This window comes from Equus caballus, chromosome 6 (assembly GCF_041296265.1).
Source record: "Equus caballus isolate H_3958 breed thoroughbred chromosome 6, TB-T2T, whole genome shotgun sequence".
NCBI classification, from domain to species: domain Eukaryota; kingdom Metazoa; phylum Chordata; class Mammalia; order Perissodactyla; family Equidae; genus Equus; species Equus caballus.
This window is the reverse complement of record NC_091689.1, coordinates 78207261-78279349: the sequence shown is the minus strand read 5'-3', so window position 1 is coordinate 78279349 and position 72089 is coordinate 78207261. Positions and strand designations below refer to the sequence as shown.

The 72089-nt window shown below is 42.2% G+C and overlaps 2 long non-coding RNA genes across 2 annotated transcripts; both read right to left on the bottom strand.

The window, feature by feature from the left end:
• Positions 1-33872: 33872 nt before the first annotated feature.
• Positions 33873-36959, bottom strand: LOC102148431 (uncharacterized). The gene is made up of 3 exons (XR_290470.3): positions 36671-36959; positions 34299-34376; positions 33873-34202 (listed from the first exon to the last, which is right to left on the bottom strand). It is a non-coding gene; the product is annotated as an uncharacterized lncRNA (long non-coding RNA).
• Positions 36960-63724: 26765 nt separating this feature from the next.
• Positions 63725-68724, bottom strand: LOC102148405 (uncharacterized). The gene is made up of 2 exons (XR_011439747.1): positions 68365-68724; positions 63725-64147 (listed from the first exon to the last, which is right to left on the bottom strand). It is a non-coding gene; the product is annotated as an uncharacterized lncRNA (long non-coding RNA).
• Positions 68725-72089: the final 3365 nt, after the last annotated feature.

Genomic DNA, 72089 nt, shown 5'->3' with positions numbered 1-72089 from the left:
GTAAGCTTGGTCTTAAGGCATAACAATCCTAGGCTCTAAAATGGTAAATCCAGCTCCCAAAACCACAAGTCTCTGCTCTCTAACCCACCACTGTATAAAATACCCAAATCCTGGCAGATAACTGAAGCAAGTAGAACATGTCAGTGCTCCTGGATCCTTCAAGGAGTGGACACGTGGAATACCTAATCAGGACTGTGAGAAACTGTTAGTGAATACCTGTCACCTTCTCGAGAAATGGCTGGGGATGAAGAGTGGCTGTCATTGCATTTCTCTTACTGCTATTGTTCAGAATGCTCTGACAGAGCTAGTAAGTAAGAGGAATGGCACAATGTCCTGACAATATTTATTAACGCAGAACTAGACGTGGCTCCCCAAGGGACTTTCAGGTGCTTTGCCATGCTCTCCTCCCACACTATGCCATGGCTACCTCCCGCAGCCCCCTGCCCCACCTTGAGATGTCATCTCTGATGTGCCTGGATCCCCAGCTGGCTTGCAAGCTCTCGTGACATCCAGGGGCTCTAAAGCTGGTATACACACTAGAGCTCTGTCCTTCATTTTTCATTTAATGCTCTTCTTGACTCACAAAGTAGAGACCTGAAAATGTCAACAGTTGAATTTAGAATGAGAATTTTTAAAGTAGATTTTAAAATTCATAAAGGCAAGTTTAAGTTCAATATTAAGGAAGATCCAGTATTCTGTACTTACTAGCAATTAGATCTTTCAGGTTCTCCATTTTGAAATACATTATCTTGTAAGGACTGCAAGAAAGATGCCCTCTGTCTGAAGCAGGGACATGAAAATGCTCAATCCCTGGGGAATTTGCAGAAACATTGTGGAGGGTGTTTGACTGCCTAGAGTCTATGGGAAAGAAGAGGCTTTGTATACTTCAGTAATATCCTAGAGCAAAATAACAGCCCCCATTGAGCACTGACGAAGTACCAGGCACTGATGCGTACAGTATCTCAGTGAAATAAGGATTACCATCATCTCCAGTCTCAAAATTATAATTGAGAGCTAGAAAGCTTAGGCAACCTTCCCTTGTCACTTAGCTAGTGAAAAGCTTAAGCCTGAATGAAGCCCATTTGGCTCTCAAGTCTGAGCTCTTGGCTTCTGCCCCTTCTTGCTAGTGTTTTATACTGAATGAATAAAAACGCAAGGAATCTAATTATCAATTCATTCTGTAAACTGTTACTTGTAGCCTTATATATGTGCCACAGCCTTACCTGAGAAGATTAACTAAATGTAGACTGCTCTTTCAGACCAATCATGGTACGAATCTGCAGTAACTTTGATTTCTAAATACTCTGCCTAATCACACTGAAAGTTTTCCAAAACACAAAAACATTTCAAAATGTCCCTCAAGTTAGGCTGGTTTCCTCTTCCTAAAGATCATGTACCTAGATCCAAAAATATGCATGTCTCTTGGGGAGTACAACCTCATTTCTCAGCTAAGTGAGATCCAAAGAGATGCTGGCACCCAGTAGCTCTGTTCTTTCTTTTTTTCTAGACGAGTGGGACACCAGCCTCCTGGGTCTGTGGGTTAGAGGACAACATTCTCCCTGCTGCCTCATGAGCTGGTTTTATGCCATCCACAAGAATCTTAGGACTCTATGGTAGGGCCAAGGTTTTCCATCACTGGCACGAATATCGACAGAAAAATGTGTAAATAGAACAGGACATGCTCTGATTTAAAAGGTAGAACAGAGTGAAACAAAATGAGTATGAAGATACCTACAATAATTAGTATCATAGTCTTTGAAATGGATTGGGGACATCTCTGGGGAGAATGAATTAATAAAAATCCCTCTTTATGGTAGTGCATAATCAGAATGATTAAGAAAATGAATATTCTACATGGAGTTCTTTTTTTTCCAGTGGACACACAACATTGGATGATTCATTTGCTGCTGGGACAGGATTCTTTACCCTTGATCAATTGTGTGCCTTCCTGATGACACTTTAATAGAACAAGTGAGCACAGAGTGACAGTTGATGATGGGAGACTCAGACACAAAGGAGAACTCCCATTGCCTGGAGCTGAACAAAAATTATGCCATTCAAACACTCACAGTCCAAGAGCTCATATGCTGTCCACAAAAAGACAAAAGGCAGAAAGTTTTCACTAAAATGAGTAGGTTATAAATGTCAGAAACTCATATAATGTGTATTTCCGATTGATGCCAAAAGAGCCAATATACAAAGGAACACAAAATGAGGACAGATAACCTCACAAAAATCTCCAATGCTATGCCATGGAGACACGTGTGGTACTGGAGACTCACACCTGCGTGCAGGCCAAGAGGCTTTGGAGAAAGTTACTTGGTCTCTCCAGACCTCAGCCCCTGTCTTGACAATGGCATTCTCTGACATCCATAGAGTTAAAAGAGGCTCCTTGGAGAAGCCTTTCTTTACAAAATCATCTGCACAAAATTAAACATTCTCAGGGAAATTGGGACTGACTTGTGTGGTTAATTCTATCAAATGGATTTAAAATTAATCCATAGAAAGATGGAAAGAGGTAATGCCACCACGGCAATAACAGGCCTTCATGATGTTCTTTTCCTCGTAATTTACTCTGAGTGTAGGTAGAAACCAGGACACAGAACTTTTGTCACAGATGGAAAGAGAAAAAGAGATGCAGTCATTTTGTTCTAATTCATGTGCATTAAAAAAAAAAAAAATCCTCCCTCATGGTTTCCATAGCTACTCAACCCATCAGTTTTCATACACAGTCCGTCTGAGAGAGGTCAGGGGTTTTGGCATTGCAGCCTTCTCTCTCGCCCCATGGAATCATATGCCCTGTGTGACACTGATCAACACCCCCACATGTCATCGAGGAGCACAAAGCAAATCCAAATAGAATCTTCCCCACTAAACAATTCCTCTTTCCCCTTTTTGCTTTGAAATCCTTACCCATAGATGGTTTGAGAATGTCCTTCAAGCTAAATACAAACTAGAGAATTGAGGTAAAATATGATTATCTATCATAGGGTAAAAACAGATTTTAAATATTCCCAGCAAGTATGTTTCATATCACTAGTTTGAGGCACAAAATAAAATCATTTTAAAATCTATTTTAGTATTGAAACCATAACAATGAAAAAATATTCCCAGATTGAAAAACTAGTCTTTCTCCCAGAGTCCCCCTTCCCAAGTGATTTCTAGGGTGTAATGTCCCTTGACTCCGTCCTGGTGGTTGCTGGTGCCCACCACCAGGAGTGCATGCTGTGGTGTTCTCCTGGTCTTCTCATACCCTCTCTGAAATTGCTCCTCAAGGCTGGGTTCTGTTCCATGATTATTCATTCCCAGTGTCAATAGAGTCTCCTCTTTGAATATTCCCAGGCAGAATAGGTCCAGACAAGGATGCTAACAACCCTTTGCTGAATGTTGGAGAATGTTCATTCTTGGGATCTTCAGATCCTGAATAAAACCTCAGGGTCCGTGTCTAGTTCCCGGCAGGCTCCCACATGGCTCATCCTTCACCAGTGAGAAATCTCTGGAATCAGGGTGCTCAGTCTCTCTGCTCTCTGCTTCCAGTCCAAGGCATGAAAATCCACCTTTGCATGCTAACAATTCCTTAATGAGATGCTCCTCCTCTACCCCCTACCCCCGAAAATGTCCAAGAGCAGATGATCTTCCACGACCCACACAAGTCTAAAAGAATATTTAGAGGTCTTCTCATTAAAAATGGTGGATTGAACACATACGCTTGTCTCCCTTCTGAGAGACCACTAAAAAGAAGTAAAAAAGACCAAAAAAAAAGTTAAATCCTAATGTTTCAAAGAGAGTGGACGGCAGACTCAGTAGAAGAGCTCTTTGAACAAAATTCTGAAAGATGTGTAGTGAAGCGGGATGTGAAACGGTTTGAAAAAACCGTAAATTGGATTGTTCATAAAAAGGCCTATAGGAAACACTGGAGCTGATTTACCCCATAAAACTGTGGAAACCTGTTGGATTGGAGATGCTGGATATATTGGAGGGCAGGGATGAAGCTTGGGGCCAAAAACAGGGAATTAGTTGACAGTTTGGGTATGGAGGAGACAATCCTTGTTTTCTCCCCATCCACTCCTGACACTTACCCATCCAGAAGAGCAGCTGGGTATTTCTGCTGGATTGAAGACTAGGGTTTCTTCTGGGGCAAATTGAATGGATCTTGGGAAAAGACTTACACATTCCAGCACTGAAGTCTCTGTGCATGGATGATGATTTCCCACCTCATAACCTAAAGCAGACTCTAGCAAGTCACAGGCCCTTCCCACATGTACACAGCTCCAAACCAACTTTTCACTGCATCGCTCTGAAATACGAACACCAAACGAGGACCTCCTGCATATTTGAAGGAGCCCTCCAACAGGGGTGAGATGGGGTGTATGGGCCCAAAGGAAAAAGTGAAAATGCAAGGAGAAGAAAAGAAACTACAATTACTATCCATGGTACAGGAAGGGACCCTAGAAGAGGGGAGGAGAAGGTGTTAAGTGAGCCAGTCTGAAGTGTCTCCCTCTTACAGGCACACAAGTAACTAAGTAATATGTAGTTAATTAACAAGTACTGATTGTCCATCTTTTATGTGTTAAGCCCATCCTGGGCATCCACGGTAGTCGATTTTATTTTTCATGGCATATGATCAGATTTGATCATAGTGGTAATCAATGTCATCTGTCCATTGCTTCTTTTACTGAGTATTGTCTGCACAATGAGGAATAAGAACTATGGGAATAGAAAATCTCCTTCTCTCACAGACATTGGAAACAGTTGCTAGAGGTGAAATGATGGAAAACAATAGAAATAAATACCACATTACATACTCTGTGATGCTTTATAGCTTGCATTTTTATTTCACACTATCCTATAATCCTATTTATTTATCCTATATTATAAATATATATTTATGTATCCTATAATTTTATTTATCTCACATTATCCTACAACCCTGTAAAGTAGAACATTTTTCCAGTTGCCCTTTCACTTCTAGCCAATGTTAAACCTACTAGGACATGTAAAGATGTCATGAGAAAGCATACAGAGAGCTTCACGAGCCTGCTATAGAATTGCTTAATAAGAGAGAGCTGCTATGATAAAGATGAGGACCAGAGAAATTGAGAAGTGGGGCAAAGGCTGCCCTTTTTTGTCTCCTCCTTTCTGCACTTGCTTGTCCTTCCTCCATCTCTCTGCACCCCAATGTATCTAATTTTTTAGCCCCTGGAAGCCCCAAGTCCTTTGGGTACTGCCCCACCAGCTTTCAATCTCTGCTCCCACCTCCCCAGTCAAAACACATCAATCTCACATCTCTTTCCTTCAGGTCTTTAACATAATGTGACAGTGGTTCCTACTGGATTCCCAAAGGATTGTTTCAGAATCACATAAAAAGTCTTCAAAATAGGAAATTCCCATCTTTTTGCAAACTGAATGGTATAAATGTAAGTTACAATTATTAAGATGTTCAGGAGAGGTTGGGGTCTCTCTTGGCATTTCTGATTGTACCACGTGGGCAGGTTGTTGCCTGCTTTGTTGTCCCAGATAAATTGCCACAGGATCAGCTAAATGAAAGAAGATTTGGACTCTCCTGATGGGCAGAAATGTGTATTGAGGGCTGGGGGAAGAAAAGGGCTTTCCCTAGAGATTTAACCACTGACGCGTGGAATAAACTTTAACTTTCTTCAAAGAGAGGAAGCTGCTTTTAGTTTCTTCCACAGTAAATGCCACCTCTTAGCCTGGCACCACAGCAAATTTCCTAGGCTGAATAGATCATTTTCAGAGCTACATGGTAGATCCTTGGGCGAACATTTACACAGTATAGACCTGATTCCATACAAAGATGGCGAGATGTATAATGTAGGGCGGGCGATATGTGCATGCGTGTGTGCGCATGTGTGTGCACCTGTCAGAGATGGAAAAAAGAGCAGGATAGTGGAATATTCACCTATAAAATTCGGTTCTAGAAGTAAAAAAAAGAAAACTCTCAATTTTTTTGGATATTATCACATCCATTTTCAGCCAAATAGTGCTTGTTACACTTTGATTTTACAGGAAATAAACTCAGCATCCCGTCGAGCTGGGTGGTTGTGCAGTGCTACTGTGATAAGAATTAACCATCTGCTGAACATCTAAGCAAGAATTGTTACTGCCCATGTTCTAAGACAGAACTTCCTGTGGAGTCGGATGATTTCAGAAGAATTTTCATGGTGAGAATTAACTCTAAATGGCCCATCTGCCATCGCTCCCTGGTCCAAATTAGAGCTGCTTCAGCCACTTTGATCAAATACCTCTGAGCAGAAGGGATCCTTGTAAGGGATCAGCACCAACTGGATGTGAGCTCTGAGCGCTTCACAGTTTGTGTTTTTATCCTACATGAGATCTGGTTTGTCAGTGACTACATGTTAATGAAAGGGAAGGTGTACACTATGCTGATGATCTAATATTACACTGAGAAAACCCAAAAGAATTAGTTAAACGGCTAAGTACATTACAATCAAAATGTAAGACTGTGATGAGGAAAATGAGGAAGACCTGGCTGAATAACTATACAGGTCTCACGAAAGGACGTCGTCAGCCATTGCCCAGAGACAGGTTGTCACAGAAGCTCCCTGATAAACTCTCAAGGATTTTGGGAGACTCCATAATCAGTTCAATTTTTTCCTTTAACAATCCCTCATCAGCCTACTTGAGAGCAGACTGTTGAGACTGACGTCTTTGCTAGACACGAGCTAATCAGTTTACCCACAAAATGTGCCGACAGATTCACTCTCCCAGCCTGTCTTCACTTTTTGCTCTCTGTTTTCTCCTATCAATTCTATTTTTTTGCCTTCTTTCCTTGACAACAATCTACTGATTGTTTTCCCTCACATGTGTAAATCTGCATGCATACAACAAACTAAACATTATGCTGTATCAATAATCACTTGGAAAATACAATTTTAAAAAAGAGATCACTTTGGAAAAAAGAATCAAAGTTAAAAATCCAAACCTGGTATCAATTCTAACAAAAGAGACTATCTTGTAAAAAAGTGTACATGCCCGTGTTTTTATTCCTATATAATGACCCCCCCCCCAAAACTTGGTGACCGAAAACAGCTGCCATTTTGTCTGTTCCTGATTCTGTGGGCTGGTTGGGACTCAGCAGTGTGATTTCTTCTGTTATCTCACTTGGGTTTGTTCATACTGTTGTAGTCAGGCACTGGATGCAGCCAGAACACTCAAGATGGCCACACTCACGTGTCTGGAATTGGTGAGGACGGTTGGAAGGCTGGAACTTCTCTCTCTATCTCTCTTTCTCTCCACGTGGCTTTCTCTGTATGACTAGCTTGGGCTTCTTTACATGAAAGAAAGGCCTTCATGGACAAGCACTTATCAATTGTCTGCTTGCATCATGCTTGCTACTCTCTCATTGGACAAAGTCATTGTGGGTGGGGCCTGTACAAGGATGTGAATATGGAGGGCATGAATTTTGGGGTGCCACCAAGGCAAAAGTCTACTACAATGGCTCTCCCTACTCCCTCTTCAGTGGCATCATTCTATTCTGTAATTGCTGACTTATTGCCAGACGGGGAGTGCTGTGAGCTACCATCTTATTTAAGAATCCTCAGAGCCTAGCACAGTACCTGGGCAGTGCATAAATACACATTGGATGAATGACTGAGAGGATGGACACATTGGGTAATGTGTATTCCAGTCCTCGCTGGGAGAGCTAAAGATTCAGACATGAGACATCGGCTCTTACCCTGATTTCCATAATTCCTGCGCTGTATCCTTTCTGTGCCACATGTGAGGTGTCAAAACATCTAGAAAAAATGTCTTTGGCTAGGCTCTGTCTGTTTTTGTCACAGCTTTACAAGTCTCTGGGTCACATCTCTCTCGCTGTTTTTAGCAAACAATTGAATCCTGCAAGCTGTTTGGTCCAGAGTGGTTTTGTATAGCAATTTTTGATGAGACCAGTTAAGAAAAGGATTCTATCATAAGCCCCAGACTTCTTCGATCTGTGTGAGTGGTTAGAAGAGGAAGCACAGGGAAGGTGGTGCAGCCCAGGAGGAGGCTGGCTGGGAGGACCAACCACAGTACAGAGAATGCAATGTGATCACTAGCAGAAAATGAAATATTTCTTACAAGATGTGATCGTACTGAGAAGCAGCCTGGGGAGCCCAACCAAGGGAACTCTCTTTAGGGATATTATTCAGTTCTTTTGAAAGGTTGCTATGGTTTAGTTGAAAGGATGAACAGGCATCAGGAGCCCAGGTTTGAGCGTCAGCTCTGAAATTTCCTTATTTGCCCTTGTAATATGGGCACGTGTCTTCCTTCTCATGACCTGTGAAATAAGGTTAGTCCAGGTCAGTAGGTTTCACTCTGTGCTCCTGTGCCTGGGTACCAGGGAGATGTCCAGGTGGGGTGAGGAAGCTGCCCTGACTTCAACTAGACCACCTCTGCTTTCATCTCTTTTATGTGATTTATACATTCTGCTTAGTACCTTGTTTGAACAAAAGGTTCTGCTACTAAAAAACACTACTTTAAAAATTCCTTTCATCTCTGGAATTCTGTGTCTTCTCGAAATCCACAGACTACTTTGAATGATGAATTATATAGTTTCATGTTACTGTTCTTTCTGGGAGGAGGAAAAAAAGGTTTGAAAAGCAATCCCTGGCTTTTGATGTTGTTTGTGCTTATTTTGCCATCTCTAGCAATGGCTGGCTGGGTGCTACCCCAGCTTCTGGTCTCAAGGATGAAAAAGCAGTTTGCAAGCATCCCTTTAGAAACCCTGTGATAGTTTCTTTCCAAATTATCTCTAATTTCAGAGCCTTTGGAGTCTGAAGACTAAAGGTACCATTTGTGTTTTGTATTCTTACATATTCTCCATTTCCCAGCACTTAAGAGTCTTGGACTTAATAAATAGAAGATTTGTAGTGTTTGAAGGGCAGTCTTTTGAAGCATATCTCATCTGTTGATTGCCAGGACTCTCTTTTGGCTGTTGGGTGCGGATGTGCTTTCATTCATTCAATTGACAAAGGAGCCCCTCCTACGTGCCAGGCACTGTTCTAGGTACTGAGCTACAGCTGTGAGTGAGACACAGGCTGTGCCCTTGCGGAGTTTACAATGTGTATGCATGAGCGAGGGGGAGATGATGACCAAATAAGTGAATACATCAGATACTTTCAGATTACGGTAAGTGCTGTAAAAAAGCAGCGAAATAAAGGGAAAGAGAATAAATGATGTGGCTGTAGAGAGAGGTGGTTTTTTTAGCAGAAAGATGAGAATGAGTGAGCCATTCAAAGAGCTGGAGGCATGAAAGGAGACTGGCAATGGGGGTGAGGGGGGAAGAGAATGTTCCAGAAAGAGGAAACAAGTGCAAAACCTGAAGAGGGAATGGAGCTTTATGGTTTTGAAGGACAGAAAGAAGGCCAGGACAGTGGAGGTTGTTGAAGGAGGACAGAACGGTAGGAGATGAAGCTGGAGGGAGGCCAGGTCATGGAGGGCCTTGAAGGACGTGCAAAGGAGTTTGGGTTTTATTCCACATACAATGAAATTGACAGATTTGAAGCTGGGGTATAAAATGATCTGAAATCCATTTTTAAAAGCTTGCTTTGGTTGCTGAGTGATGGATGATTCTCTCTATGCCATTGCCTTATTTCATCTTCTTCTTTTTTTTTTTTAAGGATTGGCACCTGGGCTAACAACGGTTGCCAATCTTTTTTTTTTTTTCCTGCTTTTATCTCCCCAAATCCCCCCTGTACACGGTTGTATATCTTAGTTGCAGGTCCTTCTAGTTGTGGGATGCGGGATGCCGCCTCAACATGACCTGACGAGCAGTGCCATGATCGCGCGCAGGATCCGAACCCTGGGCCGCCGCAGCGGAGCGCGCGAACTTAACCACTCGGCCACGGAGCTGGCCCCCTTATTTCATCTTCTTAATAGCACCCATTTTAATCTGAAATTAACTTGCTTGTTTATGTATTTACTTGCTATCTATCTCCTCCTCCCCCACACCAATGAAATGTAAACTCCTACTGTGGTGATTTTGCCTGTTTTGTTCACAACTGCACACTCAAGGATCTAAAATAGAGCCTGGCACATAGTAGGTGCTAAAAGTTGCTTGTTGAAGGAATGAGTGAATGTATTTGTTCAGTTAGGTAATTAAGTTTGAGAGTAGCATCTATGGTATGTGAGTGAGTGACAAAGCAGGAAATAATGATATTTGGTGGCCCTTTTCTAGTTGTACTGGGAGGTGATGGCTCCCTGCACACTCTTCACCACTTCACCACTCCTGCATTATATCCATGTGCAATGTGATTACAGTGAACTTGAAGTCTCTTCCTGGAGTGTGGACACACGTGTGGTGTCGCCTCACCACTCGGATATGGTGGAGTATGGGGAGAGCAGGCATTTGAAGCTGGACAAGTCTGGGTCCAAATTCTTCTTCTGGCTCTTGCCAACTGTATGATTTTGAGCAAATTGTCTTAAAACCACTGCCAGCCCCACCTCACGACTTTCTCATGAGTGTTTTCTGTGAGGCAGTTATCCTGTTCTGTACTTAGTAAATAAATGAATCAGAAACTTAGATAAATATGGCTTCCCTGCCCAATGTGAGAACACAAGGGCTTGCTGTGTGGATGGGGAAGGTTATAAGCCCACCACAGACGTGGGAAGCAGCTACAAGATGGTGCAGTTGTGTTGTTATCAGCTAAAATTCCCAGCTCCATCCCACCTACCTCACCTTGAGTCACTGCACAAGATCCCCCCGAGTGTCCTAGAAAGGGTGACCCAGAGCCACAGAACCTGTGGATTCTGCTTCCTCAAAAACCAAAACCAGGGATCATCATGACAACAAATGCTCACTGAGTACTGGCTGTGTGCCATGCCCTGTTCCAGGTGTCAATCCTATCAAGGAACTCGATTATCCTCAGAAGAATCCTACTTTACAGAACGGGAGGGAACTGAGTTACAGGGGTGAAGCTATCTCGCCACGTGTACCTATGACACGTGGGTGGTGAGTGGTCAAGCTGGGATTTGAACCCACAGTTTGGCTCCAGAGGCTGGCTCTTCACCACTGTGCTTTCTTCTCTCCCCAGGGCGGGGTCTGAAAATCTGGGAACATGAGAAGTCTAGAACTCATGTCTGTGGTTCAAATAGTGCAGTAGCACCCCCTGTATACCCACAGGACGTACTGCTGGGCCAGGTTTCTAGTCAAGCACACCAGAGAGCCTTATTTCTAGATTATCCTCTGTGTCCCATGGCCCAGTGGCTGCAGAATGACCGCCATCTGTGACACGCTGCATTTACATTCCTCTTCCAGGTTAGGGTTTCTATGACTGCTGTCTGTCGGGGCCATCCTTCCTCCTCCGTCTGCCACCTCCTCCACAACAGCAGGGGCGCCTTCCTCAGAGCACCTGTGCTGCCATCAAAACCCAGCTTTTAATCCGTTACTCTTATTTCACCTCCCATCTGACTTGTATTCCCACCTCACACACAAAGCGTCTAGCACACAGTAGGTACTCAATGAGTAGGGAAAAAAAAAAGGAAGATAATTTCAGACAACGATGAAGAGCCATTATAAGAATTGAGCTCCTGCCTTCTGGAAGTCCGGGAGCCGCGCCAGGTGGAAGAGCTGATGTTGCGCCATTGGCACAAACAGAGAACCATTTTAAAGTGCATTGGCAAATTTAAACACCGAAGCATGAGGAATCTTTTTATTACTGCACCTTGCCAAATGGAACTGAAGCAGATTTTGATATAAAAATTGACAGGAAGCAAAAGTGGAATAGAATAAAAATAGAAAAGAAATTACCAAGCCTAGAAAGGAAGTACACAAGATGAAAATGGAATTAAATCTACCTTGACTGGAGATTATATAAAAATGAATAAATTGACAGTAAATTAACACGTAGCACATCTACAATCTGTCTTTAGGGGATAACAAAAGATATTTTTATTATCTCAAGGCAGAATTTTGGTTGATTTTTTTCCATTGGCTCCTGAAATGAGAGTTTAGTTTTATATAGAATCAAGGCTATGCTTTGCCCAGCTGCTTGGGCCACACGAGAGTCTGAGACGGGTTTCTCTGAAAATCTCCCTGGATGCAACTATTTTCTTGGATGGAATTTTCTGTGCAATTGAGGGTGCTTACCTAGGGGTTGGAGTGTGTGTGTGTGTGTGTGTGTGTGTGTGTGGTTTAACATTCTCCAGTTGAAACCCTTAGAAGTCTGATATGGCAAGTGCAGAACCCAATTAGGAAAGAGAAGACCCAGTCCCTTTCCTGAAGCTTGGAGTAGCTTCCCTTGGGCAAATCACCTAACCTCTGGGTCTCAGTTTCACTAATTATAAAATGGAGATGCTAATTTCTACTTTTCCCGTCTCATTTATGATATCCCAATAAGATAATGGATATCAAAGTACTCTGAAGAGTCTAAATATGATGCCAATGGAAGGAATTATTATTATAATTTTTCCTAAATAATGGAATTATTGTGTGTGTAATTCTGAGATTGCAAAAGTTTATTTTGAAGAGCAGAGGAATGGCTGTACAGTCACACACCACATCAGGACCTTTCAGTCAATGATGGACTGCATACGTGACTGTGTTCCCATAAAGTTAGTACCACATGGCCTAGGTGCATAGTAGGCTACACCATCTAGACTTCTGTTAGTACACTCTATGATGTTCACACAATGACGAAATCACCTAACAACACATTTCTCAGAATGTATCACCATTGTTAAATGACATATGACTATACATAGTAATTTCTTACATTTACATGGTATCCTGTAACTTTAAAAAATCTACAATCTACATTCACCTACTAGATTCACCCAATAATCCTGCAAAGTAAGCAGCTCTTCGGACAGATGGAGAAATGCTGAATGAATGGCACAAGGTCTCGCAGCTCTTGAATGATGGAACCAGCACTAGAGCCCATATAATCCCACTGCTGGTCCAAACAGCAACCATGCTGAAGTTGCCACCATTCTTCACAGCTGTGTGTGTGTGTGTAAATAACATTTTCTGATGAATAAAGACATAAAAAAGTTCAATTCCTGTTCCATACTTTCCTCCCCAAGTCTTGCTCTTATGGACATAATACGTCTTTTTTTTTTTGACAGTGGAATTTACTCAAGAGCTAGACTCCATGCTGGATGCTGCAGAGTCCTGGTGAAGAGGTCATTGCTTGGTCTTCAAGAAACTTTTGGTCTAGAGAGGAAGACGGACACACACACACAGGCAAGTACATCAAGGGATAAATGTTATGACTGAGGTAAGATGGCTTCTGTGGGAGCACTCAAGAGGGCGGCCTGCCCCCACTCTCTGTGGACCAGAGAAGGCCTCCAGAAAGAAGTGATGTCTAAGGTGGGACCCGAGGAAGAGCAGGAGTTAGGCAGGTTAAGGAGGAAAAAGCATCAGGCAAAGGCAGTGGCAGTTGCAAAAGCTTGGAAGAAAAAGCAGAATATTTGGGAGACAAAGTATTTCGGAAAGGCTGAAACAAAGTGTGGAATTACGGAGTGGGGAGGAGGGTAGGGAAAGTTGCTGGTGAGAGATGAAGCTGAGACACAAGCTGCAGTCTTGGGATCTTGATTAGTTTTATCAAGAGAGTGACAGATTATTCTGGAAGTGTGTGGAGGATGGTATAGACAAGATTCAGTGAGCAAATAAGGAGATCAGTGGTCCAGGCAAGAAAGAATGATGTCCTTGACTAGAGAGATCATGTGGAATGGAGGAAATTTGAGAGACTGAGCCAGTTTGAGAGAGACTGAGGAGTGACTGGATAGGGACAGTGACAGAGAGTGAGAAGTCGAGGATGACACCCAGGTCTGCCATCAACACATGCAGATCATTCGCATATTTGAAGACATCTCAACAACTGATTGACTTTCTCACAAAGTGTGACAATTGCATGGAGCTACGTTCCCCCAGAGGCGACTTTGTTTTTCTCCCATCCAAACCACTGAGAAGAACAAGTGAGTTGGATGGTGATTGCCTCTGCCTTCTCCCCACCCTGCCCCAGATTAATTCACTGATCTCCCTTCTTTTCCATGCTTTCATCTACCATATTTTTCCTCCCCTACGGATCCTCAGTTCCTAAGCTGCAGGAATTTAACTCAAAGCATTATTGACAAATTCTGTTCCTGCTTGGAAGAGGATTTGCACACACACACAAAAATCTGAAGAGAAATGAAAACATACGTACATGCAAAGACTTGCCCATGAGTGTTCATCGAGCAGCATTATTCAGAGCTAGAAACAACGCAAATGTCCATCAACAGATGAATGGATGAGTAAAACATGGCGTATCCAAGCAATAAAAAGGAATGCACTCCTGACACGTCTACAACATGGATGAACCTCAAAAACAGTGTGCTACATGTAAGAGGTCAGGTGCAAACAACCACATATTATGTGATTCTATGTGCATGAAGTATCCAGAGAAGGCAAAACTGTAGAGACAGAAAGTAGCCTCGTGGTTGCATAGGGCTAGAGGTGGGAACAAGGATAGACTGAAAATGGACATGAGGGATCTTTTTGGGGTGATGGAAATGTTCTCAAACTAGAATGTGGTGATGGGTGCACCACTCTAAGTTTACTTTAAAAATAACTGAATGTAAATCATCCCTCAATAAAACTGTTAAAAAAAAAAAGAACTCTGAAGGGAATGGATGACAGTGTAGACTTTCCAGGCCGGTCATTGCCAGGCAGTGTCAGAGATGAGGGTCTGGGTTCTAAAATTAGACTTCCTCGCAGGTGTGAGAGGGAAGCCAGGGGTCTGGGCCATCTGCAGAGAGCTCCTAGAAGGAAGGTTAGTTTCCAAGGGTGTGGCAAGTTCTGGTCCCCTATCTGGAGGACCACGGTGGGAGATGGCTTGTCCTAACATGGACGGTGATCAGTGGATGTCCCTGAAATGGCAGGCAGGCAGGCTGGGGGTAGGGCAGGGAATCTCAAAGTACCTCACTCTGGACTGGACTCAGGAGGGTTTAGACTTTGGGGCTGAGTGCTGTCAAGGCAAGGCCCAGCCCTGGCCCCAGGGTTCCTTTAAATAGGGGACCAGACTAGGAGCTGAGGCAGAGAGATCAAGGCAGAAACCCTGCTGTAAGCACTGGAGCATCAGGGGAGGACTGCGCTCGGCTAGGCCATGAGACCACGTGTTCAGAGTCAGGGTATTTGAAGATCCTCATCATTCATGGGCCCAGGGTGGAGGGGTGTGGTCTGGGCACAGGAAGACGGTGGCGCCAATCATCAGAACTGGGGCGTAAGGGCTGAATTGGACAGCGGTGACCACGCTGAGCCCAGACTGAGTCTGGAGCACTTGAGACCTTTGCCTCAGATCTGGGACAGATTAGGAGTTCTAAATGCTCGCCTCTCCCATCCCGACAGGTAATTCAAAATTCAACAATACCAAAGCTTGTAATAAGCATGCAAAGTTCTGATAAAATTCTGATTTTTCCCTTGGTGACCACATCAATGACTTAAAAAAAATATGTCAGCAAAGTTGTTTTGACTACTCTAATTAAATTTCTAGCTTCTCCTACCCTACTTTCTTTATCTTCTTCTTCATTACACTTCATCACTTTCTAATATACTATATAATGTGTGTATTTATTTTGTTTATTGTCTGTCTCACATCACCAAAATCTAATAGTATAAATTCACTGCTATGTCCCCAGTGCCTAGAATACTGCCTGGCTAAGTTGTGTTCCATCAATATTTATTGAGTGAATGGATCAGACATGAAAGTCTCTCCCCAGTTTTTTCTCTGCTGCTGCTCTAAGAATAGCTTAGGTTACAAGTTCGGTAACTCAGCATGGCCTCAGGTCACAATGGGTCCTGGGAACTGGTGACAGGGCCCATCTGAGCCAGGAGTGGAAGGCCTAATGGGTATTGGCTTGAGGGGTTGAGGGGTGCTGCAGAGGTGAGAGCCAGGGCTGCGCCAGACAGCAAGCAAGGACTAATGCTGGGATCTCAGTATATGAGGCAGGCTGGTGGAGGGTACCTACATGGGGTGTTGTCCTGTCCCTTTCAAATTGTACCACGCAGGCAATTGCTTAGTGTGCCTGCTGGCCTTGGAGCCAGAAAACCTGGTTTCATTTTGTCATTTGCAGCCCAGCCAGCCTTGGAGACACCGGTGGGTTTGGCAGACCAGCCTGGGGGTGTCACCAGGAGCTGTCCACAAGGTGGGCAGCAAACGGCCGGTTAGGGTATCTCTGGGTTCCATCCTTCCCATTTTGGACAATCAGAAAGAAAGAGGACATATGGTGAGATGCAGTTGCTCTGCTAGGCCCTTTTCAGAAAGAGGGAAATTGGATTCAGTGGAAGTGTCAGCATCATTTTGACAGGCTTAGCAGAGCGCTGCTTCTGTTACAGGCATCATGACATCCTCCCCAGACAGGTTTTTGTAACATTCCTCACATTTCAGATGTTCTTACAACTCTCCCAAGTTTAGCAGTGATTCATTCCTTTTTTTCTTTTTGTTGAATTAAAAATGTGAGCGATTTTGTGCTATGGGGAGAAAGATTCATTTGTTGTTGAAAGAGGATACATGTTAAATCTCTTTGGGAACCAAGGATTAAATCACATATTTTCAACAAATAGATGTTTTGATGTTTCTAATGGTTTACAAACACCCTAAGTTCAGAAATAATTGCCTAAACACTTTTGTTTAAGTAAAATTTTTAATGAATTACAGCATGCATTCAGAAATGAGCATAAATACTAAGTGTATAGCTTGATGAATCTTCAGGAAGTGAACATATTTGTGTCAGAGTTCAGATCAAGAAACAAAATGACCAGCTCGCTGGAACTTCCTGGAAACTCCTTCCAGTCTCTCCTCCCCACCCCATTGCCACCATGATGGTAGCCGCTTTGCCTGTTTTTGAACTTTACATGAATAGAGGCATACAGTATATACTCTTCTGTGTCTTGACTTTTTTACTCAACAATATATTTGTGAAGATAAAGTTGTGGACCTGAGAGCGAGGGAGGTGGTAAAGAAGGGAGGACAGGCATTCTGTTCTAAAGGCTGGTAGACCTGGGGTCCAGCAGACAGTGGCCTGGAGTCCAGGGCAAAAAGAAAGACTGGCGGGAGAACTCCCAGATTTGCACCTATGCTACGGTCCACATTCTACTCCTCCTGAAGCAGGTGTCCCACCCCACTCAACTCCTGGGTGCCATTTTGATTATGGTTGGAGGTACACTTGACGGGACTCCTTGAAGGAGTGATTACAATCGTAGAGAGAAAGGGAGGAATCAAGGATGACTCTTTAGGTCTTTGTTTGAAAACTGGGTTGCTGCTATTTCCTGAATTGGGGTAAGACTAGGGGAGAAGCAAGTTTTGGGGAACATGTCAATCAAATGTTTTGTTTTGGACAAGTGATGTTTGAGATGCTTCTTAAACAAAATCCAAGTGGGTCTGGAGCTCTGGGGAGCAGCCAAAGCTGGAGTCACCAATTTAGGAACCATTAGCCTGCAGACTGTTTTTAACTCCATGGGGGGACAGTGTGATGCCACTTGGTGAGAGACTCAAGAATGAAGCGAACAGTAGCATTGGCATCTGGAATAAAATCTCCTTTCTGTTCTTTCCCATCCACCTCCTCTACAACCTGCACTTGTCTCATAGTGAGCATCCACTCAGCTTCCAGGCTCAAGTCCTCCTTTTCCTTCTGCCTCTTCAGTCCTTCTCCTTCACCGCCCCCACCCGTGGTTGGTATCACAAAAGCCCAAATAATTGGAGGAGATGAAAGTTCCCTGAGAAAGAAGGAGGGTGGGAAGGTAGGGAGGAGGGTGATGGGGCTGGCTGTTGGAAAATTCTCCTTGACCAGAAGGAGGAAGACTTAGTACACATACTCACTGGTACTAGTTCATATACTGATACTTTTTGGCTTATCGCACTTTTATTATTTGAATGCATGAATCATCCCTGGAATTTTCTTGAAAGGAGGAAATTCTTCTCTGTGTTCCAAGAGTATTTCACTATAGTGTAAACCAAATACTTTAACAAAATGTATTTGTTGGATAAATTTCCTCCTCACCAAAAGCACTAAATTGCTTATCTATATGTTTACTCCAATAATTAACAATTCAACCGTAGAGGGGTAAATGTTTACTGGTCCAGTGTGTGTTTGTGTGCGCATAACTGAAGGAGTCATGAGTAGGCTCCTATATTGTGTGAGCAATGGTATTTGGGAGCAGAAAGAGAATCATTTCAGGCTGAACTCCCTCTTCGTTGTCTAAGTGTTGGCACCCATGGCTGGGGAGTTCTTGTTTTTCAAGCAAGGCTTAGGAGGCTGGAAGGAGGCCTGGCAATCCCTGGTGACTAAACTGAAGAGCAAACATGTGCCTTCCCCCTCAGATATTTCTGGCAATCAATTCACTTATATCCAACCTCGAACAGATGTAGCACTTGGGGGAAAAAATAACTCTTCCTTCATGCCTAGATTCCTCCTCTTTTCATAATTAAACCATAAAGAAAATAAAAGATGAAATGAAATCTGCATCATCGCCTTAAGAAGAAACAGAACTGCAAATGAATCGGGCCCAGGCTGCAGATTGACAGAGGCACCAGGAGTCCGCATCTTGGATGGCTGCCAGCTCAGTGGCTGGCTCCCATCCTCATCCCCTCCTCCCTCCTCTTTCAATCTCTTTGCATAGCCCTGACTTGAGTCCCTTCGCTCTTTCCCATCTCTGCCCTGACGACTATTTCTCATTCTCTTCTGCAACTGGTATCTTCCCATTTGCTCAGGATGGTAGTGGGGAAATGAGATCACGTTAAAAAAAGAAATTTTATATTCTGCTAGCAAAATCACAGACTGACAAGGATGAGAGCCTAAGCAAGTTGCTCCTTGAAAATGAAGACATGGACAAGTTACAGCTGCATTTCTTTCAAGAAACTCTTTGGAGACCCAAGGACTTCAGATCGGTTGAAATAGGATGGGTTTTATTCACAGATGGGGACCAAGGGCTGCTCCATGGAATGATTAAACTAATGAGAACTAGAAAAGTCACATGCCCTGAAATATGTCTCCCACTGGCCCTGCCTCAGTGACTAACATTTCTCCTTGCGAACAATATTAGTAATGCCTTATACTTTATTGGTGTTGTGGATCCTGCTGTTGTAAGTATGTTGTTGAGCTCCACATTTATCTACATGTGTCTCATTGCTGCTTATGAAGTGCCCTCCTTATGTGCCACGCACTGAGCTAAAGCGGGGTGTGCCCTGGGTCTCTTAACAATCTTGTGAGAGGGGCATTGTTATGCCCATTTAACAGATGAGGCAACTGAGGCTCGGCGAGAACTTGCGTAAGTCGAGGCTCTTACACCTGGTAAGGCTAGGAGTTCTGGCTCCACATCTGGACCCTCCTTTGCATTCTAAGCCAGTGAGGGGCTGGCTATCTTAGCAATTCGTTGATGACTTCTGCTAAAATACAGGTGTGTGATTGCCAGGTGAGCCCTGGCTTGCTCATCAGTCTAGCTTTATTAGAGACCCAGATCCTGAGAAGGTCGATGGGCTGGGAGGGAAGCAGAACAACTCTGGCAGGCAGGGAGGGAGGAGGAAGGGGCAGGTCCCAGAGGGAAGGCCAAATTCACGCTGTGGATGATCCGATGTGCTCAGCACCTCCCAGCATGTAGAGAGGAGTGAGGAGGAAAGGAAAATGGAGCTGTTTGGCCAGAAGCTGGCCTGGACAAACAGGTAACCTCCTTTCAAACGAGATGACAGACACTGTGCAGGGTTCCTCATGAGACTTTGGGAAACTCACCTCTCTTGAACCTTCTCTGGCTCAGTCCTCAATCCGCTTAGAACAGGCAGAGTCTGTCATCTGGTCTGCCCTCAGGGCCTCCTGCTCTCTCTCAGGGGAGCACTCTCTGCCAGTGTGTGGGTGTGGGATGCCAGGGAGTGGCGTCTGGGAGGGGCAACACATGGCAAAGGTCCTCAGCAGAGGGACCAGTTTTTGACTCAGCACCAGCCTGATCTTAGTAGATTCTGCAGTTGCCTCTCTGTCTGAGACCCCAAAATGTGGGAAGAGGTGGCCCAGCACCCCTCTCCATCCTTCTCTCTCCCCAGAGGCTCCAGAGCCCATGATCTCTGGTGCCCTCCTCTGTGAACTTGCTAGTTCAGATTTTTGAACTAAACAACAGAGAACAGTATTGAGCTTTGCCCCACCCAAAGGTATTGTATTCCTCCCTTCCTCCCCTTCTTCCTTCCTTCCTTCCCTTTTCCCCTCCTTCCTTTCATGCGCCATTCTTTCTTTTTTTCTGCATATTTTATTCATTATAAGAGCTACTCCTGTGTAAGCCGTATCCAAGAATCCTTGCAAAGAAAGGTTTTCTCACACAGACCACCACTTTAATATACTCTGATATGTAATAAAATTTGAATCTCCACAAAGGGATTTCCCACAATTGCTGCATTTGTAAAGGCTTTGCTTTGGTGTGATTTTGTGGCATCTGCTATGTAGGGGAGGAAGACATTTCCTCTACCCACTGTGGGTTCGTCTGGCTGGAGAACGAATTAAATTCATGTGAGACAGAATAACAGGAGAAAATTAAACAAAGCTTTATAACATGTATACATGGGAGAGGCCCAGGCAAGCTGAGCAACTTGCCAAAAATGGCTGAAGCCACCACCTTAAATATCATCTTCAGCTAAAGACAAAGGAGGATGTTGGGAGTGGGGGGGAGTCGATCATGGGAGATTACCACACAAGTACAGTAAACAAGATGCAAGTTTAAGTCCTTGCCTTTGGTGTTGATTAAGAGTTTCTAGAGATAAGGTCATCCCCCCTTCTTCCTGGTACAGAGAAGGAGACACCTTTACAGATGGAGATTTCCTTTACAATGCAAAAGTCTCTTAACAAAGGGTAAGTAAATTCTACTTTTCAGTTGCTTTCCTGTGTGCAGTTTATTAAAAGTAACCAGCCCCAAACAATCCTCATGCCAAAGAGACATATTTTTGGGTGGCTAATTCCAGTCTCCCACAGCTACAGTGCACGCAAGGGCATGGTTTCATTGCCTGGGTCACATGTGGCTTCATCTGTGTGATTGGAGCCTTCCCCCACCCTTACTGCATGTGTGCTGTTACTTGTCCTAAGGTTATGGGGATGCCACCTCCTTCACGGGAATGCTCTTGTTCCACTGCCTATTCCCTTATGTTGAGTAAAGTGTGACTTGTAATTGGCCATTTTCCCCATTCACACATTTAAATGGTTTCTCTGTGCTAAGAATTCTCTGATGTCCCGTAAGGTCCAGGTTCTGCCTAAAGGGTTTTCCATAGTGATCACATTTAAGTAGTTTCACCCCAGTTTCTGTCTTTTGATGTTGACTAAGGACTGATTTCTTATAAAAACTTCTGCATACTCGTAACACATATAGGTATGTATTCTCATATGCATTTTAAGGTGAGATTTTTCTGGCATGATTTTCTACACTCACTAAATATATAAGATTTCTCCACTTTTCCCGATTTTGATATTTTCTAATAGTTGGGGATTTGCATTTAAAAGTCTTATAGATGTATACCCGTGCTCATAGCAGCATTATTCACAATAGCCAAAAGCTGGAAACAACACAAATGTCCATTGATGGATGAAAAGATAAGTGAAATGTGGTACATACACACAATGGAATATCATTCAGCCTCAAAAAGGAAGGAAAACCTGATGCATGCTACAACACTGATGAACCTTGAAGACATTATGCTACGTGAACTAAGCCAGTCACAAAAGGACAAATACTGTATGATTCCACTTACATGAGGTACTAGAATAGTCACATTCATAGAGACAGAAAGTGGAATGGTGGTTGCCAAGGGCTGGGAGCGGGAAATGGAAGTTATTCTTTAATGGGTGCAGAGTCTTAGTTTGGGAAGATAAAAAAATTTCTGAAGATGCATAGTGGTGATGGTTGCACAACAATGTGAATATACTCAATGCCACTAAATGGTATGCTTAAAAATGGTTAAAATGGTAAATTTTGTTCTGTGTACCTTACCACAATTGAATAAACAGTGAAAACGTTTCATATACTCCTTCTTTCAGAATGCTGGCACTTTCCTCCAATTTCTTGTTTTATATACTCTTTCTCGGGGGGAATTTCCTTGCTTGATCTCCACTTTACTGGAAGCAATGCTGGAGAAGGGGTTTTTCCTTTTCTTTCTCCTCTGCTGTCTTTCTAAGCTGCTCTTATCTTCAAGGGACACTTCGAAGATCTTGTTCACATCTGTCGCTGTGTAGACACACTTTCTGAAGCAGATGGCTCCTTCTTGGTCTGGGTGTTGTCATCTGACACACTAGACAGAAAATGCTAATGACATCAAGCCTCCCTTGGTCAGTATCAAGAACTCTCTCTTCTTAGCTCTTTGGGAAAGCAGGCCCCAGGGTTCTTGCAATCTAGAAATCACAGCTTCTTTGAAAGTTGGAAACGCTGTGATACCCAAGTCTTGTGATTCTCCAGCATCTTATCTCTGGAGAGTTCCTTTTGGGCAGGATTCAGGCACAACCTCTCTTCTCACGTCTTCAACCTTTAAGGAATCCCCAGACAATTCATGTCCACTGCACTGTGGCCAATTACCGGAAGAGGAGCCGGCTGCAGCCTGGCTGAGAGGACGGCCGCCGTTACTGCAAATCCCAGACTTTCACGGAAGCCTGGGCAATCAGATGTAGCAACTCACCAGAATCCTGAAATGACATGCTGGTGCCAGGACTGGAGTGAGCAAGGGGGCTCTGGAAGGCTTCTCTCCAGGGTTTTTGCATTTAAAGAAGGGATCAAGTTCTAACCGGGGTATTTCAGGCTAGAACCAGCAGGTGGGGTTGTATTTCTTCTGGTAGCGGCGCCACTGAAATTGCCTCTTCCACCTGTGTGTGTGCACCTGCTGCAAGTCACAGGTGCAAAGCCAGAGCTAGTCACAAGTTTGAGACCCTGGCCTGTCACTAGCTATCAGTGAGGCCTTGGGGTGCCCTTTAATCTCATGGGTCTCCTGGGGATAGACAAAGTCTGCCTGACTCCTGGGATTGCTGGGAAGATAACATGAGCTATTTCAGGAAAAGAGGGGAAATCTATAGAGCTAAATTTTGAAGGGCTGTATGTGCAAATTGGATGCTTTTTGTCGTGCTGGCCATATTCTATCTGAATCATTTAGCGTTATTATCTGGTGCTCATTCTGGCTGACGAGATTTATGGGAAAGTGTAGCCAGAGATGGAAAATAGGAGGGAGAGGCTCTTGTACAGCATGCCGTTCAGATAAACTTAATTGAGACAATTTTGTAACATATTTTGATGACTTCTTAGGACAACATTAAAACTCATAAAAGGCTCTATACAACTGTCCATCTCATTGGTTCCAGGTAGATATACAGGAACTGGGAAAGGGGCTGGGGGAAATGGTCTCACGAAGGTCAGGCAGGCTTTTCTTGGTGGGCCACAGGCCTGACCGTAAAACCATGTGCATCGACAGGACGAAGAGCCAGATGAGGGGAAGTCAGTAACACCCTGTGCTAGTTTCCTATTGCTGCTATAATACGTTACAACAAATTTAGTGGCTTAAAACAACACAAATTTATTCTCTTACAATTCAGGAGGCCAAAAGTCCTTAGACACTGGTGTCAACAGGACTGGTTCCTTCTGGAGGCTCTGAGGGGAGAGTCTGTTTCCTTGCCTGCCGGTTTCTAGTGGCATCCTCTATTCCTTGGCTTGTGGCCCCTTCCTCCACCTTCAGAGAACATCACTCCAGCCTCTGCTTCTGCCATGTCACCAGCTTTTCCTTTGATTCTGACCATCCTCCAGCCTCTCTCTTATTGTGATGATGTTGTGATGTTGTTGTGATGATGTTGGTCCATCCAGATAATCCAGGATAATCTTGAGGTCCTTAGTTTAACCACATCTGTAAAGTCCCTTTTTGCCTCGTAGGGCAACATTCACAGGTTCTGGGAATTAGGACATGGACACATTTGGAATTATGTCCCATTATTCAGCCTACCACACACGCACCCTTCAGTCACTAGCAGAAGAGCAAGAGAAAGAGCTGGCTGTGGATGGAGAACAGAATGGAACCTCCAAGGCATGTAATAACACAGTAAGAGAGTCTGAGATCAATTCACTGCATTTCAATTTCCCAATGACCAATTTATCCAAGTTTTAAATTTTACTAATGTTCAAAACATTGTCCCTTTTAATGATTTGAATGTCATTTTTCTATTTTTCAATGCTTAGTATTCTTTGCCGATTCCCCAAATGGTATACCAGCCTTAATTTTGAACTTCTAGCAACGAAAACTTAATTACATTACATTAGGTTAAATTAGATTAAAATTGTAAAGGCTTAAGATAGAGGGATGAAGTTTTAACTGTGGATTTTCAGGAAGAGGCAGCAGATGAGGTTGTATTTAAATTAAAATGTAAAATCAAAAGCACCTTAAAAAAATTAGTAGGAGTCCAAATTATCCTATAAGGAATGATGACATTTTAAATTTCTAACAAGAATCAATTGGGATAAAATAAACCAAGGTAACAAAGAGGAAGTGAAGGTGCCAGAAGATTGTATTATAATGATTTCTATGACCAATACCTCAAGTTGGATATTTGCTGCCTGTAAATACAAAATTGTTATAAAAATATTTTGTTTTAGTGGTTTAAAGAAAATCCTGAAATGCTAAAGGACTGGTAAAGTGAGAAATGAACTGGAAGCTACAGCAACAACCAAATCACACAGTCAATTTAAATTATTAAATTGTTAGAAAAGTTAGGTTGATAAAGAAATTGAGAAATTGGCAGAATAACCACAAATATGCTAAAATGTTGGCAAAACCAAAAAGGCATGAAAGAAATCTGTATAAACTGAAAAATTCTTGTGGGAAGCAAGCACTGACAGTTTTGGTTATGGAACGATTTCTGAATTTTTATTACAGCTTAAAAACACAAAGGTTTCCTTAAATGCTGCTACAAAGACAAAATGAAATCTTGTTAACAAAAACTATAGAAATCCCCCCAAACTACTAAAACTGCTCCATTGGAGACAAATTATTATTAGTTTACAAATAATTAAGAGAAGCAACTATTTTTTTGTAAAAATGATAAATTTCGTGCATTAATGGTTTGACAAATTGTTTTTTGTTTTTTTTTTTTAAGATTGGCACCAGAGCTAACATCTGTGGCCAATCTTTTTTTTTTCCCTTCTCCTTCCCAAAGCTCCCAGTACATAGTTGTATATTCCAGTTGCAGGACCCTCTAGCTCTGCTGTGTGGGACGCCACCTCAGCATGGCCTGAGGAGCAGTACCAGGTCCATGCCCAGGATCCAAACCAGTGAAACCCTGGCCTGCCGAAGAGGAGTGTGCGAACTTAACCACTCAGCCGTGGGGCCAGCCTGACAAATTGATTTTTGACAGATGCAGCTCTCAGTTATCGGAGCTTCAGTAACCTGCCCTGCTTCCCTTGGTGAATGGGGTTCCTAGTGGGGATACGAGGCTGCTCAGTGGAGCTGGCAGGGAGGAGGACTGCTCTGGGTTTTCTCTTCTCATGTCCTTGTTCTTGGTGAAAGTGAGGGTCTGGGGGCTTCCTCTCCCACTGAGAGGTCTAGTCCTTTCCTACCAGTAAGCCTCTCCCTCCGTGGTACCCTGCCCATCCCAGGCACGCTTCTCGCACTTCTCTAACGTGTCACTGCGCTTGTAATTTGCGTGTTTGTATCCTTCAACCAGACCTCAAAGCTCTTGGAAATGACAATGCCTTATTCAGCTTTTCTCTCCAGCTCCAAACTCAGTGCCTGGCCCATTGTAAGTGCTTAAAGAGTGATTATTGAATGAATGGATAGACGTCAGAAAGACTTTTTTAAAAAAATAAATGTGTTATTTCTTCCACTGCCTTCCATCTGGATTCCACGTCCCTGTCCTTTCTGTATTGTGGCAAATATCACCCCTGTTTCCTTGTTCACCTCCTCCTCCCTAAAGCAGGGCGGCCTTTTCCTCATCAGAAATCCAAGCCCAGCAGCAGTGGGCCCTCAACACATGTTAGTCTAACTAATTATTTAATCATCTGAAGGGAGCCCCCAAAGGTCAGAAGGAAGTTCTCTGCGTGTGGTATTTTCAACATGACATTCCAAACTCCCTTTTCTATGTAAAGATCTTAAAAAAGGACTTCTTTCCCTTGTCTTATTACGCATTATCTTTTGGCTGATAAGCAATCAATTTATTCAACAGCTTCTTTAGAACCTCCTTCACGGCCCAGTTCAAACCAATAGGATACAGTTGTGAACGAGTTCTTTTTCATAAGTATTATATTTCAGTCTTTTCTTTTATTTCTAACTTTTATTTCTAGAAGTAACATTATTGGAAATAATTGTTCCTATATTTTTCACTCTTACTGTATTTATAATGAGTGGGATTTCCCAGTCTAGCTTTTATATTTATTACTGAAACAAACACTTTAAAAAAATTTTTAATTGCTTAGTTCACTATAAATATTTGGAAATAATTCATCATCGCTTCATATGCTTTCTCATTTCTCTTTCCACAGAAGCAAATTATTTGTTAATGTTAAAAATGTTGTTCTTCTCTCTCTTTCCTTTTGCAGTTTTCATTTAATATTTGAAAACCCTGTGTTAATTCTCATAGTGATGGAGGGGACATGATTTTGTCCTAATAGAGTCTAAAAAGGCTGCTCATGCAAAACCCAAGTCGTATTTAGATAAATCAAGATGATGACTTCAGGTTTCTATAAATATTTTCTGAACACTTTCCCGAAGGCCTTCTCCATAAATCCTTCTTCGTGTTCCGGTAGAGGGTTATGCATAGTTCCATCAGGCGCTTGGGGCACAGCTGTTGTTATTTACTCATTTCCCTCTTCACTGGATTGCAAGCGCCTTCCCCATATTCTCACGCCTGGTGCCTAGGGCACAGGAAGTGCTCAGTCAATGTCACCGCCAAGAAGGGATGAATGCAAGGAGACATTTTCATTTCTTTTTAAAATAATAATGCCAACAGCTAATGTTTAGTGGCTACATTCTATGAGCCAGGCATTAAGCTAGCCTCACTTCATGCATTATTTCATTTAATCCTCGCTGCAGCTCTATCTCTAGTGCACATATTCTATTCTCTCTCCCTTTTACCAGGAAGAAAACTATCAAACACTTAGAGGGGCTAATTACCTTTCTCAGGGTTGCACAGCGATAATAACAGAGTGGGGTAGGAATCCATGTCTGACTAACCTGGAAGCTTGTTATATATTTATTTATTTTTTAAAGGTGAGGAAGATTGTCCTTGAGCTAACATCTGTGCCAATCTTCCTCTAGTTTGTATCTGGGATGCCGCCCGGCATGGCTTGATGAGCGGTATGTAGGTCGGTGACCAGGATCCAAACCTGCAAACCCCAGGCTGCCAAAGCAGAGCGTATGAACTTAACCACTGCGCCACTGAAACAGCCCAGTGGAAGCTCATAGTTTAACACTATGCTATGCTGCTAAGGTATTTCAGTTGACCATAACTTGAAACTGTTTAAAAAGACTTCCTTGACTAGTATTCTTTTTACATGGGAGACAGATGGCTGCATCCCATGGGCATAATATCAGACAAGTCGACTCAGAACAAGACCCAAAGGGGAGGAAGATATATAGAAACCAGAGACAAAGGGAAAGGATGGCAGGACAGAGGGTCTGCCTGTTGGGTACTGGATGGGGCACGGAAGTGAAATTTTTACCTAATCACTGTGATGTCTCTAGGCATTCCTGCCTAAGTGTCTAGTGATTCTATCCTGATGATAAGTAAGAATTTCCATCTTTTTTCTAGGTGAATGCTGTTCCAAAGGTTCAGCCAAATCAAGGACAGAAAGAAGAAAAGTAGGCACAGAAGTTAAGCGAACATTTAGACTGGGGTGTCTCAATCTTGACCCTATTGACATTTTACACTGTGTTATGGTTGACTTGTGTCTCTCCCAAGTTTGAAGTCCTAACCCCAGTACCCCAGAATGTGACCTTATTTGGAGATAGGATCTTTACAGAGGTAATCAAGTTAAAATGAGATCATGAGGGTGGGCGCTAGCCCAATATGACTGGTGACTTACAAAAAGTGGAAACCTGGACGGAGAGATACACATCGAGGGAAGACAATGTGCAGAGACACAGAAAGACGGCCATCTGTGAGCCAAGGAGTGAAGCCTGGAACAGATGCTTCCCCCCAGCATCAGAAGGAACCAGTGCCATCTTGTTTTCAGACTTCTAGCCTCCAGAACTGAGACAATAAATTCGTCTTGTTCAAGGCACCCTGTCTGTGGACCTTTGTTACTGCAAACTAGCACAGGGCAGGTAACTCTGTTGTGAGGGGCTGTCCTGTGCATTGTAGGCTATTTAGTGACACCTCTAGCCTCTACCCACTAAATACACTTCTTTCTCCCAGTTGTGACAACCCAAAGTCTCCAAACATTGCCAAATATCCCATGGGGCCACCAGACTAGACTCTCTGTGGCCCTGAGGCAGTTACGGGTCTCAGACATTAGAAGCACATCCACTGCCAATGTCACAGCACTCTGCAGGCCCTGGTGACTTCCCAAGCAGAGCAATGAACTTAATTTGGAACATTTAACTTCATCTGAACAAGGACCACTCACAAGTCATGCTATATACTGAAAAAAAAATCTAATCAGTTGGAGACCTAGATAGTACAGAAAATCCCTCCGTCATATTCAAGGAAACCTTGTGAGATTTCAGTCCTTAAATTTGGACGGTGTTTCATCTGAAAGCCAGAAATTTGTAGATGTCATGCTTTTTGTAAAGGTGCTGGTCTTGCCATTCTGCAGGAGCGAAAAGAAGGAAAAGGATGCTTCTGTGCTACTGAAAACACAAACAATTCACTACTTCAGTATGAAAACTGGGAGAGAGCTCTAAGGGGATGGTGGAGAAGCAAGTATTTTAACAAACCGGCACAAAGGCTCTGATTACTTACCATTTATTCACATGTGAGTGGTTAGTTGTAATGAATGGAGCAGAACAGAAACAAACAGCAGCAGGCATATTTGTGATGTGGCTAAATCCTTTTGACATCCTTTAATTCCAGAGGGATTCTAAAAGGTCACATTTTCAGAGCTGCCATAATTATATCTTTCTCACAGCGTGAACTCTTTCTAATGGCAATGCCGCAAGGTACAATCAGGAGGTGAATTTTTTCTAACGGGTCAATGCCTTATTTTAAGCAACAGAGCACTCTTTCTCTTTTGCTAATAGTTAAGCACGTGGACAAAGTGTAGGTTATAAATCTGTAAGAGACCCTTTCAAGTACGGCCACCTACTAATTAAATTCCCTCCAAGCTTTACCTGACAGTACTAGTCCATAACTGATCAGGCAGTATATATTTTTCTTTTTTCCCGTATTTTAAGTGTCTTGCTTCTTTCCTTCCTCATGCACACATATGCATAAATTAGTATTTCTCAATGTCTATGTCTTTGTTTAGAACTGGAAGTAACTAAAAAGATGAAGCCATTCCAGTCTCCTCTATCTCTTTGACTTAGGAGCTCCCAGATGTGGCCTTGGTGACCCCCAGCTTATCACCCCCATCACTTCCACTTGGTGGAGTGCAGGGGTCACAGGAAGAGAAGACAGAAAACATGATTCAGTTTTGGCTCTTCTACATCCTGGCTGTGTTTCTGAGCTCCTTCTTCTTCATCTCTGAGGTAGGTGAGCTGGTCACTGTCTGCCCTCCTCATAGGATTGTGAGAATAAATAGGCCAATGCATGTGAAAAGGGTTTGTGGACCATCAAGTGCTTCAACTTGATGGAAGATATTATTGTCATTGTGATGTCCCAGTGACTGGGGAAGTCAAAGGCCTGTGAAAGGTTAGAGCTGGGGGATTGCTGACCCGAGTGTCCTAGGAGTCGACTGAGTTCTAGAAGGAAACAAGGCACCTTAGAGATGTGTCTCTTGGGCCCACCAGGATTGGATTTAGCCTCCTGAAGTTGCACCTTATAATCCCATGTTTCTGAAAGAGTTGCTTTTCAAAGCTTCATACTTTGCAGTATAGGAATTATTAAACACTAAGATAAGATGATTTTTGTTACTCAGATAGGAATGGCTTTGCCTCACAGTGTGAAACAAAAAACGCCTGAATTCTCAGGTAGGTGCTCTGTAGGCAGGACACTTGCTTAATGGGATCTTGAAAGTGATAGATATTTTACAGGCAGAGTTAGAGAAGAAGAGCTTAGCAGAGAAGCCAGACAACCAAACCAAAGATGAGGAGGAAAGCTATGCAACGGGAGGGCCAGGTTGGGGGACCCAGTGGGCTGGGTGCTCACATGGGAACAGCTGCAGGCCTCGGTCTCTCTCATCTCTCCAGGCCTCGTCAAGTCCACCCAGCATTTCCCATGTGGGCCAGTTGTCCCCATGCAACCCCCACTCCTGCCCTGGTGGGAACACGATTGCTATTGGCCCTTCACTGTTTCTAGCACTCTCCCTGTGAGATATGCAAGGCAAATGTTCTTCTTTTCCCCATTTTACAACAAAACAGAGGGAAACTCAAGATAAGACAGAGAAAGCAGGGTCTCTGAGAGATATTTGCCCATTCTTGTTCATAGCAGCATTATTCACAATAGCCAAAAGGTGGAAGCAACCCAAGTGCTCATCAACAGAAGAATGAGTAAACAGAATGTGCTGTGTATGTATACAATGGGATATTATTCAGCTTTTAAAAATGGAAGGAAATTCTGACACATTCTACAACGTGGATGAACCTCAAAGACATTATGCTAAGTGAAATAAGCCAGTTACAAAAGGACAAATCTTGTATGATTTGTATGATTCCACTTATATGAGGTGTCTAGAGTAGTCAAATTTATAAAACAGAAAGTAGATGGTGGTTGCCAGGGACTGGGGGGCTGGGGAAATGGGGAGTTGTCATTTAATGGGTATAGAGTTTCAGTTTTGCAAGATGAAAAAGTTCTGGAGGTTGGTTGCACAACAATGTGAATATACTTCACATTATTGAACTGTACACTTAAAAATCGTGGAGCAATTTTATGTTATTTGTATTTTATCACAATTGGAAAAAAAAAAAGAAGTTAAGACACTAGTGCAAAGTCAAATAGCCACAGTTTAAAATTATTCGAAATCTACTTCTGACTCAAAGTCTTAAAGCTCCACTGCACTACAGGGAAGTGAAAACGAAAAAAAACCAACAACAAAAGGGGAGTGTGATGACCCCGCCCTCTCCTCTTCCTCTTTACTTTCAAAATAGTGAAGCTCAGTGTCTGGAGACCTCTAGAATAAAACTTCTTTCTAAGGGGTAGGATTATGACACATTTCTTTTTCTTCTCTTTGTGTTATTCTATATTTTCTTTAGTTTCTAAAATGATTATGGGCCTTTATAAGTGGAGGGGAAAGTGCTGATTCTCTGCGAAAACAAAGCACGGTACACGAGCCTTTGAGATGCCTGGGTTATCATCGCTTCACAACTTTCCGCAAGGGTGAAGAAACCCTGTTGTTTCCTGGGTGCCACCAGCCAACCCCAGGAAAGATCTGGCCCTTGTCACTTGGCTGCTCTAGCTCTAGGAGGAAAAAGAGACCTGGAGATGGCAAATGACTTTCCCCAAGCTCCAAACCAGTCGTCAACAAGTCAGGGTTAGAAATCAGGTCTTGCAGCCTCCACGCCGGTGCCCTCTGCCCAGCCTCACCGATTCCCCGAATCTGCGGTGTTTGATGTACACTTCGGGTCATGTTTACATGCAGCTCTGCCTCGTTTACACCAGGGTTTCTCAGCCGCAGCACGATGGATATTTTGGGTCAGATAAGTCCTTGTGGAAGGGGCTGTCCTGTGTTATAAGATGTTTAACAGCACCCCTGGCCTCTCCCCACTACTGGCCAGCAGCACCCCCACGCTCTGTGTGACAACCAAAATGTCTCCAGACGCTGCCAAAGGCCCATGGAGGCACAGTCATCCCTGGCTGAGAATCACCGACTTACTCCTGGTGAAAATTCACGTAATTGGCAGACTTCTTTTGGATGTTTGTCTCACCTGTTCATAATTCACCAGAGTTTGAGAGGTTAAAAAAAAAAAATCCTGCTAACAAACCTCTGGCTCTTCCTTGGCCCTCGCTGCAGCTCAACCTGGCTCACGCTGTGTTGCTGCTGAAAGGAACCCTGCGTGGTCCGAGTGGGCAGCTGCCGTTTTACTGACGGTCAGGCTTCCCTGCCATCACCTGCTTTCCGATGTCTTTGTCCTTTTCCCGATTCCTTCCCGCCATGCGCCAGGCCTTGCCCACTTCTCTCTCCCCAGTTCAGAGCCACGTCGTCCCCCAGCAATGGATGGCCCTGACATCAGGAGTGGAGAGGGCTCCTCCTAGGGGCAGCGGTGCTGGGGGGTGGAGCGAGCACTGCACTGGCATCAGAAAAACTGGGTTTGACTCCTGGCCCCCTCGGTTTTCTCACCTGATGCGTCCTGCCTTGCAAGATTTTTGTGAGAACAAAATGAGATGATATGTTTAAAGTGCTTAGTGGCATATCTGGTCGAGTCACCCTTGTTATCACTGTCACTGTGATTTTGAAGAAGCCACTTAACCTTTCAGGGTTTCAACATACTCTTCTGGAAAAGGATGGGATTGGGTTGGGCTAACTTCTAAGGTTTTCTTGAGTGTCAGCTTTCAAAGACTATTTGGTTTTTATACTGTAAAATGGAATAGTTATAACTCCTTACAAGGTTGTGGTACAAATGACATATTATGGGAAATCTTTGCAATCTATAAATCCTGTCAATTTGGGATGGGTTTGGCCAGTTGTGTGGAAGGATCTGGGTAGGTGGGACAGACATGGGGTTGTGGCCTGCTGGGCCCAAGGGCTCACACAACACTGGGGCTGCTCGGGCCACCTGTGAATGAGACCCCCATCTGCCATTTTCTCTGCGGGTCTATATAAGGTGGCAGCCTCCTGGAACCCTCTATAGTGGTGGGAAATCAAAATGAACTACCAAAATGGGAAGGAATCAAGGAAGCATGTCATTCCTCCATAAAGAGACTAGTTTTCTTATTCTCAGAGGGCTCAGGGGCCAAAGTGGAGTGTAAAGAAGTTGTCCAAACAACTCTGAGGCGCCGAATTCTCAGCATGAGAATGAAGACATCTGAGACTAGCAGAGATGAACCCTAACAACTCCAGTGAATGAGAGAGTACTGTTCTGATTCATAATCTTCTGTATCTAATGCCCATCAACCAAGTGGCACCCACCAAGTCCTTCGCCTTTATGAAAATAGAAGTACTATGATTATTTCTAACAGTATCCCTAGTAATGGTGATGACAGTGATGATGATAATGATGATGATGATGATGATGATGATTGAGTCTACTAGCTGTTGTTTTAAGAGCTTTACATATATTACCATTTGACTCCTGACAACAGTATTTAGATATTTAGGTATTATCACTACCAGTTTATAGAGACTTTGCCAAAGTCCAGTGGGCCTCAATTTTCCAGCTGAGACCAGTGGAGCTGATCTTGAAGTTTTAAGTGGGAGTTGGACATGAAAGGTTGCTGCCACCTTCCATGTGACGTTGACCTTGTATGGGAATTGCTAACTGTGCTGGGGAGGACTTCCTCCTCTTGCAGTAATATTTTGGGACTAAAAAATACAGCAATATAAATATACTTCTCCACTGGGGCAGAGGTAACATATTTCGCTATGATCAGTCATTTTCATCAAATCTTTAGTAATTTAGAGGAATACGAAAACAACTTGCAGCAGACATCAGGAACCTAGGAATCTCTCCAGGCTCTACGTCTTACTAGCTTTGTCACCCGCAGCCAAACAATTCCCTTTTCTCCCTCTTGGTGGTCTCATCTGTAAGTGGGAATAAATGATTTATTCAGAGGGTGGTTAGGAAGTGCCATTGATGCAATGGAACTAAAAGTCCTTTATAGAGAGTAAATTCTCATAAAAAGATGAAGCATTCTTTTTCTTGGAGGGGAAAAAACTTTTACTTTTATTTTCTTATCACCAAATCAATACTAGTTTGCATAATTAATTATTCACATACATGATAATAAGAAAAAAATTCCATAATCTCTTCACGCAGAAATAGCAGCTAACACTTTAGTGTAGATCCTTCCAGATCTTTTATTAAAATGAAAGGTCCTCTTGTTATTGTAATGATAATTTTGTAAAAGCAAGTGCTGATGGTGGAGAAAGGGGAGAGTTTGATGGCAGTGGGTTGGCGGTGAAAGAGGGAGCTGAAGGGGAACAGTGGACGTGTCTTCACAGAAGCCCCTGGTCTGGCAGCTAGCTGAGCAATCAGTTAAAAAGTTGGTCAGTTAAAGTAGGGAAAGAGTAAAAGAGGAAAACACTGAATATTTTATTAGAGTAAAACATATAAATATACCTTCATTTGGCAATATTTTAAAGAGACAAGATCTCTTCTCTAAGCATGCGACAGCTGACTGGAATTCTTTGTGGACTTCTAAAAAGTAAAAATTGACACAATGTCAGTGGTTTCCAGTCCCAACATCTTTAAAGTAGACAGAGAACTCAAAGACACTTGGGAAACAAGCTGAGTTGAGAATTCATCTAGATTAGACAAAACTCCCCAATTATTTTACAGTTGTCTCACCCACACCACACCCTAAGATTTTGTGTTTGCTTTGTTTTTTAAGCTGCTTTCCCTTTACTATTTATTGAAAGCATTCAGGTTGGATTTTATACAACAACAATTCTTTTCTTCACTTATATTTCCTCAGTTTATATAATTACAAAAACAAGGACAACTGGCAAAGCCGGTTTGTGGACAAACACACCTGCCTCTTGGTAAATGAAACTGTGGGAGCAGCAGAGCCCCAGTGGCCCTGAGACCTGCTTCCTGGACACGAGCATTTGCTCTGCCATGAGGCAGGATGTTTATCTGAGGGCGAGGTGAGCATTGTCCAGTTTGAGGATTTCTGATATACTGTAAATACAGAAAAACAATTGTGTCCATGAGGATGCTTTTGCTGCAAGCACAGAAACCCTGACTTAAGCTGGTTTTTTAAAAATAGGGAGATTTATTATCTCAAATAACAGGAAATTTAGAAGTAAGATGGGCTTTAAGGCTGATTAATTCAGGGATTTAACTATGTCATCAGGGCCCCAGATTATTTCCATCTCTCCACTGCTAGCTGCTGCATCAGCTCTGTCTTGCAACTGTGGCCAAGAGCTGGGGCATCAGGTTTCCTTTTTCTTGTCAAGTGGGAGAGAGAAACAATGGGAGTCCACCCATGGAATTGGGTCCTTCCCTTCCACCTGACTGTCCCAACTTGGGCCCCGCGTCCACCCCTGGGCTACTTCACAGCCGTCATCAGAGGAATGGCATGTGCTGATTGGTTTAGAACGTGAGCATCCATTCCTGGAGCTGGAGATGAGTTCGGTTTCTCATTCCCATGAGTCTCATGAGCTGGGTGAACACCTGAACAAAACTGGATTCTGTTATGGACAAGGAAGAGAGGAAAGGATGCTGGGAGAGATGTATCGACTCCTACAACAAGCTTTCTCTCTGTTCCCTCAGGTGCCAGGAATGTACATCCCTGAAGCACCTTTGTTCCTGGTCAAAAGTCCTGCCATGGTATCATCCACCATTAGCTACTCTGAGCAGCTTAAAGTGACAAAGCACAAGTATAGAAACTAGTCTCACTCTAACTCATGATCACAAACGTGGGTGCGCTCTCCACAGTGCCCGGCAGCCAGCTTACACTTCCCTTGGTCATTCACTGTCCTGCTGTACGAGGAAGCATTTCACAGCTTCTCTCTCCCTGAAGCTCCAACACTTGCTTCCTCCTCTCCTCATGTCTAGTTGACGCCTTTCTCTCAGACTTCACTGAGAAAATAAAAACTGCCAGAATGTTCTCATAATCAACTCTACCATCCACCCTGCCTCTGCTGAATGTTTGTCTTCCCTGTGGTCACAGTAGAGGACCGGGTCCTCGCATAGGCCAACCCTAACCCTCCACTTGTGCCTGGATCCCATCCCCATTCACATTCTCAAGACCTTACTCTGGCCACCAGCGCCTCTCTCTCCAACTCTATTGGCATATGAAAGTGCCAGAATCTTGCATCTTAAAAACAAAGCCAAAAAACCTCTTTCTTGACCTTCTTCCTCTTCTGGCCTTGCTTTTCCACAATAAAATGTCTTTAAAGTGTCTAGAGTCACCGTCTCCGCTTTCTCATCCTCATCCTCTCAGCTCACTGTAGCTGAGCTTTTTACCCATAATGCCCCTGAAATGGTTCCAGTCAGAGTTATTAACTATCTCCCTTTTGCCAAACCCAGTCACTTGCTGCATTTATCTGACTTGACCTTCAGCACTTTCTTCAATCTCTCTTTTCTCAGCTTCTATCTCACACCCTCTGCTGGGTGGATTTTCTGGGTGGATTTCCCACCTAAATCACTCGCTGTTTCTCCCTCTCCTCCCATTGAGCACTCCTGAGCATGATGTGGAGCTGTATTCTTTCCTCCTTCCTTCCTCTTCTCTCCTCTTCCCTTCTTGTCTTTCTCCATCCTCCTTCCATACTCATTTGCCACAGCATATCTGTTCTACTGCTCTGTTTAAACGTCATTCATTTGCAGATGATCAGCAGGTTTGGAGTCCCAACCCTGGTGCACTCATCAGGCTTCAGGCTCGTGGAGTGCACTGGCTCTTGTGCTCTCTACTTAGATGTCTAATAGCAACACCAACCTAATATGCCCCAATGGAACTTTAGGTTCCTCCCACTCTCTGTCCCCCAGACCTGTTTCTCCTGTGGTCTTCACCACTTTAGTGGGTGACAGCACACTCTGCACGGCTGCTACAGTCTAATTCAGGTGTCGCTCTCGATCCTTCTTGTCCCCGTCATTCCCTTCATATACGCCATCAGCAAGTCTTGCCATCTCTTCCCCAAGACCTGCTAAATCCCTCCGCTTTTGTCATCTCTAGCTCCGAGCTGCAGTCATCTTGTTGAACCACTGTGATAACCTGATCTTCTTCTATTCTTGCCCTCTGCACAGAGGCCAGAATGATCTTCTAAAAATATGAAATCAGATCATCTCACTCCCTTGTGTAAAACCCTTCAGTGGCTTCCTGTTGTGGGCAGAACAAAATCTAGATACCTTCTCATGGCCTAAGAGGCCTTCCCGGATCCGGTCATGACCCCTCTCTGATATCATCTGGTGAAACTTGCCTCTAGACACCAAGATCCTCTTCCCCCCGGTGGAAATGCAGACTTGGTCCCCCCCCCCCACCCCACCCCCGAGGGCCTTTCGACTGGCTCCGCTCCCTGGCTTTGCATGATTGGATGTTTCTTGTCATTCAGGTCTCAGCTTAAAGGTCACCTCCACAGAGGCTTTCCCTGACTACAAAATTTAAATTAGCCTCTTGTTCCCCATCACTATCTACCCTTAACCTTGTTCTATTTTTGTTCTAGAATGTACCACTATTTAAATTACTTTCACTTATTTATTTGCTGTCTCTCTCTTTCCCATTCATGCTAGACTATGACCACCAGGGAGCAGAACGCTTTGTCTTATTTACTATGGTGGCCTCAGCACCTGGAACAGTAGTAGGAGCAAATGATAATTTAAGGAATGAATAAACTCCATTCGCCTGACTTACATCCTAGTTTACAAAAGGAATAACCTCCTGGGAACGGTCAACAGAGGTCACAGGAAAAGTAGCCCCCTCTTCTTCCGGTTACCATTTAATCCATTCAGTAAATATTTATTGCCAGGTTGTGTGCTAAGCCCCAGAGGGACTCACATGAAGAAAACCTAGAACCTGGCTTCAAGAGCTCACAGATTAGCGGGTCGTGGAGACTAAGCATTTAGAAAGTCACAGCATTGCAGTTTGACAAACCCAATGAGAGAGGAAAGCACAAGCTGGTACCGGAACTCAAGAAGGAGCACTTAACCCAGAAAGTTGAGATCAAGGAAGGCTTTTGAGAAGAAGTGATCCCTGAGATGAGTCTTAAGGAGAAGTAAGAATCAGCCAAGTGAAGAAAGGATGGAAGGTGGCAACAAACCCTCTAGCAGAGGGAGCCACAGAGGCACAGAAGCCTTGGGAAGCCGGGGGGGAGTGCAAGGAGGTTAGGAGGACTGGAGATTGAGTTCAAGGAGGACAGGAGGAGAGCATGAAAAGATATGAGACTGGACAGGTAAGAAGGGACTGTATCATAAAAGGCCTTCTAACGACGGCCACAGTAGCTAATATTTATTGAGGGCTCATTACGTGCTAGGCTCTGAGTTAAGCACATCACGTGTGTTATCTCGTTTAATCTCCATGACAAAGCTGTGAGGTAGGTCCTATCCCAGCTTCATTTTACTGATGGGGAATGTTAAGTCTCTTTCTTGAGGACACACAGAGAGTAAGTAGTGGAGTCAGCACTGAACCCTTGAGAAGCATATTACAAAGGTTTTGGAACATGAGCCCTGGATCTGTTGTGGTATTTCTTAATGTCTCTCTCTGATTCTTAGTTTCCTCATTGGTAGAATGGGGCTGATAGCAAGGGCCCCTACCGCGTGGAGTTTGTGAGGATTCAATGAGATAACGCATGGAAAAGTGCTCAGTGCCGAATCCAGCTAGTCACTGCTCAGTAAATATGAGCTACTACAATTATTATGGATTTTCTTTTTGAAAGTTGAAAGTTGAAAGGCTACTGTTTAAACTTGGGGATGTTTCCTGGCAGTGGAAACAGGACTTGACAGTTTCTAAACATTGTGGCTCTCCTCTTTCATCACGATGGGTGACTCAGTTTACTCATTTCTAACATATTCTGAATGTCTAACTTTGGTCATTTCTTTTTTTTTTTTTGTATTTGCTAATATCTTTTTAGATCCAGATTGATAGGTAAAAATATAGAACTGATACTTGAATGGAAGGATTAATGGTTTAAATTTTTGTTCTTTATCATAAAGTAATACACGCACAAGTTTAAAAAATTCTAACAAGTGGGTATAACATGGAACGTAAAAGCCCACCTCTTTACTACACCCTTATATATAACGCGATTATAAGTGAACATGACCATAGCTGTTATTTCTTTTTTCCCAGAAATTTGTATGTATATAAATATATTTATAAAAATGTGATCCTTGGAATTTTCATTTATAATAACACTGTATTCTATCTTATTTTTTTCACTTAAAATAATTTAGTTTGGATATTTTTCATATCAATGCAGATGCATATATTGATTCCTCTGAACCACTAGGTAGCATGCCATTTTCTGGAGCCACTGTAGTTTGGCTCCTGATGGGCATTTAAATTTCATCTAGCTTTTGACTACTACCAATAATATCATGCTGCCTCTGTACAGAGTACATATTTGCCTCCTTGTGTAAGTGTTTCTGTGGGAAAAATTCCTAGAAGGGGAGTTACTGAGTTAAAGAGAATGTGCTTTTTAAATTTTCATAGTTACTGCCAAATTGCTTTCCAAAGAGGTTACAACAACTTACATTCCATTAAAAATATATGAGAGTTCATGTTTCCCATACCCTCGAGAATGAGCAAAATTTTATTTTTTGCAAATATACTAAGTGAAAAATATCTTTTTTTAACTTACATTTGATTGTTTAAAAAGCTGAAAAAAATCTTTCCATATGTTTATCGTCTTTTTGCTTTTCTTTTTGCTATGCACTGTCTACCTTTTGCCGATTTTTCCATTGAATTGCTCATTTTTTTCTTGCTGGTTTTTAGATCTCTTTGTATATTAAAGAAATTACCCCTCTTCCTGTTATATAAATTGCAGGCATTTTTTCCTATCGTGTAGTTTGTCTCTTGATTTTGTGTGGGATTCTCTGTCTTGCAGAAGTTTTAATTTTATGTAACTTTGTCAATTTTGTCTCATCTTGAACTTCCCCAGTTCAAAATTATTTAAAAAAATTACCAATGATTTTTCTAGTATTGTTATAGCTTCATGTTTTATGTTTCAATGATTGATCCACCTAGAAATTATTTGGGCACAAGAAGTGAAGTTCTTCAGCACTTTTCCCTCCAGTGGCTTGTTCGTCACAATATTTCTGAATTATTTATGGTCTCCCATTGACTTAAAATACCATTTTATTTATATTCTAAATTCTCAAATGTATTTGGCTCTATTTCTGGAATCTCTGTTCTCCACTAACATCTTTGTTATTTCCCGTACTTTCTCTGTAATGTCTATCTATATTTCCTGTAATTTCTTTACCTATCAAATGTCTTCATGTCGGGTAAAATCAGTTCTCCCTCATTATTCTGTTTACAGTTGTACCGGCTATTCTCACTCATTTATTATTCCACACAAGCTTCGTATCATTTTGTCAGATTCTCCAAAAAATCCTACTGATGTTTTGGTTGGAATTACAATGCTTCAGGGAAAGTAAGCTATGTTGTTTCATTTACTCCTATCTTCCTTTATGTTCCTATGTTAATCAGGATAGGATGGACTATGCTGCAAGAATAATTAAATCTTTAAATCTCAGTGGACTAATTAAACAAAATTTTATTTCTGGCCCATACAAATTCCAATGCAGGTCAGCCACTCTGCAGGATGGGGATGCTCCCTGTAGCGAATCCTCTGCCCAGGCTGCCAAAATCTTCTAGCTTTGCTCTCTCAACTGGAGCCTCCATGGACTGTGGAAGAGACATTTACTGCTCAACAATTATCCATGTGCTCCCTCAGATTTCCAGACCCCTTGGAGTTAGGTGGAGATGCCAGACTATTTCTGGCCAACGGGCTTTGAGCTGAAGTGATGTGTCTCACTTCTGGGTCAAAGATTAGAAAAGCAGACGTGAATTGTTCCTGTGGTCTCTTCTGTTGTTGGCCAATTGCTGAGTCCATCAGCTAAGATGACAAAGTTAAAGACAGGGACCTCCTCAATAACTGAGCCACCTCATGGAAGACAGATGTCCCGGAGATTCCTCTGGCTCCTATCAGACCTGGTGTGCACATGAAATAACCTTTATTGTGTTAAAGTCACTGAGATTCACAGGGTAAATTGCTTCTGCAGTGTGAAACCCTATCCTGACCAATACAAAAATTGGCACCAAAAGCGATATGCTGCTGAAAACAAACTTAAAATGTTGGCTTAGCAATCAGGCAGCAGCAATGAGGAAACTGATGTGAGAGGCTGGACACAAGGTAAAATATTTGGTAAAGGCGCTCCTTGTGATTACCCTGAAGGCAGATCATTTACCCTTTGAACTTGTAGTTGAGGGGGAAGATGCTGGAAAACAGAACCTTAGTACTATATGTGGTTGCTACTGGTTCTCTTTGGCAAAGTATTGAGAGAGAGAAGGAAAGAGAGTGAGAATTGGAGAGGGTTGGGGACAGGAAAGCAAAGAAATAAAGCTCATGTAAGAAGTCCCTCAGAGAGAATACTGGGTGTGGTAACTTGCTCATGGAAATGTCTGGAAACCGATAGATGGGGCTGACTGTACTTCTGAGAGAGTTGTGCAGTAGTGCCAAAGAAACTGTGAGGCTGGACTAAAAAGTCCGAGGCTCCACTCTCAATTCTGGGCAGGAAGGGGGCTAGGAAGGCTATGTAGCCCTATGAAGAGGCAACACCCTTAGCACCCACTTCAGGTGTGACAGAGGAAGGTGATAGAACAGGAAGGATTTCCTCGAGGGTGGCGCCAAGGAGCTCTGAGAACTGCCCCACACCTTGGGAATAGAACCTGGAAGTGTTGTTTCCACCCATAGCCCTTTCCCCTGTCAGAGTTGTTTGAACCAGCAGAGGGCTCGTTAATCAAATTGTATAAGATATTTGAGACTGGGAATGAGATATTCTTGCTCTGAGGCAAGAAGAACTAAGGATATTGTGGGAGTGGACATCTCTCACACTTCAAGCCTGCCGAGAATTCTGTGGAGAATGCTGATCTTTTCTTTAGGGAAAAGGAAAAGAAATGCTTCTTGTGCAAAAGCAGAGATAAGAAACTATATTTGTAAGAGGAAGAGGGAAAGAGAGAGAGAAAAATGTGATTGTGCCTGGGTCCCTGAGAGAGTTCTAGTCCCCAGGCCAACCCTGGTTCAAGTCCCTTTGAGGACAAGCTACACTGCAGGAGTTCCAGGAGACACCCTTGTGTCTCTAGAGTCCATCTCCTTTTCTTGTTTAAGTTTGTTTGATTTGGTTTCTGTCTTAAAATCAAAGAACCTTGACTGAAGAAGTTCCCATACCGTATCACTGCAAAACATCTCCAGGAAGGGACCTCCCTTCCTTCCGGCTCTACAGGTTGTGGTCGTGGTCATTGCCATGGCAATGAGATTTCTCAGCATGGTCTGATTTCAAAGTCATTATGAGGGAAGAGGAGTCGCTGGAAAATTGGCTCATGCTTCCATCCCCACCCACACTGGCCAATTTTAAGGATGGCCTCTTTAGTAATAACATTGAGAAGAACAACAATAATATTAAAATCAAACATAATGATTCCAATTTTCCTTAATTTCATGATCAGGCTAAGAAAGACGAGGAAACTCTACTCTTTATTTCCCTCATCAGTTTACTCTCCTGCCTTCTGGCAAGGTTCTTTCCTACCATCTTCTTTCTTCTTATACCTGCAACGTCCCCTCTCCCTTCCTCATTCTCAGTTAATGAACTTACTTCCTATTCCACTGAGAAAAAAGAAATAGCCGGAAGATAACTTTCTTATCCTTCCAGCACCAAATCTACCAAATGACCAGCAACCCTATCCATTTACCCTGTCTTCTCTCCAGTCCCTATCAGTGCTGTCCAAAAGAGTTTTCTGCAATGATAGAAATGTCCCGGATCTGTCTCTATTCAATATAGTAGCCACTAGCCACATGTGGATATTAGCCACTTGAAAATGTGGCTAGTGTAACTAAGTAATGAATTTTACATTTTATTTAATTTTGATTAACTTAAATTTAAATAGCCATGTGTGGCTAGGGGCTGCTGTGCAAGACAGCACAGGTATAGAGAACTCAGAGGAGTTTTGTTATAAAAGAAACAAAGAAATGGGGTAGACAATCACAGAGGGGTGGAGGTCAAAGCAGCATTTTTTAAAAAGATGGATAAGTGATATTTTAGAATGTCTGAAAGGAATGATCCAGTAGAGACAGAAAAAAGGTGAAGCAGGAGAAAGAAGAGTTAATTATGGAAACAACGTTGATCCCACATAAGAGCAAGCCATTGTATGTGGCTGTACCATCTAATACGGCAGCCACTAGACATATGGCTATTTAAATGTATATTAATTAGAAATTAATGTAATTTTAGCTACCATTGTCATGCTGTGGTGGCTGCATGTTGCTGTGATGCTGAAAGCTCTGCCACTGGTATTTCAAATACCAGCAGGGTCACTCATGGTGGACAGGTTTCAGTGGAGCTTCCAGACTAAGACAGACTAGGAAGAAGGACCTGGCCACCCACTTCGAAAAAACTAGTCATGAAAACCCTATGAATAGCAGTGGAGCATTGTCTGATGAAGTATCAGAAGATGAGAGGATGGTGCGAAAAGACTGGGCAGGGTTCCGATGTGCTCCACACAGGGTTGTTAGGAGAAGAGATCTACCGGATGGCACTAACAATAAAAAAATGAAATTTTAAATTTAGTTCTTAGTCCTACTCGTCACATTTCAAGTAGCTTCCATATTGGGTGTAATTTCCATCACTGAAGAAAGTTCTGTGCGACAGGGCTGCTCTATACTTTGTGTCTTCATTTCATGTTATCATTCTCTCTTTTGAATTTTTTTAAAGTTTTTAAAATAAAATTTATATATGTGTGTAGTTTAGTGAGCCAAAAAGCTGTATAATTGACTTTTCATTCCTTTCCCCATTTTCTACTCCTCAAGTAATCACATTCAATTCTTTTAGCTTTTTAAAAAATATTTGTGTCTGTAATTCTAAATAATTTTTTTCTACCACTTCTTCTTGATTATCTTCCAAGGTTTGGGCATCATCACGATTTCTTTATGGGATGTATGCCTTTAACATTCCCCATATTCCTCCCTTACACACTTGCACACGTGTATGTACTTCACGTCCCCCTATCTCTCAATAGAGTCACGTAATTTTTATGGTTAGATCAGTATTCAGTGTTTTCATTGTTATAAAATGCCACCTGCTAAATTCATTAAACAAGGAGGCCATTAGACTGAGGTGGCTCTAATGCCCTGGTGGCCTATGCAAGCAAAACAAAATCTAACCCTGTAAACGCTTCAATGTTATGAAAGCAAAATGTTGAGGACAGCAAATGGCAAACAGCAACTAGGCCCTAAGCTACAGCCAATCATTGACTTTCTTCCTTTTGCTTTCGCCTTTTCTCTAAAAATCTCTCCCCAGCTCTTGTTGGTAGAGTGCTCCTAACCACCTCTCATTGGTGCTGCCCAATTCAAACAGATTTCTGCTCAGATTCTTAAAATCTTTACTATACCTCGGTTTATCTTTTAACACTCTTCACAACTGAGCCATGTGATAAGTTATGATTTCTTTTTATTCGAGATTTTTTTGAATTCCCTAAAGTTAATATTCTTTTTAAAAAAAATTTGCTTAGTTATGTAAGCATTTATAATAATTTGGCCTCAGTGTTGTCCCCAGAAGTGTAAATGTTCTTTCTATATGTTCAAATGCGTACATCAATTTCATCGTCTTAGGGTCTTATCTCCCTGAGTCTTTGGGCCTGCTCCATCTGTTCAGATTACGCTCTGAACCTGCTGTCAGTTGGTATTCTGGGATCTCCCATCACCACCATTCTGGATTTCCTTCACCTCTTTCTGGAGTTGGTGTCTTTGTTTCCTGAATATGTCACCCTCTTTCTTCATGTCCTCCCTCATTTTGCTGCTGCTCAAGCAGTAACCATGAAAAGTAAATGTTTGAGGACTTGCGTGTCTAAAAATGTCTTTAGCTTAACTTCACCCTTAAGAGTTTGACTGTGTATGGAATTCTGAGTCAGAAATGATTTTCTCTCAAATTATTAAAACATTGTTTTATTAACTTCTGGTTTCCAGTGTGTTATTAAAAAGTCCAAAGCTATTCTTACTCTTGATCTTTCGTATATGCCCTATTTTTCCAGCTCTTTGTGTCTGATGTAAAATTTCTTACTGAGATGCCTTATTCTGGGTCTACTTTCATTCATTATGCTGGGCTCTTGGAGAGCCTTTTTGATCTACAAGTTCACGTGGTTCAGCTTTGGGGAATTTTCTTGAATTGTTCCTTTGATTATTTCTTCACTTCCTTTGTTAATTTTTTTGTTCCTTCTTTCTGGAACTCCTATTATTCAGATGTTAAACCCCTGGACTGATCCTCTAACTTTCTCTTTCTTTTTTCTCTCCCATTTTCCTTCTCTTTAACTCTTTTCTCTACTTTCCTCAATTTAGCCTCCAATCCTTATACTGAGCTATCATATTTTTAATTTCCAAGAGCTCCTTTTATTTTATTAGTGTTCTCTCTCTCTTTTTTTTTGAAACATCTTGTGTTTGTTTTATAGATCCAGTATCTTCTCTTATCAACGATAGTTTAAGTTTTTTTCTGAACCTCCAAGTAACTTTTGTGTTATGATTTTATCTCTATCTTTCATATTAGAGGCTTTCTCCAGATATTTAGTAGTCCTTGGCTATCTACTCACATTTATGAGAAAGGCACTAAAAAAATGACTGGGATCTTGGTGTGTGTGCAGTGCTAGGCCTGGGAAGGGCTTGTTGGCCATGGTCATTAAGGTGGCTTTAGATCTTTTCTCTTGGCCTAATCAGAGTTCCCTGAGAAAATCATCCCATCTGAAGCCCAGCTCTCAGCATTCTGGGAGCTGAGTTGGGGAGGCAGGTCGGTGGTAGGGTGAGAAGCATTAGGTGTCTCACCATTCACTACGTAGATTTCCATTTATACCCAGCACTTCCCTCCAGTATCCTTCCTCTCACTATAAATCCAGTGGCTTTCTGGTTTATCCCCCTCAGTCTTATGCCTGGCTGGGAGGCTATGTTTCCCAGCTACGGGAGATGGCTGGGGGATCTGGACGTAGAACTCCTCTGTAAACGGCTCTCAAGCCCACCTTTACCCTTCACTCCTTGTTGAACCTGAATCACAAATTCCTAAGCCTTTTGGGGGTTCTAGGCTGCCATTCAGATTGCTTCCCCCAAGCCAGTTAGAGATTCAGCTTTCATGGATATTCCCAGTCAGTTACGTCGTCTAGATGTTTTCCAGCTTTTAAATTGTTTGGGGTCGGGGAGGGGTAAGTTATTAAAAATTCCCCTTACTGTCATTTAGTGAGGTTTTGGAGAAAGCAGAAGTAAATGCGTATGGTAAGTCAGCCATCTGTAACCAGAAGCTTCCTTATTCTCACTGGAATGCTTTCGAATCAGTCTTTCATCCCCTTACCAAATATGCTTTTGCCACATGTGACCTTCCCATTGCCTATTGAATGGCCAATTCTCAGACCTTATCTCACTTGATCTCCTACCAGCACTTGACACAGTTGATTACTTGGCTTCTGGGACCCCACACCATGCTCACTGTCCTCTTCATCTCTTTCTGTGTCTCTGTCTCCTGTTTTCAGAATGCACTTTTTATTGAGTTATAATTTACATGTAGTGAAGTACATAAATCTTAAGTGTACAGGTCAATTAGTTTTGATAAGTGCACATCCCCATGTAACCCACACCTCTAGCAACATGTGGAACATTCCCGTTCCGATTCTCTTTTACTGAGATCCTTGTCTGCCTCTTCCTGACCTTTAGATGCTGGAGTTCCCAAGGGCTCAGTCCTTGGGCCTCTTGGGCTTCTCCTCTTTTCTATCTATACTCTCTCAATATTTAATCTCATAACTTTAAATATCATTGATACCTTCACTGTCCAATGCAATGGCCACTAACCTATTAAGTGACTATTAAGTCTGAATTGAGACGTGCTATAAACATAAAATACACACTGGAGTTCAAAACTTAGTATAAAAAAAGAATGTAAAATAACTCATTAATATTTTTATATTGACTGTGATAAAATCATCAGATTTTGGATATACTGAGTTAAATACATATATTATTAAAATTAATTTCACCTGTTTCTTTTTATGTTTTAAAATATGGCCAATGTGGCTTGCATTGTACTTTTCCTGGACAGCAGTGGTCTAGACATTGATAACCTCCAAGTTTATATCCTCAGCCCCAAACTCTATGCTGAACGCCAGACTTCATATCCAAACACCTACCTGACATATCCACTTGGCTGTTTGTTAGGCATCTCAAACTTAACAGATCCCAAATGGAATTACAGAACATATCCCTACCTCAACCTGGCCCTTCTCAGTTTTCCTGAGTATAAGTCACCACTTTTTTACTCAATTGCTCAGGCCAAAAACTTTGGAATCCTTCTTGACTACTCCCTGCCTCTTGCTCTTCATATACAATCTGTCAGCAAATACATGGATGAAGAACTATGCAGCTTCTCACCTTTGCCCCCACTTGACCCAAGCTATGGATTGCTCTTGCTAGGACAACAGCCATAGGCTCCTATCTCTGTCCTAGCTTCCTCATTGACCTGGGCTGGTCTCTGTACTGCAGCCAAATGGATCCTCTCATAAACGTTAGATAGATTAGGTCACTCTCCTCCTTAAAGCCATCCAGCAACTTTTAATCATACTATAAAATCCCAAATCCTTGCCATGGTGTACAAGCCCCTCCCTGATCTGTCCCTTGGCCAGCTCCCAATCATTTCTTCCCTTTTTCACCCTTGTTCGGTGCGTGTTACCTAGACTACGTCCTTGCAGTTCCTCCAACGTGTGTCTATTTCAGGGTCTTTGCACTACCTTTCCTTCTGCCTAGAATGTTCTACTCACAGATTTCACAAGGCTCACTCCTCAGGTCATTCAGTGTCACCTCCCCAAAGAGACTATCCCTGGATACCTTAGTGGACAGAGTAACCTCTGTGGTTCTCTGTACTTTTACTCTGCTTTATTTATTTTTTCATGGCATTTAATGTCTGGCCTTATGCTATGTATTTGTTTATTCTCTGTGTCCTCTATTAAAATGTAAGCTTCATGAGGGTAGGGACTCAGAATTTTTTTTTTCACTCTGGTGTCCCCAGCACCTAGAACATTTTCTGGCACACCTTTGGTTCTCAAAAATTATCAAGTGATTCAAAAGTGAGTGAGTGAGTAAATTGATGAATATAGCAAATTGGAAGCTGAGCCAGTTTTTGCATTAGCATTGGTGGTAAAAGTGAGTTCTGTCAAGGCAAACCCAGGGAAAAGACTCACATGCTGGCACGAATCCATCTTCCATGGGCCAGCACACCATCCTGGGCAGCCGGAGGTGAGGTTCTGACTCACCAGCTCCTTGGCTCCTTGTGATAACCTCTTTGCAGAGCACAGAGCAGCTTGTCTCTTTGTTCTTTAAAATGAATCCTGTCATGATTAGTAGGCAACAAGGAAATTCGTTTTTCATTGTGGATCACTGGTGCACTGCCAGAAAATCACTAGTGCTGCTGCTGTCTGTGGTGGTACCATCCTGACTAACATAATCGATGGTGTCAATCTGCTCCTCCTTGGGCAGAATTAGATGTTATGACAACATCCTGTCTGTCCCTCCCAATAAACCAGAGATGGTATTCAGTGATGCGGTCAAACCAAGAACCCAGCAGTCCTGAAATGTAATTCAGCCCCATTGTTACAGTCTGCATAGTTGATAAAATCCCACAGATCCCATAAGCGTGCTTAATTATTAAATCTTCTTGGCTAAAAGTACATATAGGTCTTTGTTGACTATCTAATTCTAGTGATCAGTTTGGGATACATTCTAAAATCTGGGGCAAAATACATTTTCAAAGCTTACTTCTATTTCTTTTGCAAATATAATTTTATTTTTATTACATTTATTATAATTTTATTATATTAGTATGTTTTTATTGTAAAAATCTTAGACACTATAGTTAAGCGAACAGAAGAAATTGAAAGTACCTATAATTCTAGCATCTTGTTAACATTTATTTGTATAACTTCCAGATCCTGCTGAGAACATGTTTTGATGTATGCATAACATTATTAAATAGATAAGCTTCACATTTTTGCATTGAGAAGATCCTCTTGAAAACGTATGGGTTAATTGAAAAAACTGATGCTGTTGAATAGATACCTTTATCAGCCATACCATATATCTTGGGTGTTAATATCAAACCCACTAGTTACAAATGTTCTTCCACTTGAATATTGCTTTAGCCATTCTTTGTGAAACCACCAAAAGAAAAAAAAGTGTGTGTCAAGCTGCTGGTAAATAACATTGGCCTACAAAATAATGGCCAAAACCAAAAGCCCAAAGCAACACATAAGGCTGGTAGAATATCTGTGGTTAATAATGTTTATATAATCCAAATAAAGTTAATGGGTTTTAGGACCAATCCGAGGGATATTTAAGGTCAAAGAGAATTAAATGAAAACCAGAGTTTTCAGTATCTGAAAAGCTTGCTCTTGCAGACATAGTATCCAATCCCCAATTATGTCCATAATTTGGAGTCCATTCCTTCTCCTTAAAATTGGGCATTTGAAATAGATAAAACTGTGTACAGAAACAAGGGCAGATTGGAACAGAATCATGATTACAGTTCAAAACTAAACTTTACCTTTTTCTTTTTAACAAAATGGCAACTAGAATAATATTTTCTTTTCATATATTTTTTAAACTAGTAAACCATTTTGAGGTTAATTTTCTTTTTCTAAAGAAGTACTGAACCAACGGAAAATATTCAAATACTGTCTAGACTGAATCTAAACTAAACTCATAGTCCATTTATTTTGAATTTCTGCTCTGAGCATCAGTGAGACTGAAGCGATGTTTTCCACATTTGTAGAGATGAAAGCTTTCTAGGTCCTCCTCTGAGAGTAACTGTCAATCAAACTCAAGCAGTACCGTCAGCCTACAGGCTAGCACATTAAGAGGGACCACTGCCCGTGCTTGGCGTCTGGTGCTACACAGGCTGTGGGCGTATAGGATGTATGACACGGACATGCTTTCTACTCTCACTGAGTTCATTGTCCAGGAGGAGATGGACACTGAACAAGCAAGCCTTCATCCCTATTGTGATGAGAGTTATAAGGAACAAATTACTTTAGGAGTGAGCAGCAGGAGAACCAATCCTTGTCTCCGGGCTTGAGGTAAAGCTTCCCTGAAGAAGTCACAATTCAGTGGAATCTTGAAGGTGGGGGAGGAGACGGCGCTTCCCCCCACCCCTTCTCCAGAACTTCCAGGAAGAGGCAATAAAACACGTAAAGGCTTAGAGGGAGGCAGTCGCCAAACTACGGGAAGACCACAGTGGCCACAGAATGAGTGAAGGAGAGGCAGGCTCTTAGATTTATTCTACTGCTGAGTACACAAACACAGTTATAAACAGGGGTGGTAGATATTTGGGAAAAGCACTATCAAGCTATGGTGTTAAGTTCACAGAATACAAAATCAACCATCCTTCCTTCTGTAATTCTCATCAGTCCTCCTCAGTCTCTTTTCTTTGCTCGCACTTTAAAGGTTGATAATCTCCATAGTTCTGTCCTTGGCCTTGGCCCTCTCTTTCTTATGCTGCACACTCTCCCTAGAAGACCACTCGTGTTTCTCAAACAGCTCTGAAATGCTTCCACCCAGCACCCTTGCCCCTCTAAGAACCTCCACAGAGGACACTTCCATCCTGTCTTCTCATGACCGAGTCTCTCTTCCTTTAGGCTTCTGCTCAGATGGAACCTCTTCAGAGAGGCTTTCTCTGATCACTTGTCACTCTCGCTTTCCTTCCCCTCCTCTATGTCTCTTGGGAGTGCTAATGTTATCTGGCATTGCATGATAGCTTCTTGTTTATTGTTGGTCTCCTTCCCACTAGAATGTAAGTTCCATGATGTCGGAACTTCTGTCTTTTATTCACTGCTGCGTAAACATTCAGTCACCAATATAAAAGAACATAATAAATATTAGTTTCATGGAAAGATGAATGAGTATGTGACTCAATGATAGAATAAATTGCGTACTGTTCCTGGATTCAGCTACTATCCACATGCTGATGACTCCAAAATCGACACTTCCTGCCTTCTCTCTCTTGAGTGCCAGATCCACTTACCCAACTTCCTGTGGGTCATCTATGCTTGGTGATCTAGAGGCACTCAGATTAACACGTCCCAGAAGGAACGCATCAACCCCCATAACCTAAACTTGCTCTTCCTCTTACGTTCCTTGCTTTTGTGAATGACTTCACCATCCAGCCAGTTGCCCAAGACAGAAACCTGATGATCACGCTTTATTCGTTCCTCTCCCTTACCTTCCACATCCAATCAATCACTAAATCCTGTTGACTCTAACTCTTTGACTTGATCCCCATCCTGTGAAGCCTCGCTGACACCATCTTACTCACTTGTTTACCATTTCTTTCCTGCAGTTTTGCCTCTGACTACTTGCTCTACTGCCAATCTTGTCTCCCACTGATTCATGACCACCTTGTCAGCAGGGAAATCTTTCTGCATTACAATTGCAATCATGCTTAATATTCTTCAGTGGCTCCTCTTTGCTGTAGGATAGCATCCGAGCTTCTAGGTATGGTGTACAAAGCCATTTAAAATAAAGTCCCTATCTAAATCTTAAAATGTACTGCTTGCCATTTCTCCTTCTTTCATCTCCATCCTGCTCTGCCACCACCATACATACGAGTACAATGATGTGCAAGAAATATTTTCAATAAATATTTCTGCGTCGCATTCTCAAGTAGTTTTTCTTGGATATGCAGGGCCCTCAAGTTGCTGGGTAAAGGGGAGGGTGCTTAGAACTAGTGCAGCTAATGATGACCTCGCTTCCGGCTGAGACCTTTCTGAAAGTTTGTCTCTTTGTGGAAGGGGTAGAGCTGTGCCTTCTCAAGGAAACGTATAGTCATGTGAAAGGAAAGTCTGTCTTATTTTCAAGTTCATCATTTCCAGGGAAGCCGTAAGCCTTCAGTTTATAGTCAGAGGTTCTTCATGACACTGAGAACTTCCCTATATCACTGGACCTGCCTCTGATGCTGGAATGTTTCCATAAGGAGACATCAGGGCTATCTTTACATTGGTTTAAAGCGCTTCCAAGTAGAACGAGAAATCTAGTTAATCTTTATAAACCTAAATGGAATAACTAGCACCTGTGAGTAGAAGTTACAGTCATGCCTGCTCATTCCTTGGGCTCAATAAAAAGGATACATTTCAGGAAATTAAAGCTGTCCAGCAAATGAGTGGGCTTCCTGGCAAGGTAATGAGTTCCCCATCATTGAGGGTATTCAAGCAGAGCATAGATATCCACTTTATGGATATCAAACGTTTCAAAGGAGTCTTATATTCAAACAGGTGTCAAATCAAATGAGCACAGATGTCCCTTCCCTATTCTCATATTCTCGTTTGTCTCTGACTCAAAGGATAATTATACCATCTTCCATTTTGCTTCGGTGTATAGACCTAGACTTTGGATAACAGATGGGAAAACAGACTTTGAAACTAAAAGCCCAGGAATTATTGTGCCTATTTTTATCACTTGGCTTTGTATAATCCTGAGATTTAAAAAAAATTCTCTAGAGAAAGTTGTTTGTAGAATAAATTTCATCACAATGAGTATTGTCACAGTAAAATATTTTCATAACCAGTATATTGTCAAACAACAAATGATGAGCCACAATTATGAACAGTTTTCAATGCATTAAATGATTTAGATCCTTTCTTGAAGTTTACTGGAATTCGACAAGAACACTTTTGTTTCTTGCATTCTGTTGACTTGATTCTGTAAAATGAGCAGCTGGTGTATCCAGACTTTTAAAGCTCCAGGTTTCAAAATAAAGATCATAGAGCAGCTTTAAATTAGTTTAAGAATTCAAGCTCTGAAAAATTATATATAGTATTAGGCAGGGTCCATTTAGGAAAAGAGAAACCATTTAGCTATTTCAAACAGAGGGAACTTAATATAAAAATTGATTACAAGGATGTTGGAAGGCTGGAGGAGCAACAAAAAAGAATTAGGTTACTGAAAGATGAGTGACCACAGGAAACCAATTTCTCCCTGAACCAGTGCCACTGTGACTCAGGAGGCAGGAACAGACACTCCAGAGCTGGCCCTGCTGGGCCCTGTTAGGCCACTTCTGCGGCTGCAGCCACCTTGCCCATCACCTGTGCTGTTGACACTGCTGCTGTAACTGCTGCCACTATTGCTACTGCCACTTTCATCCCAAACTGACACTCAAGAAGAGAAGAGAATCACTTCTCCCATCTTCTTATCTTCTGGGTGCCCCTTAGTGCCACCCATTGCCTGAATCCAATGGAGTGCCACACAAGGGGGCCTGGAAAGCACAGTTGGCAGGATCCAAGCCGCTTACAATCTAGGGCGGTACACAAAGAAGAAGGGCATTTAAGCTAAGGGCAGATAGGCAAATCACTCAAGCGATTCAAGATTGGTAAATATTGTCTAGATTTGCAAAGAGAGGACGAAAGTGATTTCTGTAAAGAGCAAACCAATTAGACTGACACCAAGCTCTAGCAAGATTCTAGAATGGGTGTCTGAGTGTTTATGAGTTTTCACCTAGGGAGGAGAGAGCCATGAGAAGCCAGCTGGAACTACAACCGTACTGTGTTCAATGCCTCTAGAAACCAGATAATTGCAAGGGCCAAACCTTAGCAATTCAGAAAATAGCAAACATGAGCTATCTTGGGGTATAAATGTCTGATGAACTTGTCCCAAATCAGAGAGAGCATGTATTTTAGGTTAGCATACGGGCACCTGTTCCATTGAAGTCCATGCATGTGCGACATCTCTCAGGTGAAGAAGTCTGTAGAGATCTGGAAGGAGCACGGAGACCTGCTTTCGCATGGAAAGGGGCGCTGGGGTTCCGAGCCGCTGCAGGCCTCGTCCGAGGTCCCACGGCTGGTGTGCAGAGCTGGAACTGCAGTTCAGATCTCTCAGCCGCGGTCAGAGCTTTCCTGGGCATCGCTCCCCACAAAGGAGCGAAGGCATCACCAGCCGTGCATCCTCTTTGCAAGGATGATTATCGTCTTTCCTGTTGGGATGGAAGACTTCCAGAGAATCATCTAAATGCTGATTCCCCAGCTGTTGCGCGCCCAGAGCAAGAACGAGTGAAGCACTGCGGGGGTGGGGGAGGGGTTAAGGGGCGTCCTGGACACCAGGGGTGGCCCTGGGCGTGCTGGAGCCTGCCTCGTTCCCTTGTCTCCACAGCAGCTTTCTCGTTTGAGCTAGCTTCCTAAATTTATTAAAATAAATTTAAGCATCACTACTTTTAGGCATCTAGTTCACCTCTAGGAAAACCTAATTAAGTGAAGAAGAAATCAGAAAACAAAAACAACTATGCCCCTTGTCTTAGTTCATTTGAGCTGTTGGAACAAAACACCACAGACTGGTGTCTTATACACAACAGAAATTTATTTCTCACAGTCCTGGAGGACAGAAGTCTGATGTCGGGTGCCAGCACGGTCAAGTGAGGGCACTTTTTTGGGTTATTGACTTCCCCCTATGTCCTCACATAGGATAAGGGGCTACAGAGCTCTGTGGGGTCTGTTTTATAAGAGCATTAATCCCATTGATGAGAGTTCCACTCTCATGACCTAAGCACCTCCCAAGGGCCCCACCTTCCAATACTATCACATAGGACATTAGGATTTCAACCTGAATTTGGGGGATGGGAGGCACAAACATTCAGACCATAGCACTCACTTAACTACCACTCAATAAGTTACCACCTGTAAACCTGCTATGTGCCTGGCTCTGACTAGTCATTTCACATGCATTATTTAAAATCCTTCCCACAATCCTACATATGTATCATATAGGGGTTGCCTCTATTTTAAGGATAGGAAACTGAGGGTCAGAGGGTTGTCACACACTAGCAGGAGGAGGAAACGCTAAGAGATGAACCCAGTTTCTCTGACCCCAAAGGGCATGTTCTTCCCACTCTGATATATACTCTTTGTTTATTCAACATTCACTCAACAAATACGTCAATTTTTTTCAGGAAAAGTCATAGAAATTGTACCTCAAATACTTGAAAAGACATTTGTCAGAAAAATAGAAATCTACTTTTAAACACAGACCAATGCTCTGTTCTAATAAAATAAAATAGGGATATTTGTTTTTAAGTGAACTACTAATTCTGAAATAATCACGTGGCTCAGAGAGAGAAGTCATTTAGCCATTAATGAGGTTCTGGGCCTTCATTAACTTTAATAAAACTAGATCTGGCTCTTTAAATTAAGCAAGAATAATTCAAATCTGAGGACAGTTTCCGACCCAGAGTAGAATGTCATCCACGGCTGGCAGATACGTCACTGTAAGGATACTAAGCATTTGAAAGGGCTAGTGAACATTTGCAATCTGAGGTTAATGGGAAACCAATCATAAGCCTAACTTATTATTACTCTACTAGGAAACTATTTTATTGAAGACAAATGATCTCTTTGGATAGGTATTTTAAGGAAGGAGATTACATTTTCTTCTTGGTACATTTCTTTCGGAAGCATCCCAACTAACCGTCTGCAGTAGAGGTCAACTGCCTTTCTGTAAAGGACCAAAGGGTAAATATGTCGAACTTTGCAGGTCACAGGGTCTCTGTTGCAGCTATTCAACACTGCCACTGTAGTGTGAAAGCAGCCTTAGACAATAGGTAAAAGACCGAATGTGGCTGTGTGTCAATAAAACTTTATTTACAAAATGGGGAGCCAGGGGAGAGGGCTGTGGTTTGCCCATCCTGGGCGACAGTATTAGATAATAAATGTTGCTTCTACTTATAAGCCCAAGAGACCATAATACCAAAGAAGCCAAGTGACATTTATTAATTTTTTATCTCACTGTGAATATCAGAGCACTCAAAACCAACACAGAATATGACATTTCTTTAATATGAATGTTGCCATACTTATTTTAGATGATTTGGATGAAATCTTTGATGTTAGCTTATCTGTTGTATTTCTTAGCGGCTTTCCATAAAAATAGAAAAGAATGTAGATGCAGGTGACGGAAAGAGCCCAGGATGAGCCTCTCGGTACCCAGAATCATATAGCTGATGGGAATGCTGGGTCAGAATTTGATTAATGGATGATGAATATGTTTCCAAATGTTGATGCAAATAATCCATAATCAATCTATAAATCAAAATTGGGTGAGTTTACCATGAGCCAGGTCTGAGGACTATAGCTTGGGGGCTTCCTTCCCCAAGGAAAGACATACACCAGAGAAGTGGAGTGTACAGAGTGGTTATATACTATCTTGGAACAAAGAACGTGCATCACATATGCCAGGAATATCTCTTTTACTACTGTCACTAGATGCTTAGCTAGCATAGCAGGTCAGTGGTCACAAGGTGAGAACAGCAGATCTGTAATTAATCCTTAGTTTCCAGGAAGAGATACTTATTCTTAAAGAAATGCTAATCTAGGGGGAAGCTGAATCTCTACCTTTAAGGGCATAATTCTTGTCTTTGGGACATTGTAAATGCTTAAAGCAGATGTACAATGCATGTTCAAGAGGCCACATCAGGGCTTTCTGGAATAGCAAGTTCAGGCTGAATTAATTTTAAACCATATGGCTTCCTCATATACTCCAGTATATCCTATTGCTCTTCATTTATTCATCAAAACTTATATATTCTACCATTTCTGGGACTCTAGAATTGTGCAGATTAGTAGCAGGATAATTTCACATAAGTTACGAATAAGTTACTAGAATTTTCTGTGGCCAAAGTATATGCTGACTCTTCTAAAGTATTGATCAAGATTAAGCAACCTTTCATGAAGGTTCTTGGCTTTTTACTTGTGTGTGTTTGTGTGTGTGTTTAACCACAAATAGATGTATCATTTTAGACAGCTAATAATAGCATATTCAATAAGGTTTGGTAAAGCTAATAGACTAACTTAATTGCAGCTCTTTTTCCTAGAGGTTTTTTCAGGGTTATTAAAAAATGGCATTTGTTTTATATATTTTTCTTAGTTATGATGGAGAATCTCTATGATAATATGAAAAATCCAATATGCCATTCCTCAGAGTCTTGGTTATCAATCTCATTATGATGTCATAGCATGCGAGACATTGGAGCTCAGCTCTAGGTAAAGAGAAGAGAGAGCACTGACAATCTAAAACTGATTTTGAAATCAAAGTCATTTTCTAAGTTTACTTAGTAGTAAGAGTAGTACTGTAGCAAATGCTACTGTGGTGGCAGTTAACATTTACTGAGTTATAACGCATGCAAGATACCATGTTAAGCACTTCACATATATCATATTTAATCTCCAAAATAACCTAATGATGGAGGTATAATTTTATAGATGAGGAAAGTTAAACCAAAAGACTCAAAACCAGATCAGTCTGATAGCAAAGTCACTGCTTTTAACTCCTATGCCAGTGATTCTCACAGTGTGGTCCCTGGACCGGCAGCACCAGCATAACCTGGGAACATGTTAGGAATGCAGATTCTCCAGCTTCACCCCCTACCTGCTGAATCAGAAACCCTGGGGATGGGATCCAGGAAGCTGTGTTTTAAATTTCTTTTTTTTTCAAGATTGGCACCAATCTTCTCTTTTTTCTTTTTCTGCTTTTTCTCCCCAAATCCCCCCCAGTACATAGTTGTATATTCTAGTTGTGAGCGCCTCTGACTGTGCTATGTATCTGGGACGCCGCCTCAGCGTGGCCTGACGAGCGATGCCATGTCCACGCCCAGGATCCGAACCAGCGAGACTCTGGGCCACTGAAGCGGAGCGCGAGAACTTAACCACTTGGCCACGGGGAGATCCCCAGGAACCTGTGTTTTAATAAGTCCTTTCCTGATGATTCCTATATCCACTGACATTCAGGAACCATTGTACTATGCTAGACGGCATTTAAAAGAAATGCCAAACATTGAATAAATGTTAGTTGCTCAATCCATTAAACACAATAATAGGAGAGAACTACCTAGCACAGCTTGGGGCTCGCATAAGCACTAGAATATAATAGTTTATTTCTATGGCATTAATATAAGTCATTTGTGTGTATCGTGAGGTTAGATTATTAGAAACTGTGCCTGAACTGCCATGAGAGTTAGAAATTCTGTTTTCTAAAGTGGCAGAAGCCCCAGCACTATTAGAAAGGAAACAAAGGCAAATATGAATACATGCTACTTAGTGGCCAACCAACGCCTTGAGAGATTGTTTTAAGCTACAAACGAATTCCATGTTCTATACTTATCAAAATACCCATCGCTTTATCTGATTTCACGGTAGCCAGAAATTCACATATTTGGTAACATTCCTTTGAGAGGAACTAAGAAATCTGAGCAACGAATGTGATGGTGACACAGAGTAACTGCTGACCAAAGATTTAACAACTTTTTAAATAACAAAATAATGGATCTGATCAATGATATTTTTAATGAGATATTTTAACGGATGCTATCAGTGATATAATTTAGTGGGATATTTTTGGTGATATTTTTATGAATTTTTATTTTCATAAAACGTCTCTCTCACCTCATCTTCTAGCCTCTTCTCTACTCAGATTTTGCAAAATCCTGCACATGTGTGTGGCTCAAAATGCCAGGTGTAATGGGAAGCTGTCACAGGTGTAATGGGAAGCTGCACAGGTGTAATGGGAAGCTGCCACAGGAAAGATAGAAAAATTCACTGCCATCTGATACTTATTAACACGAGAAAAAACAGGAATACTGTCCTGTGAGTCAGTTCATAATTGTTCTTTTCAAAGAATTAACAAGGTGAGACCAGAAATTTATCTGAGAGAATGTACTCAATGTAGTGAGGCCCCCAAAAGAAAAAAGGGCACCAGCACTTTGTGCCGAAATGAGACCAGAGTACAAATTCCTGAAAATGCCCGATGCTCCCTACATGGTAGCCCAGCACATTGGCAATCCCCATAGCCACACGGGCTGGTCTGGTCTTGGGGATTACCAGGAGCGCAGAAAGGCTTGGCTGCAGTAACAGCCTTAGACCTGGGACAGTAGGCTGCTGCCCTGGGCCCAGTGCTTTCTTCAAAATTTTTGAAGTTCCCTGGGGTGCCTGGCAATGCCACCTGGGTGGGACACCCCAAACCTGGATGGATTCCTGGGAGTTTGGTCCTTATTTCCATCCTTCAGGACACTCTTTGACCCTTGATCCTGTGTGTGGGGTCACCACCTGCCCCAAGGAACTCCGAGACTCATGCTCCTGGGATCATAATCCCCACCTATGGGGCTTCCAGGAGGGTGGGCTCGTGAGCTGGTCATTTCCGCTGGCTGTTGCAGTATTTCTCTCATGAGATTGAGCCCCCCAAAATGTGCTGACACTCTGATTTGAGGTGACTCACTCATGGTGGTCACAGGAGACGTTCAGGACTCAGGGTTACCAGGACCAATCCCACCCAGCTTTGGACTTGAGCTCTTCAGCATCGGCTCTTGCCTGCCCATTCCATCCGTGGCCTCCTAGGGCCACAACACCCAAGGGCAGGAGGGAGGCTGCAGGTGTCCTTTACCTGTGTACTCTACTGCTGGCACACAGGGTTACCCCACCCCTCCATAAGTTCCTTTCCCCACCCATGTCGGGCAGTCCTCTGAGGTGGCCAAGCCTATCTCCTCCAAGGGCTTTCTAGACCATGGCTTTAGAATGCAGATGGGCCCTTCTGCTCAGGGTCCTCTTTTGCCTCCAGTGAATTTGGTGGCCTCATGCTCTCCTGGGGCGAGGGACGAACATTTCTTGCAGAATGTGACTGCTTTACTTACTCTGCCCACAGGCCCCTCGCCTACCCTCCTGGCTGGTGGGATGTATGGAAGGCAGGGGTGTGGTCAACAGGGAAAGAAATCACCTTCTAAGGATGCAGTGACTTCCGCCTGAAGAGTTCAAGAGAAGACAGAGTTGGAAGACACGGTGTTCTATCTTTATGCTATAAAATTCCAAACTGTAGACTTTATATGACCGCAAAATGGATTATTGTTCACATTTTCCAGCATTCTCTGGATGAGACTTGCATTTATAGTCATTATCAATGAACCACAGCAGCTACCTTTGACAGGGTCGTTGGAAAGCAGTACTCACAGGCTGCACAATGGATGACCCACTGTTATGCATACATGGTATAAGTAACATTAAATACATGCAGAGATGAGATCTGTATAGTTGCAATATAAACAAGCTCCAAAAAGTCCTGACATTGTGAGTAATGACAGCATTGCACCCTGTTTTTGGAGGTGGAAGATGTGAAATTCTCCAGGAATGGCACATTTGACAATAAAGAACATGAAGAGATGATTCCTGGACCCAAACAGAAAAGATGGTCTCTGGACATCTGCCCTGATTGGACAATAAATACATATCAAAGTACCTCTTCCAGCTCTTCCTACACATTATTCTACACCTTCAGCAATAAATCACTATACTTTCCAGGGGCCCACACATTTTGTAAAACATTTTTTAATCAAAGTGTTTAGTTAGGGCCTTGCAAAAAGAGAATTTTGCCTGGGGCTCCATGTACTCCACATGGGGGCACCTCTGCTTGTCTGAGACCTTTGCTTTCAGAGTTAACAAGTATTAATTGACTCACTACCCAGTACTGTGTTCCATGTCAAATGCTGGGAGGCCAAACCTCATCAAAACTTGTATGATGCAACCACTGCCCCCAAGACCCATGGTCTTGCTGGTTACACAAGACTTGGACATATGAAATATCAGGAAAAATATAGGACTAGATATTATATGATGCTTAAATAAACACATTCCAAAACATATGGCAGAGATAGTTAACGCTAAGGGTTTAGGAAGGGGCGAGCTCAGTGTGGGCTGGTGTCTCCAGGAAGGCTTGGTGGCACTCGGTATGAGCCCTGAGGCACAAGCTGGACTTGGACAGGCTCCAAAGTATGTAGACGGCAGGCTGGGCAGGGGCGGCAGCGGGAATCCCTTGAGGAAGGACCCCATTTCACGAGTCAGACTTGAGGAGCTTCGGAACTGAAGAAGGCACAGCCCCTGCTTTCTTGGAGCTGGAGTCTCTCTGAAGAGCATAAGCCGCCTTGGAGTGGGAGTGCTGAGCTCTAAGGAAACCCGTCACTGCCCTGTGAACAGGAGACGTTGATGGCACACCTTCTGGAGGGGTAGAAATCTCTCACTGGAAATCATCTTGGTGGTCTCTTCAACACCAATTTCCTGATATGGACTTAGCCCAACAACCAGACTCCCGCCTGGCCTTCTTTCCACTTTGTTCCTATCTTCATGCTGCCTTGCCCACCCACGTGTGATTTCGGCAGCTGTCTGCTTGCCCTATTCTCTAAGCATGAATCCTGGTTTTCATCTTGCACTCCTAACCAAGCCTCAATTCAGGGCTTACATGATGCCGTGAGCCCTAGACTTGCAGTCAGAGGATCTGTGGCTCAAGCTGGCTCTGCCACATACTGGCTCTGTGACCTCGGGCAGGTCATTGCATGCCTCAGAACCTCTTCTGTTTCTTCATTTATACATGGAGATAGTGATGCTTTACCACTTATTTTAGAGGGTGCTTTGAGGAGAAAATGAAGTACTTTAGCTTAAAAGAATAATATCTAATACTTAAATAGAGCTCACTTTGTGCAAGGCAATCATCTAAGAGCTTTAGAGATATATTAACTCTTTCAGTTCACACAATAACTTTGTGAAGAAGAAACTATTATTATTGCCATTTACAGTGGGAATGTTTAGACACAGAGAGATTCAGTTAATTTCCCAAAGACTAACACATGTATTAAGGGTAAGAGCTAGGATTTAAATCCTGGTAGTCTGGGCCCAGACTCTGTTCCCTTAACAACCCCATTATACTGTTTATCTAATAACAAGAAGAGATAACACTTATATAAGGCTTACCATGTGCCAGCCACTGCTCCAAAGGTCCAATTAACTCATTTAATCCTCACAACAACCCTTTGAGGTCTCTAGGAGGCAGGTACTGTTGTTATCTGTATGTGAATGATCTGGAAAGATTCCATATGTGGGAAGTGGAACAGCTGTACCTTTTCCTGGTCCTCCTGCTAAAGACAACTGAAAACCCTGGACAGTCCACAGAAACAAACACAAGAAGACTCTGAAATGTGGAGAGAAGAAGGCAGACCAACTAGGGACCTCGGAATCCAAGGAACAGTATGGTGGTGAGTTCCCTGGGTCTTCTTTTTTGCCTTATATTTCCCAGACTTGGAGCTGAAGGAGCTGGCAGCCTGGAAATGCCAATGACTCTAGAAAGAAAAAGCCCCAACAGAAGCCCACTCTCTCTAGGAAAAGGAGCAACCTCGCAAGATAGGAAACATTTAGATAATAACTGGTCTACTCCAGCCAAACACTACAGAAAAATCTATGACCCCTCTCCCACCCATTCCAGTAAGGCTGAGTGGGGAGCCTGGACTTCCATTTCTGTGGAGTTTTAACAAGGAGCCCAAACCTCTCTGCCAGGGTGTTGTCAGAAAGGGCTGAGTAGAGAGCCAGGACTTTCATCCCCTGGAGCTAATGAGGCCTCCTCATGCTGTCAGTGGAGATCAACTGGGAGCCTGGACTTCCATCTCCATTTGGCGGCAGTCAGGCGCCCTCCCCATCCTCACTGGGATGGTGTCTAAAGAAGCCTAATGGACAGTCAGAACTTTCACCACTGCCCAGCAGCACGGAGGTCCCCGCACAGCCCCACCATGATGTCAGCGGAGGCCATGTGAGGAGAGTAGTGAGGCATCTGGATGCTGCCCAGCCAGGTAGGTATCAGCAGAGACCTAGTAGGGAGCCAGAACTCCCACCCACATCAAGCAGTAAAGAGGAACCCCACCTCTATGTCAACAAAGGGCAAGTGGAAACTTACTCTCACCTGGCAGTGGTGGCGGGTCCCCTCTTCTTCCCCTGCTCAAGTAATGTCAGAGGAAACCAGAAAAAATGAGGGCTTAAATAAGACCCAGAGTCTCACAACATAATGCCCCAGATGCCCAGAATTCAGTAAAAAAATAATTGCTCATTACATCAAGAACAAGGAAGATAAACTAAGTGAAAACAGACAATCAACAGATACCAGCACCAAGATGACAGAGATGTCGGAATGACCCGACAAAGATTTTTAAACTGTCATCATGAATATGCCTCTGTGGCTTATTTCACTCAGCACAACACCCTCCAGGAAGGCCTTTCTTAGGAAGGAGAGCAAAAAAGAAGAAAATTAGGTCCATGTGTGCTTGTTTTTTCTTGTTTTTTCCTCTAATATCTTGAAGAAATGTACTTATTTTGACAGCTTTCTGAAATACTGCATCCAAAGTGCCCCCCGAATATAATGATCAGAACTTCTCTAAATCCATTAACTCATTCTCTTAACAACTTAGAATGGATGTTGGAGAGGCAGCGGCTTAAAGATATTTCCGTGTTTCTTGTATACTTTCTTTTACTTTATCAACAACTCATTTCACACAATTTCCCATGCGTATTTCCCTAAATCTCTTTTTCTGATTTTTTTTTTTTAGCCAAAGGCAGAATTTAACAACAACACCATACCCCTGAGATTTCCGATCCTAGCATCATGGTGTTCATCTCTTGTTTTTTTTTTCCTCTGTTACCTCTACTTACAGATGAATCAGTAAGAACTCTTCTATCTTTTAAGAATCTTGGCTGTCACTGACAATCTCTTATTTTCCTTTCTAGCTTCATATCTTTCTTCCACATCTTTCTCAAACTGTATTCTTGCTTTTCTACTTTATTTTCACCCTGGGATTTTCCTGATAACCTCTTTCTGTCACCACACTGAAAATCTACTGTTATCTGTTATTATTTTCATTTCTTGCCCTTGAGAATAAAAGAAGATAAATAGATTTTAACACCACAGTGCACTTTTTTCTTTTTCTAAATCACTTTAGAACTAGATATTTCACATTAAGTGCCATATAGAACAGAAATCTCAAAATCAATTTTCTTTTTTTTACTGAAATGAAAGATGCCAGAGTGATGACATAGAAGCTTCTTTCCTATTCTCAAGTACTTAGAGACAGGCTCCTTCTGAACAGGAATGAAATTCAGAAATATCCGGGATTAACATGAGGTCTCTGTGGAGTCGCATGTCACAGCTGTGTCCTGAGACCTTTGTAATGGATGATTTCGGTTGCTCAACCAGTGCCCGTCATCAGCACTGCAGAGTGTTGGGGCTGTGCTGGTGGCAGCTGAAGTGCTCTCGTCCTTCATTTTCTCGATGAGGCAGCCTCAGCTGTGAGGGAGTCTTGGGTCACCATCGAATCTTGGGCTGTGAGAACTCTGAGTTTATGCATGAGATCTGAATTTATTCCTCCGGAGCTGGCTGTTCATTCAGCGAGCAAATCTTACTCAAATCAGCCTAAGTAGAAAGAACTTATTTTATTTATTTATATTTTTTTTTGAGGAAGACTGGCCCCGAGCTAACATCCATGCCCATCTCCCTCTACTTTATATGTGGGACGCCTACCACAGCATGGCTTGCCAAGCGGTGCCATGTCCGCAGCCGGGATCTGAACCAGTGAACCTGGGGCCACCGAAGCTGAATGTGCGCACTTAACCTCTGCGCCACCGGGCCGGCCCCAAAAGAACTTATTTTAAGATCCAGAGCTTCTGGAATCCTAGGGAATCTGGGCCTTCTGTGACAGGAACTGGGAACTAGAAAGGTTCAATCTAAGGAGCTCTCTCCAGGTCTTCCTCTTTCCTTCTCTTTCTCTGTGTCCCTTTCTCTCTGTAGCCACGTGGCCCCTCACGTGCACACTCACTCTCCCTCACCCCATCTCATTCTTCTTCTTTTTCTCTATGGGCTTGTGGCTCTAAATGTCCACTAGACCCAACATTTCATCATTATTGTCCTGCCCAGCCTCCTCCTCCAGCTGACCCCGTCTCTCAGGGTTCTAATTTCAAAATCCCTGAGCAAGAAATTTGGTCCTGACACTCCCTTCCAGAGCTATGCCGTAGACTTCGGGAAAGCCTATAGGTGGGATGCTTCCCTGAACTTAATTAGTGACCTTCTGGGATCTAGGACTCCTCACTCACCCATGCCAGGGGCAGTGGGCAAGTTACAATTGTCTGAAAAAAGATGGGGCAACTTTATCTAATTATTAGTGCACTCTCTAGGGACATTTATTTGTTTATTATATCCTGGCAATACTTTTCAAAAAAGCTTAACGTTTGCTGTAGAGGGAGAAGTCACTCCCTCACTTTCAGCCTGAGCCAGTTGGGGATCCTTTAATCCCCTTTGCAGTAGTGTCTGCGGGAGCTGCTATGTAATTGTGAGGACTATGATATTTTGGGGGCTGGGATACTGGAAAGAGCAATGGGTTGATGGTTGACAATCCAAAGATTATACCCAGGTCCTGACCTGATCTTAATTTACTCTACGACCTTGGGAAAATCAAATCATTTTCTGGGCTTCATTTTTTCATTTGTAAAATGAGGCAGCTGGTGTGAATCAGTGGTTCTCAGATTTTTAGAGCATGAAAACTCTTCTTAAGTTCAAAAAGTTATGGATACCACATACTAATCATGTCAATTTTGCTGCCCAGTGAAGGAAAAGAAAGAACTATAAGTGTATATGTGTTCTAAGACTCACAATAACTCCAAAGTCTCTGAGAATCCAAATGCCGCAGGCTGGAACCATTGGTCCAGCTGACTTTGAGGTTCCTTCTGGCTCTGATATTCTGAGATTCAAGTCAGAGGAATTTGGACTCCTTAGAAAACATTCACTTATTCAAGAGGAAAGCTGACAAAAAATATTACCAGATCCAAGAGCAGCAACAGAAGTTTTCAAGAGAGATGAATTAAGGCAGATTTCAGGGTCTAAAAATCCAAGCTGAGAGAGAAGATGGAAGGAAGAATCAATGCTAACAGCAGCAGGAGGCTGTGGGGCGACATGATGGGCAGCAGGGTTCATAATGTGGCTCATACCAGGATGAGGGTCAGATGTCATGATCACTACAGAGGGAAGCAGAGAAGTCAATCTCAACTCCTAGGCAAGGTGGATAAACTCTTCTGGCCTTAAAGAAATATATTATGTAATAAATATATATATGTTATATATAATAATTATATTGTATAATAATATATTAATCAATGTAATATAATTAATAATATGTAATAATATATGTTATATTAAATAATATTCACATATAAAAGCCAGGACGGTGCATGGTATATCATAGGCTATATATATATATAGAGAGAGAGAGCCTACTATATATATTTTCCCCCCTGCCCCTTAATCACAATAACAGTTGAAGCGTTACTTAAGCCTTCTAGTTAAACTTCTCTAAAGATTAGTACCAATTGAGTTGACATTAAAAAGTTACTGACAATGTCTTAGGGCAATTTCTGTGATATATGTACAAGAGATATGCCCACAGAAAAATACATTCCTGGAGCTTGTCCTAACACTATCCCTTTTATGTTTTTCAATATTTTGCATGCTTAATATCAAAAAAGAGATTGATTCTCAGAGACATTCTGCCTTACAGCACTCTTCCTGAAGTTTTAAGGAGATCTGAACTTGACAGTTTATATTTCCTAGAGTCAAAAACAGATATGGGTATTAGGTTGAGAATATAAGGTCAAATTTCTACCCAGAGAGTTATCTAACTTCAATAAGAAGCGAGATAGGCAAATAGAAAATTCTTGAGAACTTTTTAAGGTTATTAATATTTTAATTCCCGTATTCTAGCAAAGATTACCTTAAAAGAATAGAGGCTCCCTCTTCTCCTCCAGTAAACTCAACTGTAGACGGTCTAAGAAACACATAAAGCTTATAAGAAAGTGTTGGTCCCAATCTGAGTCAAACTAAAATGTAGTGTTTTGAGCAGCTCACAGAGTGTAAGAAAACTAGACCCTTCACATTCTCCTGAAAGCTGCAGAAGTGTACTGACAGAGGAATTGTATTTCCTTTTTCAATGAATCAAATTGCATTACTTGATTCTTCAGTGACTAATGTTCATGTATTTGTGTATTGTGAATGATGTGTTCTGTTTTCAGTTTTCAGAATCTACCGATAGACAAAGTATGTTTAAATCTAAACCTTAAAAAATTTAAATTGGTGATATAGCTGATAGAAATTGAAAGTGGGAGCAGGAGGAAGAAGAAGTAAGAGGAAATGTAGGGGTGCTAATTTCTCCCTCTCCCATGGATGGGGGTAAGAAATAGACTATTGTAAATGGGTCCGTAAGTAGAGGTTAAGGACTTCTAATTTTAAGATGGTGGGATATTTCTATATGTTTCTCTTCTAAATAATCACCCCAAAGCAACAGAAAGAATAAGAAACACAGACTCCAACTTTGCTGTCACTTAATAAGAGACATCTGAAACAATAAACCATAGTATAGAAAGATGGATAGCAGAAGGAGGAACGACCAGTGACATAAGAGCACATGCAGAGAGAGGCCCTGCTGGGAAGCAACTGAAAGAAGGATTGTTTGAAAGTCTGTAAAAGAGACAGTCATATCCCACATCTACACACTCATTCCTCAAACCTTCAGTGAGAGAAAACTGAAGCAGGGGCTTTCTGGGCTCAAGATCACCTGGTCAAGAAGAGGAAGGCAGCAAGTGGAAGGAAGACAGAAGTTTGTAAAAATTTTGGCATATGTCCAGCAGTTTTCAAAATTTCAAAACATGAGGATTACTAAAAGTTGGCATATTGAAGATTAACAGCCTCAGCCTTCCTCCCTTTCCCACCTTCTCTACTCCCTGCTATAAAACACTGGGAACAGAAAGGTTAGAGATCTTTTCCTAGAAAAACAAACCATTCCAGAATAAAGACCTCCAGATCCTGACATTTGCAGCAACTGGTGGAAGAGCTGGCGTCTCCCTTTAGTCAAACTCACTGGTTGATGAGCCGTGTCCGAGCATATAGTCAGCCAGGAATCACCCAAAAGTCAAGGAAATCCTCCAACATGAAAGAATAGGACAAAGAAAACCCCCAAAATACCCTAAAAGAAAAAAGGAAGTCAGAAGAACTCAGAAAAAAATTAGGGAAATCACCAAGAAAGTAAAACAAAAAGGCAGAGATGTACAATAAGAAAGGAAAAATACAGGAGGCTCAACATCTAAATAATGGCAATTCCGGAGAGAGAATAGAGAACAGAAAAAGTAGTGGGCAGAAATTTATCAAAGTGACAATCGAAGAAAATTTCCCAAAATAAAGGTTGGACTGATTGCCCAGCTCAATGAATGGAAAACACGTCCCCTGTAAAGCCCCATCACTGTGAAATTTCAAAACCTGAGGGATAAAGAGAAGATCCCAAAAGCTTCCAGATAGAGAAAGAGAAAACCAATTTACGTACAAACAACCGGTTACATGAATGGCAGTGTTTGTAGCCTTATAAATCTTGCCACTCATAGAGATCTTTTTCTTCCATTTGAGCCAATTGCGTAGTCAAACTCTTTCTCCTGAAGGCCTACCATCTGAGATTTACCTCTTAATTCTTCCCTTATCGCCCATCTTGTTCCACTCATTGAAAATATTCAAAAAATTTCTACCAAATACTCAGTCTCTTCCTCCCTTAACCCAGTGCCAGACCTGCCACTGTGACAGACTAAGCATATACTGGCCTGGATCTGCCTCCTTTTGCTGGGAGAGCCATCTCTTCAGTTGTCCTCTGTACTTGGCAGTGGTGAGTGTGGATTTCCAGGCCAGCTGACCTCAGTTACCAGGGTGTCAGCAGAGACTGCCTCCAACCTGCTCTTGTCTCACCAAGATGTTGACAGCCCCTCTCTTCCTCCTGCTTGGAGCCAAGTCAACCTACAAATACTGTCACATCACCATGAGAATTCTGTCTGCCGATTCCCAAACCAGAGACCCATCCGCTCAGCATTGTTACCAGCTAGAGAAGGTAAGGCAGTAAGAATGTGCTTACACTGACGGCAAACACATGGGTGGGTAGGCAGTGTGCCTGAGAAGCACTTAAGGATGCAGGCTTGAATTTACATATTTGTACAAAGTCAAAACCTCTTCCTTACTTTGTTCTGCCTCTGCTCTCCCCAATTTCCTTTATGACGGTCATACAATACTCCCTACCCCCGGGTCCTGTTAGGCTCCCACTTCTACTTCCTTCCACTATCATTTCATTATTCCATGGGTTTACACGTGTTCCTGTGTCCTTATAGCCTGCCATTGCCAGAAACTGTTCAGATGGTCACTTCTTGTACCAATTACCTTTTGCAGCAGAACAAATTACCACATAACTTAGTGGCTTAAAATAACAACCATTTTTCAGCTCTTGACTCTGCAGTTTGGCGGTTTGGACAAGGTTCACCTGGGTAGTTCTGGCCAGGTTGGCTGGTTGGGGGGCCTCAGCTGAGATGGCTTGTCTCTACATGGTTTCTCATCTTCGAGCAGACTCTCCCACGTACTGTGTCCTGGTGACTGCATTGTTCCAAGAGCAACATATTGAAAGCTGCAAGGCCTCTTTTTTTACCTCTAGTTTTTTGAGAAATAATTCATACATATCACTGTATAAGTACAAGGTGTGCAGCATGATGCTTTGATTTATATATATTGTGCAATGATTGGCACAATAGGTTCAGCTAACACCCCTCAGAGCATGTATCCAGTAGAGAAACAAGAAAAAGAAAAAAAAAAATTTCTTCTTGTGATGAGATCTCTTAGGATCTACTCTCTTAACAAGTTTCCCATATATTATACAAGTAGTGTCAACTATAGTCATTGTTGGGCCTTAGTTCGCCCCCAAATATCACACAATGGCATATTGGTTATTTTGAGTTAAAGTTACTTGAGAAAAGAGCTGACTCAAAAAGGACACTCTGACCCTTCTCTCTCTCTTCTCTCTGAAAGCAGGAAATAAATCGCCCACGTGAAAGCTACCCTCCCCACACCAGGAGATAGAGACATCCTTATCACCAGAGCTGGGGAATTCAGGGCTGAGAAGCCTGTATAAACAAATCTTGTACTTTTTTTACTAATTTACTACCCCAAGCCCAAACTCTGCTTCAATTCTTTGCTAATTAGGAACCTGAGCTTAAGTTTCTTTGTCCTGTCAATTTCTCACAAATTTATTGTTTCTTGTTATAACTTACTACATATTATTATACGCTACTGTCTCAAATGTATAAAAGCTGCTTGCTTTGGTCATTTCTTCAGGTTCCAATATCTATTGAGGCCTTTGTATATACGAATAAAATTTGTTTCTTTTTCTCCTATTAATCTGTCTTTTGCCAATTTAATTATTAGACCAGCGAAAAGAACCTGGGGGCGGGAGAGTTGGGAATTTGTCCTGGCCTGACATCACCATGTTGTATGTTACATCCCCAGTACTTATTTAACTTATAATTGGACTGGAAGTTCATACTTTTTGACCACCTTCCTCCAACTCCCCCCACAACCCCGCCTCTGGTAACCACAAAACTGATTTCTTATTCCACGTATAAGTGAGATCATGCGGTATTTGTCTTTCTCTCTCTGACTTATCTTACTTAGCATAAGTCCTTCAAGTTCCATCCACGGTGTTGCAAGTGGTAGGAGTTCCTCATTTTTTATGGCCAAACAATATTCCATTGTGTATATAGACCACATCTTCTTTACCCATTCATCCATCAATGAACACTTAAGTTGTTTCCATGTCTTGGCTATTGTAGATAATGCTGCTATGAGCATGGGGGTGCAGATATGTTTTCAAGTTAGTGTTTTCATGTCCTTTGGCTATTTTCCCAGAAGTGGAATTGCTGGATCATATAGTAGTTCTATTTTTAATTTTTTGAGGAAGTTCTATACTGTTTTCCATCATGGCTGCACCAGTTTACAATCCCACCAACAGTGCACAAGGGTTCCCTTTTCTCTGTAGATGGCTTTTGGTAGTATTGACGTTTTAACCATATTAATTCTTCCAGTCCATGAACATAGGATGCAATTCCATTTATTTGTGTCTTTGATTTCTTTCATCTATGTATTGTGGTTTTCATAGTAGAGAGCTGCAAGTCCTCTTGAAGCCTAGATTTGGAACTCGTACTCTGCTGCTTCCACTGTGTTATATCAATTAAAGTAAGTCTCAAGGCCATCTCAGATTCAAGGGGATGCCATCTCTTGGTATGAGGAACTGCACAGTATTACAGTCAGTTTTATAGTGTGCCATATTTCAGTGGAAGAAAAACTGGGAGTAAGGGAGGAGAAGGACAGGCAACTTTTATTCTTCATTTATGCCTTTTTATTTTGTTTGAATTTTTTAAGTCATGTATATATATGTATTATTTCTATAATAATAACAATAATGATAATTATATTAAAATATTACTTCAAATATTTCTTGTGTTACTTAAGTTACACACCAGGATAATAATCCACTGGTATTTCAAAGGACCCATGATTTTGAGTCAAAACACCCATTCTGGGTATGTCTTCAGATCTCCTCTAACTATAAGGCCAGGTAATGTCAAGTTTCATGAAATCTCCAACATGGAGCTTGCACATAATAAATGCTTAGTAAACATTTGGTGAATCTGAATCTGAATGAGAAGGTGGGAACAAAAAGATGTGTGAATTAAGGGAAAATAGCCTTAAAATCTGTTCTATTAATTCAGTCTTTATAATCAGCTTTTATCATGGCAACCTGGAATTTAATGAGCAAGAAAAGAGATCTGATTTCACTTCCAAACACTTGCGGCATGGGCTGTTGGATAAAATAGCAGTATGTCCATTGCTGTAAGTAGCAGTAGCTGGGAATTATAACCTAGGACAGAATCAAGAGCGTCCTTAAGCTCTAGTCCCGTTAAGTCACCAATCTAATTAAGAAATCATATTTCTTTACAAATGCAAAGGATGCTCCTCAGCTATTTCAAGTGGGATCTTGGAGAAGCACTCACAGCAGCTATTTTTTTAAAAAATCTCCTTTCTTTAGCAGCTGCAACATAAATTAGCAAGAAGCAGAAAGCGACTTCTTAATTTTGTTTCATAGACCCCACATTTGGTTTGGTCTGGTGCTCTTACCAGTCCTTCGTTTCTCCAAATTAAAAATTGATAAATAGAAACAATAAGAATACATTAGAGAAATTCTTACAGATTCTTCCTTGGCTGATTTTCAGTCTGGAATATATTTCCCTAAGTCCTACTTATTAAGCAATTGCAAAAGTAAGCTGGCTATTTATGTAATGACCATTAGAAGCCATCTTCCCCTTCCCAGGAAAGTCAAAGAGCAGCCTGTTATTTGGGTGCCTAATTTAACTGGACAAAGGAAATTGCTTTCATCAATTTTACCTTGCCCTTCCTAATTAGATCGAAAGTCAACTTTCCACGTGATGTTCTCCGACACATGTTCCTCTTCCTA